The 72,089-nt window shown below is 40.3% G+C and overlaps 1 protein-coding gene across 1 annotated transcript; it reads right to left on the minus strand.

Annotated features, from left to right (window-relative positions):
- Positions 1–22,647: 22,647 nt before the first annotated feature.
- LOC126266893 (uncharacterized) lies at positions 22,648–46,698 on the minus strand. The gene is made up of 5 exons (XM_049971560.1): positions 46,636–46,698; positions 44,642–44,761; positions 38,536–38,828; positions 31,889–32,071; positions 22,648–23,006 (listed from the first exon to the last, which is right to left on the minus strand). The coding sequence occupies exons 1-5, from the start codon at positions 46,684–46,686 to the stop codon at positions 22,982–22,984; spliced, it is 672 nt and encodes a 223-aa protein (XP_049827517.1). The 5' UTR covers positions 46,687–46,698; the 3' UTR covers positions 22,648–22,981.
- Positions 46,699–72,089: the final 25,391 nt, after the last annotated feature.

Here is a 72,089-nt window from a genome sequence, read left to right on the forward strand (position 1 = left end):
TCGGGTAGGAGCGCCGGCCCGGATCGAATCCGCCCGGCGGATTAACGACGAGGGCCGGTGTAACGACCAGCCTGGATGTGCTTTTTAAGCGGTTTTCCACAGCCTGCTAGGTGAATACCAGGCTGGTCCGCACGTTCCGTCGCAGACATTTGAAACACGTCTGCACTATTCCATGATTTACACTCGACGCAGACAGTTGGGGTACACTGATTGCATCCTAGAGGAGGGGGGGGGGGGTGTACGGGGTACAGGGTGGCGGCAGGAAGGGCATCTGGCCACTTCTAACACTAACATTGCCAAAACCATTGTAACTCCGCCCGCCGACCTTGCGATTGCTGCAGGACTATGGCTAAGAAATAAAGAAAGAAAGATTAATAGTATTGGGGCACCCGATGTACTTACAGTATCGCACATATTAACAACTTAAAAAGAATTTTCTATGCCTTTGTAACCAATGATTATTGTTCTAGGCTTTTCTTAACTGCCCATTCCTGCAAATAGTTTAACACCTAACTTTACACAACTAATATCACGCTGAGCAGTGGCTGCATTCGTAAAATCGAATAACCTTGCAGACTCGTCTATTTTTTGCCGTCAATAACGAGAAGCGGGCAGTGGCCAGTACATAATACAAAAGATGGATCATTTAAAAGCTTAAGAACTTATGTCGGAATATGGCAAACAGGAACATATTCACCTTTTTTATGCTGCGATAGGAGCATTTTTCCACTGGTCTTATAACATAGATCGAAAAAAATGACAAACCTGCATTCATAGCATTTTTGTACTTAGAAAAAGATTTTGGCGGATTTTACTTTAAAGGACTCATTCAGATTATGAAGGAAAAATAATTAAATATGATTGTCTACATCTTTTACAGAAATAAATACTGTAGAAACATGACTTGAAGAACATGAAAGAGATGCAGTGATGGAGAAATTCCGAAAAGAAATCAATTTTCATGGAGAGGAAATAAATTTTATTAAGTTTGCTGATGATTTCTACTTCTGTGAGAGATGGCAAAGTATTTAGATCAATTGAACGGAATGTATAGTGTCTTAAAAGTAGGTTAAAAATGCTAAGAATTTACAAATAGTAGATAAAATTTTGTTATATGATTGGTAAAATAAATGACGACATTAAAGAAAGAGGAGATAAAATGCAAACTGACACTCCCAGAAAAAGCTTTTCTAACACGGACACAACTATGAAATGAAATCAGTTGATAGAACACATCGTGATACTTCAGTGAATGGTAAATCTGGTGTTAGGTGGAGTAGACTCAAATGGAAGCTAAGTGCAGCAATTATGTAGAAATGAAGAGGCTTGTGCAGAATAGCCTAGTATGGAAAACTGCATCAAAACGGTCTTCGGACTGAAGACCCCAACACCAACAACAAGTTATGTCATTCTGAGCTATTGGTAGAGGCGTGGAAAGCCGCGTTGCCTAGGCTTGGGTATGATCCACCACAGCGATCTGCTTACATAAATCTCGCTTCAGTCGTGGCAACATGTATGTCTGTGTGTGTGGGGGGGGGGGGGGGATGGGGAGGGTATCGTGGTAAAAGGGTAGCGTATTTGGTTAGTAGGGAAACTGCCTCTAGAGGAAGAAGAATCAGCAATGGTTAACGGTATGGGGATGCAAAAGGTAATAGAAACCCCAGCATTAAAGACACATATTGTGTGTCCACAGGCATACTGCCTGTAAATGAAAGAAAAGTGTCATGACGATCTCTCCACTGGCAAAATATTCCAGAATAGTCTCCCATTCGGATCTCCAGGAGGTGACTGCCAAAAGGGAGGTGGCCATGACCAAGAGACTGAATAACCAACAAATGGATAACGTCCAGTGAGTTGGGGCGTGGAATGTCAGAAGTTTGAACGTGGTACGGGAGAAAGAAAATCTGAAAATGGAAATCCAAACGCTCAGTCTAGATAAGTTTGGGATCAGTGAAGTGATCAGGTGAGTATAAGGTAATGTCAAGAGGAGCAGAAAATAGTGTAACAGAACTAGGATTCATTATCAGTAGGAAGGCATGTCAGATAGTGTGTTACTGGGAACAGTGCAGTAATAGGGTTGTTCTCATTAGAATCTACACCAAACCAATATCGACAAAGATGCCAACGTCGCAAGCTGAAGGTGATCAGATAGAGAAAGAATATGAGGATATTGAACTGGTAATTCAGTATGTAAAGGGAGATGAAAATCTAATAGCCATGGGGGACTGGAATGCGGTTGTATGTGAAGGAATAGGAGAAAGGGTTAGAGGATAATTGGGACTTGTGGCTAGGAATGAGAATGGAGAAAGATTAACTGAGTCGTGCAATAAATTTCAGCTAGTAATATTGAAAACTATGTTCAAGAATCACATGAGGAGGAGATATATTTGGATAAGGAGAGGAGATACGGGAAGATCCCAGTTAGATTACATCATGATTATGCAGAGATTCTGTAATCAGATATGGGATTGTAAGGCATAACCAGGAGCCGATATACACTCAGATCACATTTTAGTAGTGATGAAGAGTAAGCTGAAGTTTAAGAGACTAGTCAGGAAAAATCTATGTGCAAAGAAGTGAAATCTGGAAGTACTAAGGAATGAAGAGATACCCCTGAAGGTCTCTGCAGCCATATATACTGTGATAAAGAGTAGCTCAGTGGGCAGTTCGGTTGAAGAGGAATGGACATCTCTAAAAAGGGCGATCATAGAAGTTGGAAAGAAAACTGCGAAGAAACAATGAGTAACAGAAGAAATACTTCATTTTTTCGATGAAAGAAAGAAATACAGAAACGTTCAGGGGAATTCAGAAATACAGAAACACAGGTCGCTGAGAAATGAAATTAATAGGAAGTCCTGTGAAGTTATGACGACATGCTGTGTGAAAAATGTGAAGAAATCAAAACAGAAATAATTGTCAGAAGGACTGACTCAGGATATAGAAAAGTCAAAATTGCATTTGGTGAAATTATAAGCAAGGGTGGTAGGTGAGCTGTGTGGGCCTCGTGTTCATGCCATTTATTGCTTGACATCTGGTCTTAGCAGTACTGCCGTCCTGTATCTTATCTGATTTACTGGAAACACTAAGTTGCTGGCTTGGCTGCCCGTGAGTGGCAGCAGCAGCGGTTATCGATAACATCACTGTTGTACTATCTTTGGAGCAATCGCTAGTATCTCTGGGTTGCAGTGTATCGGGAGTTCAGTGGGGATGGAGCAGCAGTGAGGTCTGGACAGCCATGACTGGCCCGACCGTTGCCGACATGAATTAAGTGGGGACGACCTTGCTTGGTCGTTCAGTTGGTCGTCTCATCGGACGACGTGTATTTCGTCGCCGACCGCTTCTGGGTTCTTCATGCGTGTCGACTTGTGATTCGTCCTTGCTGTTCCACAGTCACTGATTTTACTATTGTTCGAGTTATTTGTGGAAGTGTTTCTTGGAACCAGGTGTAGCTTGTGTGGTTTTGACTGAGAAGTTATTTTAATGCTGTCTGCATGCTGCAGTAGTCGGTCAGTTGAGACAGAGCACAGAGAAAGCCTCCGCGGCTCGAGGTCAGGCTTGGACCGCTGGCGGTATGTGTGTGTGTCTTTAACTATTAAATTGGTTGTTACTTATCAGTTAAGTGTACCCGGGGTATTTTCTGCCTTGTGGTCGTTAACGTCCCAGTTACCTGCCCTGATCGTTAGTGTAGTTTCCGGCACTGTGTTTTTCCTCGCTGTGTTGATACTGTCCAGCACGACATGTAGTTCGACAGCCTTTTAGTTGTTAGTTAATATTTTTTTTCTTAGAGTGGTTATTGTGCCTTGGCTGTTTTAGATGCCAATTTTGAAGACGTAGTGCTGTTGGTATCTTCGTCCTCAGCTGATACTTTCTGTTGTCGTCCCATTGGTCGAGCAGAAGGGAATTGATCACTTTGTTGGCCAGTCCTTCAGCAGTCCCTGTCGGGTTGCCATCCGATTAATTAACCTTACCCTTGGCTGCCTGTCTCACCTCACCTTACTTTAGAGCTACCTCCTCAGGCTGACCCTTGGAACACTTCTGAGCACCACAGTTCTGTTGGTTTTAGATTGTGATTTTCATTTTACTCTGAAGTACTGTGCAAGGCCTATTAATTTAGCTTTTTTTTAATTTTCAAATAAGGCCTTCAGCCGACTTAAATTAAAATCTTAAGATTGATTTGTTTAAAGTCTCAATTTTGAAAGTTTGTTCTATCTGAAATTCTTGTTGTCCAGGCCTTAAGCCCTGAGTTGTTCAATGTCCAGTGTGTGGCCTTCAACCGAGCTTTTACATTGTTAAATGCAGAGGAAAGAGTGGATAAGCGGAAAGAGTGCTTTGAAGGCCTCTGTGAGGGGAAAGCTTTGTCTGATAAGGCAGAAGAGGAAACAGGAATCGATGTAGAAGAGGTAGGAGATCCAGTTTTAGATTCAGAATTTAAAAGAGCTTTGGAAGACTTATAATCAAATAAAGCAGAAGGGATAGATAACATTCCATCGTTATTACTAAAATCGTTGGGGAGGGGGAGTGGTAACAAAACGATTATTCACGTTGGTGTGTAGAATGTATATAACGCGATATATCATATGGCTTTGGCAAAAATATCATCCACACAATTCCGAAGACTGCAAGGGTCGACAATTGCGGGTTAATTACGACACAATCAGCTTAACGGACCATACATCCAAGTTGAATACAGACGAATGGAAAATAAAATTGAGAAGCTGTTAAATGACTATTAGTATGGCTTTACGAAAGGCTAAGGCTAAATAGAGGCAGTTATGACACTGCAGTTGGTAACGGAAGCAAGACTGAAGAAATATCAAGACACTTTAATAGGATTTGTCGATCTGAAGAAAGCGTTTGGAGTATCAAATGGTGTAAGATGTTCGAAATTCTGATGAAAGCAGGGGCAAGCTATAGGAAGAGGCGAGTAGTGTACAGAATGTACGACAGCCAAAAGGGAATAATTAGAATGAAAGACCAAGAATGAAGAGCATGGAATAAAAATGCTATAAGACAGCGATGTACTCTTTCACCCTTCTATTCAGTCTATACATCACAGAAGCAATGATGGAAAGAAAAGAAAGGTTCAAGAATGGAAGGAAATGAATGATAACGTTTGCTGATGACATTGTTATTCTCAGCAGCAGTGAAGAAGAACTATGGGATCAGTTAAATTGGATGAACAGTCTAATGAGTGCAGGACACGAATTGAGAGTAAATCGAAGGAAGACGCAAGTAATGAGAAGTAGCAGAGATGAGAGCAGCGAGAAAATTAACTGAAGCAGATGGAATTAAGAAATTCTGCTACCTAGTCATCAAATTAACGAACTACGAGAGGAGCAGGTAGGACATTAAAAGCAAACTAGCACTGGCAAAAAGGGCTTCCTTGGCCAAGGTAAGTTTACGAGAACATAGGCCTTAATCTGAGGCAGTTATTTCTGAGGAGGTACGTACATTTGGAGTACAGCAGTGTATTTCAGTGAAACATGGACTTTGGGAAAACCGCAACAGAAGAGAATCGAAACATTTGATATGTGGTGATACAGATGAAAACTGAAAGTTAGATGGACTGATGAGATAAGAAATGATGAGAGTCTGCGTAGAATCGGAAAGGAAAGGAATATATGGAAAACACTGACGAGAAGAACGGACGAGATGTTGGACATCTCTTAAGACATCAGTGAATAACTTCCATGGTACTAGAGGAAGCCTGTAAAGGGAGATACGTTATTGAATGCATCCTAACTACCGAATCTTACCCGTTCAAAATTCCTAGAAGATAATATTTCACAGGGTAAAATGATAAACAATAAGAAAGATAATTTTTCGGCCATTGATATTTGCCTAGTGTTCGCTGTGAAACCTGACAGGACAGTATGAGCAGTATAGGGACATATCATCCCTAGGCTTCAGATTCGGAGCCTGAGGAGAACTGAGAGCAATGAGGCGTTTTCACAGATCCCATGTGTTGACAAGGCCTAATGGGCGCTGTAACAATGAAGTACATATTCTTCAATATACTCACACAGGATGAGTCAACATTATGTTTTACAAAAGTTCTTAGTTCAGATTTTGTAGCAACAATATCAATATCTCTTTCAGAATATGAGAATCAAAGACAAATGCGTGATTCAATTCATATTTGTTTCCTGTGTTTTATAGTTTCGTACCAGCTCTGAGGTGGTCCATTGAGCTGTGTGCTTGCCCCTCTTTCCCATTGGCACTCTGCGCACGTGCCCATGGCCCCACGATAGATAGAGGCCCCCTAGTTCCTACCAGGGCACCAAACGGTAACCCATATTTATCACCGAAAGACAAATTTGTTTCGAAAAAATCGAACGATAATGACTGAGTACAATACCTACTTGCTTACTAGATTTGGGCAGTTCGCAGTTCTGCACAGGGCCAATAGCGACGTACAATTAAACGTGACCGCCGACTTAAATAAACTGACTCCACGATCGCGAATTCCCGTGTGTTTGGCTTCGGTGTTGTGACGTTTGTTTTGCCTGTAGTTGTTACTGACTGTGCTCTGAGGTATTCTTTGTGTACATCGTCGTTTGCCTGTTTTGTTTCGTGTTAGCGACTATTTTCGGTGTAAAAATAAATACTGCATTATAATATAATATGCCGAAACGGCCGTATCCTAGTGGATCTGCAAAAAGAATAAAGTTGTACATTAGAAGGAAGTGATTGAAAAATTACCAAAATTAACAGCATATTTTACTACTACTACTGGAGCAACTTCTCTAAGTAGCAATCAAATAATATATCTTCCACATGATGAATCGTGTCAGTCACAAATTTTGGTAATTTCTGAAGGTTCATGTTCTACACCAATTCCAGATTTATACCAATTTATAAAAAGAGATTGAATCAGAATATGACCGTCCATACGTCGGAATTGTAACAACTTCGGTGACTTCACCGGCTCTGACAAGTGTGTCAACTGAACAACAGTTTTCCAACCAAGAAGAAATATCACACGATCCCACCGATTACTGTCATCAAAGTTTTGCAGAAAGAAATTGCGAAATTTTGATCAGTAAAGGACCTGTATATTTTGTAAATAAAGATTCTGACTTTTCCGTACATCTTTTGTGCTTCTGACACCTCTCGAGTCACAATTATAATATTGACTAAATTAAGGGAACCACACTTCTTCGAAAAACGGCACTTACAAGCGCTCACAAAAAACAATGAACACACGTAGAGAACAACTCCCTGTGTTCTTCGTTTCTTCAATTGCATATTAGACGGACAAAGGGCACGCGCTGTTAAATTGTTATTTTGTGCGGCCCTTTGTTTTAATTAAAGAGCCCGAAATGAGTTATATACGAAGAAAAACTTAATTACAGGCATCAGAAAATGTTAATAAAGTTAGGTTTTGGTTAAATAGGGATGTTTTTAATGGAAGAGAGAATTTAAAAAACTCCGTCCAAATACGGTTTTTTGTTGTCCGGTTTGACTTTCTGCCACGTTAGGTCGGATAAACGGGATTCTATTGTATGTTCAGTTCCCAACAAATGACATCGTAGACTTTCCATTTCTTCAGTTCACGTAGCAGTTCGGATAGGCGATCTAGGTTAAGAGTTACTGCCCATCGAAATCCCGCCACTAGACTCATATTTTAGTGCTCAAAGTGAAAATGAACGGCGTGGTTTCAGAATATCCAGGTGAAGCTGCGGTTCAAAATAGTAATAATGGACTGTGTAGCTCTGAAAATACAAACAAAATAAGAGTTATAAACAATAAACAGAATGCAGAGATCAGTCACACGATAATGCAGCCAACATATCTGGTGCATATTAGATTCGCAAACAAGACTAAAGGATCGAAACTTTCTAATTTTCTTTATTCCACGATCGTCTTACTCACTGAATCTGGTTAGCTCACGAGCTACACAATGCTGCACTGAAGCAATGCTGTTTTTCGAGTTAATTCAAGGCTCATTCAACTTCTTTGCAGAGTTTGGAGGCAGATGGAATATCATGGAATCGTTGTTTGATTCTGCGAGTGTGATACTAAAGCCACTGTCTACAGCACGATGGTGCGCATGTGAGGTTGCTTGTAAGGTTGCTTAATGCAGAATGGAAAGCTGTGTTTTCAGCATTGAGAACAATTTCCGAAAATGAAAGTGGTTGAGTTAGAGGTGAAGCTGAAGGTATTCTCAGAAAGTTAAGTAATATTGAGGAAGTTCTCATGACATCACTGTGGGGTTGTATTCCGCAACCGTTTGTCAAGGAGTGAAGAAACTGCAAGCTGAAGACGTATACATTTCCACTTCTTTTGAAATGTATGACTCTCTTGCGTTGTTTTTAGCTAAGCTTCAGACACGTTTTCAGTTCACAATGATTCAGCTGAAAAGAAACTTTTGGAGATAAGGAATTCGGAATCAGTTCCACCCTCTTCACTGCTGAGAATCAAAACAGGAGACGTCAAATTAAGTACGCGAGATTCTTTGATGAATCATCTGACTCAGAAGACGAACACAAATGTCCTGAAGTAGAAACAGGATCTGATTGTGTTGAGATCTGGAGAACAACGAAAACATCGTATTCTAAAAGTATACAAAATCTTCAGGATGAATTACAGAAGAGAGCTAATTTCTACAGAGAATGTAAAGTAAGATTTTCATTTCTCCCAATTATCACCGAACTAGAAACTGTTCAAATTTATGATGCTGTGGAGAAACTTAGCGCCATCTATAATTCTGAAATACAGAAGAACTTTGGTAAAGAATTCACACATTTTAAAAGGTATCTGTTGGCGATGAAGAAAGAAGATGCTGAGAATTTGTCATCCCTTCCAATTTTCCGTAGAATGTCGGTTTTGAAAAGAATTTGGTGATGTCTATCCAAAAGTGTACACAGCAGTCAAGATTTACAGCTGTGTGCCAAAAACTAACTGTTCAGGTGAAAGGTAATTTTCTGTTTTAAAACGGATTAAAAACAACCAGCAGACAACTGAAAATCAACAATGACAGGTCAGTCTATGAGTACGAGCCGTAGAATACGGCATGTCAGTCAGTCTTGATTTTCGGGAAGTGATAAATGAATTCGCAAGTACAAAACTGAGAAGGAAGTTAGTTTCCTAAATCGGATATATTTTGGAAAAGGTCAGTTAAAAGGTATCGTAACATGTATTTGCGACTGACTAAATTTCACAGGTAATTATAATGTAGGGTACTAAATAAAAAATTATTTTCTTTGTATTTTTAACTTGTATGTGTCCAACTATAATATTTCTGTGGTAATTTTTCAGTAAATAGGAGTACTTAAGTTACTCATCACCACACACTTAACTGCCCGGTAGAGGGTTCATCAAAACACCTTCACACTAATTCTCTATAACTCCACTCTCGATCAGTGCGCAGAAAAAAGATGAACACCCATTTCTTTCTTTGCGAGATGTAGTAGTTATTTTATTACTTTTCAATGTTTAATTTGCACATGCACATTGTGTTATGTGTTATTTATATCCTTCAGTAAATTTTAGAACTCGAGCTAATGATTACGCAGCTTTATTGCTGGTAGTCTGTAAGTGAATAACAATGCTGAAGTTCACGAACGGGTGGCGAAAAATAAATTACTGCACAGGGGCGTCACAAACCCTAATTACGGCCCTGACAATGTCTCTAAACAATCTTGGCATACACTCAGGTTAATTTAAGGTCGCAAGTACAAATGTGCCACTCCACGCTTCCTCAGTAAGGAAATTACTGCCGGCCTGTGTGGCCGAGCGGTTCTAGGCGCTTCAGTCTGAAACCACGCGACCGCTACGGTCGCAGGTTCGAAACCTGGGGCGAGCATGGATGTGTGTGATGTCCTTAGGTTAGTTAGGTTTAAGTAGTTCTAAGTCCTAGGGGACTGATGACCTCAGATGTTTAAGTCCCATAGTGCTCAGAGCCATTTTTTTGAAATTACTAAATAACATTGCCAGTGATCCGGATCGTGGACCATTACGTAATTTCACGTTTTTGTATACATGTATATAGTTCTTTACTTGGCCTCCCAAACTCGTGGTGCTAGGCAAACATATCCAATGTGTTCTAGCGGACGGCATGTCTTGCTTTGCAGAGCAGTCAGTTCGGCTTGGCACTACAGTTCTAACTTCATGACTGTTGGGTTCCTTGCTGCCATTAAATTTTTAATTCATGAAGCTTAAGCTTCAGTAAACATATGTAACAGGTATTTCAAATTCGTGTGATACATATTTGCTGTATGGTCTTTATTAGAAGTTCACATTTTGTTACTCTCGTCTGTTGCTTTGCTGTAAAGACCTTTATAAGAACTCTTGTAACATCTACCATATGTAAAAAGAAATTTTCATTATTTATCATGTCATGAGATATAGGATAATCCCAAAATATGTCATGACAAGAAACAGTAAATGAATCCACAAAATATCAGTGGATATTTGTGTACAAACTTAGAGAATTTTAAATTCTATTTACTAATTACTGGTATTACAAAACATGTAATGAACACTTCCTTGCATTATTAGTATGCTGAAAAACAAGGCCTCACAGCATGATGTCACTGTCAGGTTGCCTTACAGGAGCTCATCCCTCTAAGATTACAGTAGACTTGTAAATGATAGAGGGAAATAAAGAAATTCATATAGGATCGATTCTATTGACATGTATGTACTGTAAGTAGGCTGTTTAGGTTTTTTTATTGGTAACGCCGCCGCCACGTAGCGCTCCGTATGAAAATCACTGGCTGTGCCGTATGCAATATGTGGCTGGTTGGCATTGTTGTAATACTCGCCATTGTAGTATTGGGCAGCGGCAGCTGGATGCTAACAGCGCGTAGCGTTGCGCAGTTGGAGGTGAGCCGCCAGCAGTGGTGGATGTGGGGAGAGAGATGGCGGAGTTTTGAAATTTGTAAGAATTTATGTCATGAACTGATATATATATTATGACTATTAAGGTAAATACATTGTTTGTTCTCTATTAAAATCTTTCATTTGCTGACTCTGCTTATCAGTAGTTAGTGCCTTCAGTAGTTTGAATCTTTTATTTAGCTGGCAGTAGTGGCGCTCGCTGTATTGCATTAGCTTGAGTAACGAAGATTTTTGTGAGGTAAGTGATTTGTGGAACGTATAGGTTAATGTTAATCAGGGTCATTCTTTCGTAGGGAATTTTGGAGGTCAGATTACGTTGCGCCAAAAATATTGTGTTTTAGTTTAAGCACAGTCTTGTATAATTTTTCTAAGGGGACGTGTCATATGTCAACCCTTAGCCGAGGATAGCTCACTGGAATCTTCTGATTTTTTCTTGTAGTTTGTGTAATTACTGTAGATTTTGTTTATTGCTAGCGCGTAATTGTAGAGAGAATCTCCTTTGTAGTTGCAGTCTTTCATTGTTGTACAGTAAAACAGGTATGGCACGCATGTAAATTTGCACCAAGTATTTCGCAGCTGCGGTTGCAATTAACTATTTATTATTTTCAGTGCTATGTTAATGTGTTCTCTTATTTTTGTTCTTCAAATTGTGTTTTTCTGTGTTGTCGTGTGAAATATTGTGAAAATAATGGCGTGTGAAAAACGTAATACTAGGCTCCAAAGTAAACTGAGAAATGACAGTGAAGACGAAAGCAGTGTGTTAGCGCCACCATGTAATGAATTCACTAATGTTCAAAGTAGTAATTTGGTAATAGTGCATAGGGAAATGGAGCGGGCTGCAAACAGTGGTGTAGACAGTGAAAGAATTAGTGAACAGGGAAGCATTATCGATCGATCGGTCGGCAACAACTCGCTTCAGGATTCCGAAATGACAGGACACATTCTTGCAAATACTGTAGATTCAGGTTTTGCGTCCTCACCGTTTTCTCAAATAAGTCAAGACACATTTTCTGTTTTTCAAACTGCGAATATTGCCGGTTCAAATGCATTGCCGAATAGCACTAAGGAACATGTTTCAGACACCAGTGCATTGTTATTACAATTAATGCAACAAATGGGACAAAAGCTTCAATAGTTAGACACAATGGAACAAAATCAGAGACAAACACAGCAAAAGCTTCAAAAGTTAGACACAATGGAACAAAATCTTCGAAAGTTAGACACAATGGAACAACACCAGAGACAAACACAGCAACAGTTGGACACAATGGAACAACACCAGAGACAAACACAGCAAAAGCTTCAAAAGTTAGACACAATGGAACATAATCTTCAAAAGTTAGACGCAATGGAACAAAATCTTCGGAAGTTAGACATCACACTTGAACAAACACGTGAAGATTTAACTACTGAGTTACATAACATTGGATCGAAATGTCAAAAAATCTGTAATGACGTAAAAACACAAATTTGTGAGCATTTTCAACCTATTTTTTCGCGGCATGAAAACGCATTACAGAATCACGAAGCAGCCATAAAAGAATTGCAAACTATTGTTCGTAAAAATCACGACACCTTGCAAGCTAAAATGGACTCAGTTGCATCCACCGATTTGGTTACGCAACTTGCAAGAACTCAGGAAAACTTAAAGGACACAGTGGATTCGATTTCAACACAAATGGACACTCTGAAACTTGGTTCAGAAAAACACACTGAGGAAATGTGTTCACTATCGGAGAAAGTAGCCGAACTTTCGGATCAGTTCACTAATTTATCTGCAAAGGTAGATGATGATCTGAATGACACAAGACCTGTAGCCATCACTGACACAGAAGAGTATGAACAAATTAAGAAATTCAAACAAAATCAGAATCAAATTAATAAGCAATACAAAAGAGAAATCCGGGAAGTACAAGATCAGTTGATGCAGGTAATACAAAAATTACATATTTCAGAGGACACTCGCGCTCCAACACGGGAAGAGGAACTTAGAAATACAGAAAAGCCACAAAATAATAACACAGGGCATTTCGGAAGTCATGAAAGAAATTGGCAAGGTGCACCGAATTTTGAGATGGAACCGCCGACAGGACGTAACAATGACCGATATGCTACTCGCCGACACGATGATTTTGACTATAAGCTGTTCATTACTGCACGTAAATTCAAAACATTTAAGAATTCTGGCAACGACATTCATCCACAAGCGTGGCTCCATCAATTCTCTCATTTTTTTCCTCCCAACTGGTCATTAGAGCACAGATTAGAATTTATGTGTGGCTACTTGGAGAATGAACCAGCTGTAAGAATGCGATCGGTCATTCACGATTGTCACAGTGAAGGAGAATTTTATCATGCCTTCCTCTCAGCATATTGGTCTCAAGCTACACAAGACCGAGTAAAACATAGCATCATGATGATGAAACACTTTGAACAATCTGAATTTTCCAGTCTCGTCAAATATTTTGAAGACATGATACATAAGAATCAATATCTTTCAAACCCATATAGCCCTTCAGAACTCATCCGCATTTGCATAATGAAATTGCCTGAACATTTACGACAGATTGTTTTAGCACGGCGTTGCAAAGACGACATTGAAGCTTTTCAGGGACTCTTACAAGAATTAGAAATTGACACAGACAGTCACGGGATGCGAAAACAGGAAAACAATCACTACAGTTCACATCCGTCATAATTCCGTGACGACAGAAACAATAACTGGACACGACAAGTCTATTCTTACAACGCAAAGATCGCATTTCCGTAGTAATGACTATCACAGAGACAATCAGAGAAACAGACAATATGGAAACGAAAATAATTAATATCAAGGGAGACAGAATAACTTAAGGCGCAACGGTCCAGCGCGCAGTTACGATTCAGGGAGAAATTCTCCACCAGGTGACCGACAAGAAAGAAACTATGGAATCTACCGACATGACGACAGACGATATGATCGTAACGACTGATCTGAACTGTAGCAGAACTGGCGGGATTCAAACAGAGCAGGGCCCTCTCGACAAGGTGAATTTGTAGAAGTTAGGTCTCCAAATCCCAATAACGACGCACGCCAACAAAGAGATAGCAGACAATGACTCGTACCGCAGGCAGCCACATGCGCCGGCTGGCTCAGAGAAAAATAACATAGGCGCTAACCTTGAGAAAAACTCCAGTATTCTTTACTGACGTTTACCGCATGATAATTGCGTTCAAGTTGAAACTCTGAGTACTATGAAGAGTAAAGGATTGCACGATATTTCACATGTAAAACCGTTTATTGAAATATAATCTGCTTTTTAACTTTGTCTTTGCCATAAAACATTTCACTTCACATTTCTAGTATGCTTTGTCACACTGACAAACTGTTAACATGCAACAATGTTTTGAAGTTAACTATCCAGTCTAGAACCTAGGGAACATTTTTAAACAGAAATTACGAATGCATTGTTATAGTGAACAGACGATACAGTGTTGTTATTTGTACATTCTTGCTTATTAGTTGCACGATTATGTAACGACTATAAGGCTTAAATACTTAGAACATATAGTGTTAATGAGATTTTAATGCAACATTTTGTTTTAGTTGAAAAGACATTCTTTATTTGAAGTACTTTCTGTGAGATTAAAGATGACTTAGCATTTGGTTTCTTTGATAGCTACACGATTATATCACGACGCCACTAATGTGTGACACAATTTACATTGTGCTTTTGCGGTGTATCTGTTTTATATCTGCACAGTTTTTCTGAATTCTTCTGGAAAGGAAAACATGTTTTAGTAGTAACTTTGTGGTATAGCTACAATGAGACAGCCTTTTCTGTAGCACAACAATACGTTACAGTACAGTACTTACTTCATCACGGCAATAAGCGTAGTAACTACAATATCTATACGCAAAGCATTTCACTTTTGTTTATCATGAGGTCAGTACATTGACTTCTGCAGAACTTAGCTTTCGGAGGACGATAACTACGACACTTCCACAGAGATTATCTTACAACAAGACGCACAGTTTAGCGCTACAGTACACGTATTTGTGTGATTAATTTTGTACTTAAACATTTATTTTTAAAAATATTTGAACTACAGTGATACAGAGGTTTTCCGTAATACATTTCATTCCATTGCTGTACCCTGTAACACCTGAGGATATAATTACATTAATCCTCAGGGGGTACACTCTTACTTTGTGTACCATGTGTTTGGCAAGCACAAGGAGCCCTAGCTAATATGGTATTTGCTTATACAACTTTACACATCGGTACCATATTTCTCTAACACATAAATTACACAGCTATCTGATAATTCAACTGAGAGACAAACATTTTTTTTCCTACATCAGTGACACATCTTTACATAATTACACAGTTGGATAACTTCACACTTGCGAAATTGTATTTTGTCTATACTTTGTGAAATGTTCATATTTTTTCGGATCCATTGTGATACTATGAGAGCTTTGAATGACATATTTGGTATGAGATCATGATTTTGAAAGTACGTTTGAGGTAGATGACACTTTTGACAGGAGCAGAGAATTTTTTTTAGGTTTTGAAATTATTGGAAGAATCTACGACGATTTTGAGATTTGGCTGAGGTTTTATGATGTTATGATGACGATGTGTATTACGCTGTTGCAGTATGTTTATGATCAATAAGCTGATGCTATATGAGCTACTTGGCTATGCTACATATCTGTTATGATGAAATATTGAAGAAGTGTCGACGAATATGTATATGTGTAATAAAGTAAGGAATAATGAGTAGTGGTTAGGGACTCTGGTTTGTGAAAAAGGTTGTTGTAAACCTAGAATCGTACTTTAAGAGTTATGAAATGTATGTACATGTGTGAATTTATTACAATGCCGACGAAACTTTTTTGGACACTATTATATTTAAAGGATTTTGTTTCTACAGATTTGTAACGCAAATTCTTGACCTGTGAATTTTTTTAAAATGAGACTGCCACTGTAGCGGAAACTGGTGTCGTAAATATTTCGGTAAGAAAGTTAAGTGACCACTTGCACGTAATGCGTCGTGGGCACCCAGCTGCGCGACATCCACCTGGAAACACGCCATTAGTGTGTGCTTTTCAGAGGCACAGATGAAAAAAAAAGGCCATTATCCTCGCTATTGACATTCCTTTGTAGAAAGCATCGCAAAAACGACACGCTCATTACTTGGAAAGGTACTTTCTTACATCTGCACACCTGAAAATGACAAGCGTCTTTCTACGAGAGTTGAGAGAATTTGTACTAACTTATGAAATGTCACATGACTATTGAATGATATTTTTATACTTTGCCTTTCATAGTTGCTTATTTCATTTGATATCTGGATCCAGCTGTGTTGCAGCATTGGTTATATAAAATAAAATTAAATGCATTTGCTAATGTGAACACTTTCTGTCAACAGATCTATTAAATAATCATTTTATGATCCACGTTCTTCGAAAAAGGAGCACTTGGAAAGGAAAGAGCAATAAGAAGGGATTAATAACAGTAACTGCATACTTAATTTTCTTTCCAACTACTTGGAAATATCTTTTGTAGAATTAGTTTGTGGTGCACCACTTTAATGACATAGATATTAATATGTGAATAGACATTTCCGTTTTCTGCATTGTTGTCTTGAGTGTAATATTTTTTCTGCTTGAGCTTTGTCATGTTTAGATATAAATTATTGCATTTTCTGCTGCTATTTGCCAGGCATAGTGTTACTGAATTTCACTTTGTATTACTCTGTTAAGCCAGTTTTACTACGGATTTATTTTTCTTGTTTGCTGCACAGCGCCTTATATTAGTTGTAATATTGCAATTGCTTTACCAATTTCCATTTTTGTGGGTCATTGCTGTTTGTGTTAATTTGTTTTGCGCTGCTGCATTGCGTCGTCCCTTAGTTTAGCATCTGAGCTCAGTAGGTTTAAGTTAGCTTAAGAGGGCGTAGACTATATAAGAAACTAACTATGATGAATTGGAAGAAAAGCATTGAGAACCTATAAGAAAATGGTTTGGCCAAAAAAAAAAAAGTAGTGTACAGTGAAGAAAAACTATTTTTGAAAGAGGATGTGAACAGAATACAGAAAGCATGCTTGGATAGGATCTTTTTTTGGCTGGAGCAAATGTTGAAATAAGAGGGACGATCTATGGAATGAAGTTTTGGGTTGGACTGCAGTACCTAATGTTACCCTGAAAACAAACCCTGTCCTTTCCTTTTGTGTTATTCCACTATGTGTTTGTGTACCCTTGTGTATTTATTTTCTTCCTGTCTCTGTACTGTTTCATAGAATTTTTTCTCTTCTAATACTAAGCTACATTCACTATGATGAGGAATACTGTTATCCTCAAATATAATTTGCATCAATAATATGTTATTTACGTCGTAAAGATGTTTGCACGTTATTTATTCTGTTTTGTTTTAATGCTCATATGTGAAATTGATGTTTCAAAAGTTATTCTGATCTTTTATGTATGTACTTATGTCATAATTTTTGGAACACTGATGTGCATGTTTATTTCTATTCTTTTGTAAAGCTCGTTTTACTACAAATGTTATCTGTATTGTTATGTTCTTTAATGGTGTATTTTGTGCCTTTGTAATTGTATTTTTATGTTTTAAATTTATAATTGTATAGACACCAGTTCTTCAAATTAAGTATCATTTCACTGCACACGTTTCTGTTGGTCATAGTATATGGACAATATGTGAGAAGTAGGGACTGTTAGTGTTTGCACATGTGTTGATAATTCAGCAAGGGACTGGTTAACAGCATTGCTGGTTCTAAGGACAATTCCAAAAACTTTGTGCTTGCACAAGTGGTGGTTGATGGACTTGCTATATTCTCCGCAAGACACTTTGATGGTGATTGTGCACCTGCACAGTCGCAGCAGATGGCTGCTGGCTATCTCTACAACGACTACAGTGGGTCTACACCTTTGATGACTCACCAATATCATTATTTCTACAAGGACTACAGTGGGTCTGCATCTCTGGTGGCCCACCAATACCGTAATCTCTACCAGGACTACAATGGGTCTACTCTGTGTTGACCTACCTACCAATATTCTTCAAAACTTCGACTGACTCTGCTGTGGGTTTGCTCTGTTGTGGCCCATTACCTGTCTGCATGTCAAGAGTCAGCACTGTCTTTCCGTTGTAAGGACAACACTACTTCTTCAAGACTGCATGGAAATCCACTACTTCCGTGTGCATTTTCTTTTACTACTCAAACTTTGAGAAAAACACTACAATTTTGCTTTGATGAATGATCAGGACTGTCTTCATGGACTGTGAGAAAATTTTAGCTTTTGACCAACATTGTATCGATAAGTGTGTGCATTTCATTTCTTTGTTATTCTAATTATGAAAAAAAAATTCAAATCTGTATTGGCCACTGCCCAAAACAATTTGCAATTTTTTTGTGGGGAGCATGGTGGCTATGTAAGTAGGCTGTTTAGGGTTTTTTTTATTGGTAACGCCACCGCCACATAGCGCTCTGTATGAAAATCACTGGCTGTGCCGTATGCAGTCTGTGGCTGGTTGGCATTGTTGTAATACTCGCCATTGTAGTATTGGGCAGCGGCAGCTGGATGCTAACAGCGCGTAGCGTTGCGCAGTTGGAGGTGAGCCGCCAGCAGTGGTGGATGTGGGGAGAGAGATGGCGGAGTTTTGAAATTTGTAAGAATTTATGTCATGAACTGATATATATATTATGCTATTAAGGTAAATACATTGTTTGTTCTCTATTAAAATCTTTCATTTGCTGACTCTGCTTATCAGTAGTTAGTGCCTTCAGTAGTTTGAATATTTTATTTAGCTGGCAGTAGTGGCGCTCGCTGTATTGCAGTAGCTTGAGTAACGAAGATTTTTGTGAGGTGAGTGATTTGTGAAACGTATAGGTTAATGTTAGTCAGGGCCATTCTTTCGTAGCGATTTTTGGAAGTCAGATTGCGTTGCGCCAAAAATATTGTGTATCAGTTTAAGCACAGTCTTGTATAATTTTGCTAAGGGGACGTGTCAGTACATACACAAATGATTGATATTTGCGCTAATATCCCACACTTTTGCTGCAACCACCACTGTGATACCAATTGGTGATGTAAGCACATTCTTTAAAACAAATAACACAAGCAGGAATACGTCGGTTGCACCACTCATTCCAGTATGTGTTACTGTGGTCTCAACGGCTGCCGCTTCACATCGAGGCCTCCTTGGCCAAGAGGCATGCCTGAAATAACAGAAGTTAAAGCCCCCTCCATGCATGTTTGGAGGCAGTGGGCGTATAGGTAGGAGATCCATTGTATGACCTGTTACTGTTTGCCCATCCATTACCGCACTCTGCTTAGATGAACATGTGCGAAAAGGATATCATATGTAGGAAGTCAAACCTATAAGAGTTTTATAATTGTAATACTTCCGGAAATGAGGTATTATTAACATTCCATCACTCATATTCTCGGTAGCGACACATTGATAGTAGCCATTTTTATGTCAGCTATACTATATTTAAATGAGTAGTAACACATACTTCAATGTTATCACATTAGCACACTACACTAGACCAGGGCTGCTCTGCCTTAGAATACTGTCATTTGTGATTCATCTTCCCTGAACCAACCTAATGTGAAATACGTGTTAAACAAGTTTCCCTAGTGTACAGCTACAACGCATACTGCGCTTTGGTCCCGAACTTAAAAAATAAATAAATCATAACCCACCTTTCCCCTCCCCCCCTCCCCCACGCACACACATACATACACACAGTAACGACATTGGTACTGCAATAACCGCTGCCAAAGTAATAGGTCTCCGATAAAGACGCTTGCCGAGTTTTCCTACGCTGATTAACTATATCTTCTAATACCCCCAAACGTCGAAAAAAGTTATTTGATAAATAAGTCCATTACTTATATTTCGTTCCGAAGGAACTTATGCTACTGCCATCATTTAACATCTGTTCCTGTTGTATTCACAACACTGCGTTGAAAGATTGTATCAGCAAACCCCCATATTAGTTCTAACCTCTCGTCACAGATGTATGTGGGAGTAATTACGAGTAATATATTCTCCCCCGAAATATGTTCTCCAATTTTTGCAACGGTAAAGCACTCCTTGATGTATAAATTAGCTTCTCTTGTAGCGTCTACCAGTAGAGTTTGTTTAACAACGTGCACTGTCTAAACGATGCCTTGATAAAACGCATCGCTCTTCTTTGGATGTTACATTAGTCATACGTATGAGTCGGAGACTGACGAGAAATTTCAAAAATCGGTGGAATAAGTCTTTTGTAAATCGCTTCTTGTATGGATAAGACTCTCCTCAGAATAGTATTTGGTTTTCCTACTATTTGCTTTATGCACTCAGTCCAATTTCGATCGCTCTGGCTAGTTACTAGGATTTTTATAATTGATACTGTTTATGCTGATTAATCATCAATGGTATAATTGATCAGTAGTGGTTTCTTTGCCTACTTATGTAGCGCCCCCATACAATTCTACAGAATTTTTGGTGGTTTAGTTGTTCATATTTTATGGGTGTAGACGTGCCGTCTGCCATTTTCGGATAGCAGGTCAGAGTATCGCCACTCTGCCACTGATTCCTTTGCTTCTAAAATAACTAACATCCCCATTTTTAAAGGAAAGAGTGTGATGTTAATTTTCTTGAAAGACAGATAATGTATGTAGCGCTGTTATGCACTCTCCATGCAACATACAGGTTACACAACTGAAATTTTCAGTAAGTGTATTATTCTACTACATACTCCTAAGATTTTCGAAACCAGATTTTACTACCAGCAAAGTAGATGGCCTAAATTTTTTTGTGACGTAGAGATGTATGGAGTAAATTCTCGCAATACTTTTTGCTCACCTACAACAGAGAATACTGTCGTAAATGCTAAGAGAATATCCTATAAATATCGATTTTGATAAAAATTTGCAGGAAAGCTTTTTAGCATTCTCCATTACCGTGTAGATACGCGTCTCACATTGGGTCCATCTTCATGAAAATAAAATTTATTGATACAAAAAGTGTCTATCGGTACCAATCAGTTATAAATAAAATCTTAATACCATAATATTTTGTTAGTGGTATGTTATAGGACATTTAGTAATATCGATAAGGAAAGCAAGATATATATTTTCGTTTCTGTGGGTAGAGTTAATTCTACATCCCCAAACACCTACTTAGCAATGAAACTGTATGGCGTATATTCATTGAAATACTACTTTCAGAAAATTCTTAATGCGAGATATCGCTCCCAAGTAAATGCCGTGTTTCATGCAGGCATCTGTTTATTAGGACAATGTTTTTAACACTTTAATAATCCAGCGACAATTTCCTCATGTGTTTTCTAAAAGTTATAATAGTCAATAATTGTTAAACATCTTTTAGCACAGCAGCCTTAATGACACACCGTTTAAATAATGCACTCTCGTAATATTAAAAATCTTGTATTTATGTGTGTCTTTGGATGATGGTCAGGAAAAGTGGGTGTTTAAAACATTGGGAGAAAATAGCCCCAAAATACCTTAATGGTAGTCATACATTCCAGAATTGGATAGTGATGATATTATTAAGTGATGATATTATTAAGTGATGATATTATTAAGTTACAGCAACTCAGCTGATAGGATAATGGACCACAATTTTTACATACAACCTGTACACTCGAAGTGTCTGAGATCATTTTTAGTTTGAAAATTATCTTAATTCAACTCAACATGACATTTGTACACCACGCAATTCGCCTGGACAGTAGGAGCAGGGGGAAGGGAGTGGGAGGGGGTAGAGGGGAGGAGGTGGCTAATGGAAAGTAATCAAATGGTTCTTTGGGAGTCGATAAGAGCAGTGGCGCAGAGTTCATTTACAATCGGGTCATAGGGTCATAAAATACATTTGCTAATCATAACTTAAGAACACAAATGAGTGGTTTGTTTATGCACGACCAGGGCCTAGTGAAGTCATTGTTTATAGAGAGCCACAGCCAAGTGAGCAGTTTGTTTACATTTGAGTATTAAATTAGACTTGTCTAAACATAGCAGTAATGTCATTTTATTTCATTATGAGGATAGTACAAACGGCTATGGGTTTATTTATATAAAGAGAACAATGGCTCTTCTCTCCTAGGGAGGGGTGTGGGTGACGTCGAAAGTGACAGCTGGTGTTTCTTTACATAAGGGCCATAAATAAGATTTCCTTGCTGTGCTCCCAAACTATTGAGATTTGCATGCTGAACCCACCGATTCCGTGTCTCATGGCACTTGTACCTTAACACCTATGCTAGCAGGAGTACTACCTGGGCAACAGTATCCCGGAACGATAGTCTTGAGAGGTCACGCGCTATCCAGTGATGGGTTCCAGGAGGTGCGGATAAACGTTTCTCCTTCTTGTGTAAGACATAACACCATTTTCTCCCAACCGACCAACAATAAAATGTATTTTCGGTACAGTAAGCCCACTGTGTAATCTTTTCTTGTATTTAGAACACAGGTGATGTTACTTCCACCAACATCGTATGGTTGAGCTAAAACTCTAATCCTGTCCAAATACAACGACGTAGAACGCTTCGTTCTGTTTCGACATGTATTGCATGCGTTACGGTGATACGATTTTAATGGACAGCAATGTAATTTTGGAAGTGTCTGTTGTACTGCCTTGCATTCATCATTAATCATTTCTGTCTGAACATCATTGCTGTTGAAATTAAATTTCCCAAACTGGTTAATTATTTTTTTGCGATAGGTTCTGTTTCCACAAACGTAATCAGTTTCCGGTATGTGAAAATAAAGCACGGCACAATATTGTTGATTTCTTAAATTTTATTGCAACATTGATTAACACAGCCAAGGTAAATATAAAAATAATAGAACACTTCTCTAGACTTCAAATAATATGCTCTCGTGAAATTAGTAACTGAAAGATATAAAAATTACATAAGTATAGCACTTGTTCAGACGAAAATGCTTCATATGAGCGAATCATACGCTCAATGGATAAGAGATGTGAGATAAATCAACACTACAGGCTGTGCGAATCCACTCGATCGATATAGTTCATCACGTCAGCATGTTGAGTGCTAGGAATCTTGGTCGTGGTTGCTTGCCGATGCCTGCACTACCGTTTACGGTCGCATCTACTTCAAAGCGGGGTCAACGCACCTGCAAAAGAGAAGCTATAATGACGACACAGAGATCTTTGCGATCTGTATGCTGGAGCATACACAAATTGAACAGCGCTCACATACGTCGCTGCATAAGTGTGTGCTTCAGATAACTATTACTTCGTCACACAGCACAAAACTCAGTTATGCACTATCTACAGCGGCGCTAGAGTCATAACACCCCTAATGTTTCATATGCGACTTAATATATCAAAGTGGTGTTTTCTGAAACAGAGGCAACGATACTATATTCACTGCGATAATGTATTTTTACAGATTCAGTACGTCATAAAAGAGTTTATATACAGAACACTTCGGTATAAGCGATGAACAGATTCGAAAAAAAGGAAGATCATCATGTACTTACCCTAAATATAACACCTATGTATGTTGGTACAGGCTGTTATGTGGCTACAGCAGTTTCAAGTTCACTGCTAAAAGTGTAGTTAATGCAGTACAACACAAACCTTTAGACAAGTAAGTTTGAATCCAAGAGTGCTAACAGAATATGTAATGAATGCACGAAGAAGATAGGAGGAATGAAAGTAAGTTACATTCTACAGTTATAAATAATGCTTCTAATGAGTTCCTACAAAGCACTTCATTCATAAACCTAACGACTAAAAATTATAATAACTGTTACTATTGCACACTACTGCACATACCTAAAACCAGTTAGGCGAAACATTCTTTCTCATGAAACATAAATAAAATTTTTGCAACAGTTGAGTAGGTAATTATTTAATTTTAGTCTCAAGATAAAAGTACATATACTTTTATGTCTCTTCAGAGAATTGCCAAGTGTTAAGGCCTCACTAAAACATTCACCTAATCGTCTGCTTTAATTTTCCTTGAACCTCGTATGTCACCTTGAAGTAATAATAAAAGTTTATGTCTATAGTGACTTAGGTAGGTACCATGCTGTGCAACATTAAGTGTAAGAATGGGCGAACTCAAAAGGTACTAGGCAGTAGCATAAACATAGTTCAAACACTAATCAAGTTTCTGATGTAATTATGAAAAAATTTCTTGTTATTAGAAGCTACAAGAAAACTGATTATTTTACATAAACTATTTTATACTCCATCTCGATTCTACAAGCAAGTGTATGTGGGAAGTCGAATAAGGATGACGTAACCACTCCGTTAGCGGTAATGGGGTGCCTAATCTTGGCTTTTAGCTGTTCGAGATCATTAATGGTGGAACGCGACCTCAACTGAACAGATATGGAAACCGGTATTGACTGGTTTGTCAGCGCAGTCAAATAGGTTTTCACGTTAACTGATGACAGGAAACCGTGGGAATTATAAATCTCTATCACCTCATACAGCTTCGAACCCTCTACTGAGTACCACGTGTACACAAGGTGTTAGGAGAGATTGCCTAGTACGAAGGTCTCATTTGATCGCTCGTGCGTCCTATGGATGTCTTCTTACTGCAAAGTGTGTTGATGTTCACGTTGCTGTGGTGGTCTTCGTCCCAAAGAAGCCCTCTGGATGGAGCTTCCCATGCTTCCCTCGCTGCACGAGTCACGTTACATCTGCGTAAATACTGAATTTTTTTACTGTAGTCTGTCCTCGGTATCGGAGATGGTTAACGTCGTATCAGCATTGCAGTTTCCCATGGTGATGGCAAAGCTCAGCACCGTGTCTTCACATAATATACGTTAATCAAAACAGCTAGATGATTATTCGAGAAATGGACACTACGTAAATTTGGGGTTAACACTAGAGAATGTGCCGTGAAAATCAGTTATAATGGTACTGAAATAATGAATAACGAACACACGGATAAGAGGATCTCTGTTCAGAAAGTTTAAGATAAAAAGTGAATAAGAGCCAAAGAAAATAAAAGAGGAATAAAATGGCCTTTAGTGATTTTGTTAACCAATTTCCATTTTCTGAGATTCCTATATGCTGATATGGAAATTTTACAATCAATACCTGCTACCAGTTTTCGCTTGTGTAAGTGAAACACGATAGTTATTCAGCGACAATAAAGGTGTCTGATGAGAAGTGCTACGAGGTAGAAAACGGCAAATCTATGACAAATCAGATGAAGTAGAAAACATAATTGTGTTTGTATTGAATATGGAAGAACGGAGGACATACAGCCAAGCGAATGATTGTCAGACAAACCAAGGGAGGCCTCTGATGGACATTTTGTCATTCAAAATTTCAGTCTAATTCAGGCATCAAGGAGTCCACTTCTCTTCTGATTCTCGGTTTTTCACAGAAACAAGGTCATCCGCACTTGTTTGACTACAAACGGAGCCTATGCACCGCCTAAGCCCGGCGTCATATGATGCTGCAATTCTGCTGTTCATTTGAACAAAGTCATATTTGTATTGTTGCAGTGCAGTTTCCCTTCACATGTAGAAAACGAAGCAGCGCATGACACTCCACTCTATAAATGCCCTGAGCAGTATTGTTTTTGCCCCTGGCGGTTGCTACGATACTGCGGCGTTGGGATTTCTTTGCCCATGAAGGAACAAATTAAAAAGATACTAACAGAACTCTATTTTTTTAATGTGATAGAACTCTATGAAGATTACCGATCGTACATTACCGAGGGGGCAGTAGGGCGAGAAGTTCCAAGTGACCTTCCTCCTAGATGAATTTCGCTTCTTAGTTGTGCTGTTTTGTGTCCCACCATACATTACACGCTCTTTCAAATTTTCTTCGTTACACTGCTTTTCGTTATGCTGAGAGGCGGATGGAAATCTTCCTCTAAGCGTTCACCATTTCGCAGCACTTTTCTCATGATGTGAGCTGGCGATTATCCTTCGCTGGCGCAATATGTACGAAAAGGAAAGGAAAGCCTGTACCGTTCTGTGCACATAGTCGAAAACAGAGACTACGCTGCACCTGTTACTATGTTTCTCCGTCGCCCTATTGCCATCTAGTGCAGTAGTTTAAAACCTGGTGGCAATTACCCCGTGAGAGGTAAACTACAGTTTTCTGTGGCGTAGAAACTAAAAGGATCAGTGGTGTGTAGGTCATGAAACTAAATCATTTTTTAAAGATCAGTGCAATTATCACTATTTCTTAAGACTCTAATACCGATTACGTAAGCTACCAATAATTACATTTTTTCAAATACTTGCATTAACGCATAACATGGTGGTGATTACAGCTTGTCAAACGAGTGTATGAACAACATGTTCCTCACCTTGTCCACACGGTAGACACTTATTTTTTACCGTATATCTGTGAAAGTAATATATATCTATATATCGCTTCTGCATAAATATCTCACGAAACTGTCTTCTTTAGGTTATAGATACTCTCCACAATAGACCAAAAGTTGCTTGATTACCCACTTCACAACAATAAACGATGTCATTGACAACACAACAGTAACTATCTAACGGCTGCTGAACTGTGTAGGGCTTACACTGTATTATTATTATTATTATTATTATTATTATTATTATTATTATTATTAGTGACAAAAAAACTTTCGAAACCTGAAGTCTTCCAATTTCCGACATTTCAGAAGTAAGCTATCCAGGAAACAAGTGATCTACAAACAGTAGGTCTAAGTACAGAGCACACACTTTAATGAGTTTGATTTTAATTAAGTGAGGGTGTATGATGTGAGTGAAGTAAGTGCCGCTAGGTAGAGCAATGGTGCAGAGGTAGCATCTTTTGTAATAAGTGTGTATGCCGATAGTTAGCTTTCTTTTGTGATAAGTAGTTGTAAGTAGCATTCGTGATGTCCTGCGAATCGTTTCATCATTCTGTAAGAAACGGTTGTCCACAATAAGCAGCACCAGTTACTCATTCACCCATTAGTTCAAGGTTTAATAAAAAAAAAAACTCCAGAAATTAAGTATAAGTTATATTTTGTTATTTTAAAAATGAAAATTTAGTTTGATTCTGAAGTTCAGTTAGGTGCTTGAATGCAGGGGAGAGAGGGGGGGGGGGGGGGGCAGGGACGAGGCACTAGTTAATATCTGATTGTACCCAGGTAGGGAACCACTGATTTAGAGCCTATGTTAAACTATTTTGACAACAGAAGTGCTTGAAACAAGAAATATATAAAAGGGGAAACACACACACATACAAGGGAGATAGAATGGGAAGAATAACAGTAAATGCAATATCAATTATTATAATATCCCAGCCGGACGCGGTGGTCTAGCGGTTCTAGGCCCTCCGTCCGGAACCGCGCGACTGCTACGGTCGCAGGTTCGAATCGTGCTTCGGGCAAGGATGTGTGTGATGTCCTTAGGTTAGTTAAGTTTAAGTAGTTCCAAGTTCTAGGGGACTGATGACCACAGATGTTAAGTCCCATAGTGCTCAGAGCCATTTGAACCATTATAATATCCCAAAAAACCGCCGCGTTGGGCAGCCGCGTGGTTTGAGGCGCCTTGCCACGGTTCGCGTGGCTCCCCCCGTCGGAGGTTCGAGTCGTCCCTCGGGCATGGGTGTGTGTTGTTCTAAGCGTAAGTTAGGTTAGGTTAGAGTAAGTAGTGTGTAAGCCTAGGGACCGAAGACCTCAGCAGTTTGGTCCCGTATGAACTTACCACAAATTTCCAAAAAGAATTCCAAAAATCCTTTTAATTTATTTGCAGATTTGTTGCTCGTATCGCCCGAGGTCAGAGTAGTAATTTATAACAGTGACAGTCAGAGACGCTCATGGCACGCAGGTTTTACACAGCCGCAGTTCACACGAGAAGGAAGAAAGACATTGTGTTCTCAGCAATCCAACACTTTACAGTACAAGATTTTCAATTAAAAGTTTGAGAATATTTGTGATTTACTCTCCTTATTATGTGGTTTTACGTTCCCATAGTTAAATATAGTGTGGAAATTTGGTATTGGGTGGGATGGAAAAATGTTTAGCGGGTTGGCTGTTGTTCGCATAGAGCCTTGAATCTTTGGATGATATGTTTTCCACGGACTAATTAAAAATCAGACAACAGTCCAACAGCCAGTCTGATAAACACTGTACCGTCCTGTACCTTGCGAAAATACGTTCCCAGCCACAAAAAGGTGGCAGGCAAAATCGAAAATAATTCGAAAGAAATATCATATACTACTGCAACAAATATAATATTTCAAATAACAATTAATTACAACATTATTCAGTAGAGGACCTACAATAACTGTACAAATGAACTCTCTTAGCGAGGCGCACTCTATGACATAACAATGAAGGACACAGAAGACATCGTCAGATGTCAGCGTAACTTCGTGATTGTTACACATTATCAGAGGGTATGTAACTGATTAGCGTTGCCATTCCGTGCAAGAGGTCATGGCAAGGCAATAGTGTAATTCGTCTTTATCGCTGCAGTGAGATCTGGTAGGTTGTATAAAGGGCACGAACAGCGTCAGAAACTGAGGGATAACTAAGAAGAAACGGAGATGCAAGTTACTCGAATGAGACTGCGTTATCATAACTTGGGAGAGTTTCAAAGGGGCCTCATTGTTTGTCTTTGGTTGGCCGGCTTGTTGGTTCACTCAGTAATCAGATTTGTGTGGCGTTCCGGTGTGACAGGGGCCCGACATTGGACTGCATAGGAACGTGAGGGCAAGATCCCCGTCGACAATATGCGACCACCAAAAGGTAGGATCGCGGTATTGTGCACAAACTACATCGCAACCAGTTCTCATCTGTGCCTGCTATCAGAGTACAAGCAATGGGCTCCCAGCTACACTGTATCTCAGCCCGCCAGTTGGTCAGAAACCAACAGCAGCCGGACTACGGAATTACCGTCCGATGCCTCTGCTGCCGTTGACACCACAGCACAAATGGCTGCATATTTAGTGGTTCAAGTGAGTGATGGGCATAGAATGCTGACGAATGACGTGATCGGCGATATACCGCGGATTGACAATACCCCGAGGTCCATCGTCGGCGAGTATGACGGCGATCTCAGGAGAGATCTGACTCTTCGGAAGAATAGGAAAGGCGCAACGGAGCTACATCCGCCGTCATGCTGTGGGAGACCTTTGCGTATGACTTCACACCACGACCGGTGGTAACTGAGGGAACTGTGACGACAGAGTAGAACGACACGGACCTCCGGAATCCTCATGTGTTACCTGCCGAGTGACAGTATCTTGGTGCCACTTTTCAACAGGACAATGAATGTCCACACTCGGCTGATGTCTGTGTGAATTGACTGTGTGATACTGAGGTATTCCCTTGGTCATCACGATTCACAGGTTTATCCACCACACAACTTTTGAGGGAAGAATTCGACATCCGTCCCATCTGGAGTGACCAGGATACCGAGATTGTTGGTCAGCTTGCCTCGGGTGAAAATGCAATGGCCTTACGGCACCTTGCTCCAACGGATCAGTAAATGAATCCAGGCCAGAGGGAATTCAACGTCAGTTCGGGTCATACTGCCAAGTTCTTTGTACAGGGTGTTTCAAAAATGACTGGTATATTTGAAACGGCAATACAAACTACTGTAATTTCGAAAGTTTGTCTGCCTGAAAATGTACTGTTGTCCCAAGCATATTGCAACAAACGGTGTATTTCTATCGCTGCTCGTTTAGTTTGCATCGCCGTTTCAAATATACCGGTCATTTTTGAAACACCCTGTAGATGTGACTCGATTTAGTAATCACCGAAATAACATCACATACCCTATCAACCTGTTGTTGTTGTTGTCTTCAGTCCTGAGACTGGTTTGATGCAGCTCTCCATGCTACTCTATCCTGTGCTAGCTTCTTCATCTCCCAGTACCTACTGCAACCTACATCCTTCTGAATCTGCTTAGTGTACTCATCTCTCGGTCTCCCTCTACGATTTTTACCCTCCACGCTGCCCTCCAATGCTAAATTTGTGATCCCTTGATGCCTCAAAACATGTCCTACCAACCGATCCCTTCTTCTAGTCAAGTTGTGCCACAAACTTCTCTTCTCCCCAATCCTATTCAATACCTCCTCATTAGTTACATGATCTATCCACCTTATCTTCAGTATTCTTCTGTAGCACCACATTTAGAAAGCTTCTATTCTCTTCTTGTCCGAACTAGTTATCGTCCATGTTTCACTTCCATACATGGCTACACTCCAAACAAATATTTTCAGAAATGACTTCCTGACACTTAAATCTATATTCGATGTTAACAAATTTCTCTTCTTCAGAAACGCTTTCCTTGCCATTGCCAGTCTACATTTTATATCCTCTCTACTTCGACCATCATCAGTTATTTTACTTCCTAAATAGCAAAACTCCTTTACTACTTTAAGTGTCTCATTTCCTAATCGAATTCCCTCAGCATCACCCGATTTAATTGGACTACATTCCATTATCCTCGTTTTGCTTTTGTTGATGTTTAATTTGGTTTTCTCCCTCCCTTCTGGGTATCTCCTGTTTTTTCCCCACACAGTGTAGACTGACGTAACACAAGTCATGGGATAGCGATATGCTCATATACAGATGTCAGTAGTATCGCGTACACAAGGTATAAACGGGGAATGCGCTGCCAGAATCGTCATTTGTACTCATGTGATTCATGCGATAAGGTTTTCGACGCGGTTGTGGCGGCATGACGTGAATTAACAGACTTCGATTGCGGAATGATAGTTGCAGCTACAAGTATGGGACGTTCCATTTCGGAAATCATTAGAGACTTTAATATACCGAGACCCACAGCGTCAATAGTGTGCCGAGAATATCAAATTTCAGGCGTTACCTCTCGCCACGGACAACGCAGTGACCGACGGCCTTTACTTAACGACCGAGAGTGGGAGGGTTTTCATGGAACTGGTCGTGCTAACATCAAGCAACACTGGGTGAAATATCCGCATAAATCAACGTAGGACGTACGACGAACGTATCCTTCAGGACAGCGCAGCGAAATTGGGCTTTAATGGGCTACGGCAACAGACGATACGCGAGTTTCTTTGTTAACAGGGAGACATCGCCTGCATCTCCTTCATTGCGTTCCTGACCGTGTCGCTTGGACCCCAGACGACCGAAAAACTATGGTATGGTCAGGTGATTGCCCATTTCAGTCGGTAAGAGTTGACTGTAGGTTTCGACCGTGGTGCAGTACCCACGATGCCATGGATTTTGAACAAGACATTGTGCAAGCTGGTGGTGACTGCGTAACTGTGTTGACTGTGTTTACATAGAGTGCACTGAGTCTTAGGGCCCATCTGAACCGATCTTTGACTGGAAACATTTATGTTCGGCTGCTTGGAGACCATTTTCAGACATTCATGGTCTTCATGTTCCCAAATATCAATAGAATTTGTATAGATGACAGTGCGCCATCTCAGTGGGTCACAAGTGCTCGCGATTGGTTTGAAGAACTTTCGGGACAGTTCGAGGGAATGATTTCGCGACCCATAAAACATTTATGGGTCATAATCGAGAAGTTGGTTCGTGCACAGAATCCTGCACCGGTCACTTTCGTAATTTTGGACGGCTATATTGGAGCGACAACAAGGCTCAGTATTTCTGAAGAGAACTTCCAACGAGTTGTTGAGTCCATGCCTAGTCGAGTTGCTGTGCTACACCGGGAAAAAGGAGGCCCCACGCGATATCACTAGGTATCCCATGACTTTTGTGACCTCGGTGTATATTGAGCAGTAAGGGCTGTAACCAGTATTATGAAGCAAACTTTCCGGACGACTTTAATTCCAAGCGTAGCTCAAGCGTGACTTTCCTGAATGAATCTGTGGTGGTTCCTCAACAAATGCTTATAGTCAAATATGCTTCTAAAGTCCTCTCTACCAACAAGTAAAAAAAGATCGGTTATAACATTGCCACGATTTTTGCCAAAAAAAGACACATTGTTTACATTGTAGATTTTATGTACTTCAACAGTACACAAAAAGAGTGATTAACGCCAAATTGAATACCAAGAGGCTACGTTTCGGTCTCTTAAATGTTATAGATACTTACGCAGCAGTGGTAACGTCGAAGATCTGACTGCCGGGACACCTGTACATTTCCGGAGAAATACCATCTCCCTTCTGTATGCAGATGTAGTAAATGGCTGGGTTCTCTGGGACAATGCCCACCTGTCCCAGCTGCGTACAAGCCGCGATGGGGCCTTCCGTGCAAACTCGGTCGGATGTCGTCAGGCTGTCAACATAGAGCAAGATTTGATTTAAAAGAGTGACGGACCACATCACATCAGAAGCATAATTCAGAGATTATGAAACTGCAGTTACCTGTAGGTATGGCGAATACTGTAACAAATGCTGCATTACACCAGAAAAAATTTTACACCTGGAAAGGCTTTTGATGTTATTAATTTAGGAATCACTACTTCGTTATCTAGTCACACATTCTATTGAAGTGGCCCAAAAGTTGTTAAAATTGCTCAGCTGTGTCAACATTTTAAGGGAGATTGTTCGTTTGATTAAAAGCCTACGTTTCTTCCTGTGCTGTTGTTGCGAACTTTTCGTGAATTGTCTTCCTCGACACTCATTGTGCAACTAATTTTGTAAGTTCGTTTTGTTTTATTATTCTTCCACTTGTAATAATTTTCGCGGATATATCATCATCGTCTAGCACTATTCCTTTTTTCATATCAAGGGTGACAGAACAATATTAAGTACAGTCGACCTACATTTGGAAGAACCGTTGTTGAATACCACATTTGTCATCCAGTTGTAGATTTCCCATGGTCTCTCTAAACAGCTTTACCAAATGGTATGACGATTCCCTGGAAAATAATATAGCTGAATTTCTTCCCCGTGTTACCCCACACCGAAGTTCTGCACCGTCTCTAACATCTTCGTCCACGAAACGTTAAAGCATAATTTTCCTTTCTCTTCCCTTTCTACATATCTCGATTGGATTTGCTTACATCATCCAGCATACCTGCAGGAATGCCATTATTGTCACTATTAATTAAACATAATAACTGTTTTTTATTTTAAAATGTGTAGGTCTGCCTAACGTTTTAAAGTATGTCATAATGCCGACTCGCTTTGCTGTGTACGTGGCAACAAAACCGATTCAGCTCAAAAGATTAAGACGATGCGTATTTCTTGGGGTTCAGACATTGAATTAAGTAATAATTTTCATTAATATGGAGGTAGCTCGTCAAAGAGCTGAAACTGGTCATCAGTACTGAAATTTTAGCGATTCTGACGTAGGATTTTTATCCACACATTTTAACATAACAGATCGCCTGTCTTCCGATTTGACAGTGTCAAATAACAATGTGTTATTTATTTGTTTCTGTGATAAACGACTTGTATAACCGTATCCTCGTCGGTTCTTTTGCCGTAGCCCTTTGCTGTAAGTCACCTGCAACGATATCGGTAATTTTCAGTTGCGATTGCTCGGTATGTTGCAGACGAGGGGCATGTCACAACCGATTGACCATAGGTGCAATTAACAAATATGAACCAAAATTCGATATGTAGTACATATCAAATGTGGTGCGTACATGTACTTTACTTCTAATGCAAATTATACTTCCTACATTTCAACAAGAGTGAGAAGGACATTCCAAAAGGAATGACAAATTAGGCTTACAAAAATTTTCGAGCAATAAATAGAATAATAACACCTGTAAATTCTAAGGAATTTAAAGAATGTATGCAACACAAAACATCTCACCAAACCTGGAACAATATATTCACTGATTGAACAGTGTATCACCGGTCCTTAGTGTCCAAAGGGGAACAATGTTTAGGCAACATGTCTAATTGTTCCAGTGGATGTTAATTGCAATAGATATGCAGGGATCAACAAGCTTGCAAAAGATAAACTAAGTTCGAGAAATATATCAAACCAGTTTTTGAGCTGAAGACTATAACTGCAACAACGTTTACTTTAATACTGATACCTCTCTTGGACTGGGTTGAAATAGTGAATTCAGAAATGATCAATGAGTCAGGCAAGGGCAAATGGTATCACCAGAACTGCTCACAGTAGTCCAAGTAGAACCGGAAAATAGTGGATAACCACCAATGACCAAGGAAGGAGCTATAACTTGAAATTACGCGTACGAAATAAGTGAAAGTGAGTAGTGCTTTTGAAAAAAAACTCAACACACGGCAATGAAAAATGAATGCATTTTCGTAAGAATTTGCTCTAATATGGGCAATAAACTGAAAAAAGTGATATTATCATATGAAATTAAGGAAATAATTACTCGATTCCGGCTAGGTGCAACACACAATAATTCATTACCGAATGTAGTCACAAGAAAAACTGAAACAAGATATCAGTCTTCGCTAAATGCAACATAAGCCTATCGATGTAGCTACCCAACCACAATATACAGCACAGCTCAAAATTTGAAACTTGCCACTGATTCCATTCCACTGAAATACACGCCACCGAGAGTATAAGAATTATATCCACTTCTAAGGGCACTCACTGAAAAAAATGTTCATTTTCCGCTGTTAAAGAACTCCTAGCTCGCTTTGGAGAGGTGCAGGTGGTCTGGAACGAGTACTAGATGGCGTTTCACTCTCCAGTGAAGTATAGAGAGAGAGAGAGAGAGAGAGAGAGAGAGAGAGAGAGAGAGAGAGAGAGAGAGAGAGTGCCAGTCTCTTGTATGGAATCGCCGCAGTGAGATGCGTCAACGTGGGGAAGTGAGCAGCGCACAAATAACTGCTTTGATTATTTAAATGTACTATTATTTAGAGAAGTCGTCGGGTGTTTTCCTTCCTTGTCATGCAATTGAGCTATTATAATGTCCTGTTTCCGACGACTACAGTCGTAAAATTTCTTTTTGTATACTTTTATTAAATGTGAATGAAAATTAGAGCGCCTTGCAAAAGCAGCAGCAACAGACAATCCGTGTATTCACATAGTTCACTAAACAAGGGCATTGTAGGATCCTGGGAAGCAATGACGCAGGCATCTTCTCAGTTACCGGATCGGAGTATGCCTTTTGGTATGACTTCTGTACAATACTTCAGCAGATGGCCAATTCTTCCTACTGCAATAACTGCAGTATTTTCGATGTGTGCACGTTTCTACTATTGTACGCGAAAATGATGAGAGAAATGTCTAATGCGGTACAATGAGATCAAAGGAATGGCAGTACACGGCCTTCTAAGACTTTCGTATACTTCAGTACTGAGAGTATTTGTGGTGTGCATACTGTAGGACCTTCGGTACACACACCATGAGATTATTTGACTTGTCGCTTTAACGAAGTAGGCGAGTGTCAGCAATATGTCTCGTGGTCTTATAGTGGCGCGTTTATCTTCTGCCGTTAGGTCAGACGATAGAAATGCCACTTGTACGCTTAGAGTAGCAGATTGACGGTGACCAACTTTAAACAGAACTTGATTAATTTTCACACACATTTATTAAAATAATAAAAAACATAGACAGTACGTAGCTTGATTCTGGATGCTGTTTACAACTGTCAACCTGAAGTTCCTTTGGTCTTGGTACGTTAATCTTATTTTCACATATCTCTGATACTTGACAAAGTGTCTATTCATTTATCTTCATGGCTATGTTCAGGAATATGGTAACTTATTAGGCGCAGACTGAAACTTGACTATAGACTGGTACAGGCAAATGCAGACTAATGCAGACTGACTAATCGGAGGTCTGTACACTCGTTATAATACCTCCAGCGTTCAGGTATCACTGCGCGAGTGTAATCCGCGAGGAGAAAAGGTTCTACGTTAGCTTCAATCTCATTGGCTGCGTTAAATATTAATACGCGGATCGGCGGAAGCAGAATTTGGTCCGTCTTTATGGCAGCGCCATCTCATAGAGCGGAGACGGACGAGTGCTGCGCCTGCGCTGTTGTGCTTAGCGGGGCGCGCTCTAGTGGGAAAGTTGTGTACGCGCTGACTACGCGGAACTATGTACACAACAGTATTACGCCACAAGTCGTCAAATGTGTGATACTTTTATACAAGTTTCGGGACTACGTTATCCCTTTATCCTTTGTCTTGGCAGGTGAAAGTGGCTGTCTTTAATTACAACTCAACCTTGACTGTATAACACGCCAACATGACTTGTTCTAGGAAGAGTTCTATGTTGGACAATGCATGTTTGCTGCTGGGTTTTTTCTTTTGACCGAGCCAAATGTCATAGAAGCTTTAAACTATGTTACACTGCGGGACGATACGTTGAGAGTACGTGTAGTGTCGCGGTTCATCGGTTGGTTTCTGTAGAAATGTAACTTCTCCATAGTGCCGGAGCCGGCGACTTAAGTTTCCTGCGGGCGCCACGAGCAGCGCTTTGTACATCGCCACCAACGAAGAAACTCCAGTCCGCCGAACAATGAAAACATCCAGGACGGTGCTACAAGCAGCGGGCACCTTGGCACCATTCTTCTAGTTCAGGATTACTTCCAGTAGGGTTTACATCCTTGTCACTAGTTGGTGCTGAACCTTACATAGCGTTGTTGATAGCTAGCCCTACCGACAAACATTCTCTGCTCGCAGGCGCACGGATGATTGGTCCTCTGCTTATAGCTAGCCACGGTAGTCACAAGTTGCCAAAAGTGTAGCATTTCTTCGCCCAGAGGTTGAAAGTGAACTTGCGACAAGTAATATTTTTCTTGCCTGTCCAGTTTATTATGGCGACAGACCGTTTGGCCACCTTCCACCCACTTACCATCATCAGAGAGGACGAATTAATTAACTCCTCGGCACATAACGGTTACCACCTAACAACATAACAGTTTCTTATTCTGAAGCACTTAATAATTGGATAACGTGGCAAAAATATCACTCGTTTGAGAACTCCTGGCATAACATTCTCGGTTCGTGAGACAGTTCTGCGAGGGCTCTACAACATATGAAGTAACTGTGAAAGGATCAGACTCGTCAGAAACGATGGTGCCCTTGGGAGTTATTTTATTGATCTGATGTAGTATATTATTATTACAAACCGAATATTATCATTATTCATTGAGTGATATGGATTTATAAGATAGAGTTATTTTGAGAAGACAGGTATTTAAGGTGACGAATGAACGTATTTTACTTTATTGAGGCAGCATTTTGTTAGGCATTCTTGGTTCAACACAGACATCCAAATCAAGAATTTCTTGCTATTTTATAAATTAGAGGTTGAAACCACCGCTACATCTGTAGCGTTCTATTTATTATCACACGACCGGTTTCGGGCTCTTATACGCCCACCTTCAGGTGCCGTAACTTGGTGCTGTGACCCCAGAGCGCAGCGGTGGACGTATGATAATAAAAAGAACTTTACAACTATAGCGGTATTTTCAACCTCTAATATAATGTTCAGTTGCGGTTTGTTTCTCCAACAGAATTGGCTATTTTATAAAGTTATTTCACAGTCAGTGTTAATGGATTTGAAAAACAAACAGAATTTAATCATTGGTATGATGACTTTTGTGTTAGAATAAACTTTCATATTAAGTTACTTTTTGTGTTTTCCCATTGTTGCCATGACGTTATTGTAATTTGTAATTCAATATTTTCTAACAGATTTCTAAAGCTTCAAGTGGTGAAATTTTGTAAACGAAATAAAGAACTTTTTATGAGATGTTCTTCTTTTTTAATACAGATTCTTGAGAAGAAATTTTATGTAGACAGTAACTCAGATTATCATACGCCATTCTGAAGGTCCCATTAGCTGATGAACATTCCTTTTCATGAGAGATAAATTTTAGTAGAACCAAGTTTTCAGAGCGTATGTTTAAGAGACCGTACAGCACTACCACAATTCTCTACAGTTAGCACACCTTCTCTTCTTTTTCTGTAAGAGTGGTTTCTCAACGTTTTCACTTGCTTCAGAGGCTCAATTAACAGCATTGAATTTAAATATTCTCATTTAAGTACAGAATCTCTTTAAAAGAAGAACAAGAAGAATGAAGTCAGATTTGCTTCTACCTCTTGAACACAGACTTAGTTCTTAACTGAACGTCAGGTTAACTTATGCACATATTTCTTTTCTATGAATGGAATTTTTGGTATGGAACAGATTACATTCATAAAGAGACTATGCATGCACAAAGAGACAATCCAGAAGTAAAGCAAGCAGCTGCACATTCACATAATCTTATCTCGTTTATTTACTTAGATAACTTACAACTGTACTTGTCCGACTTTGGAGGCCTTTTCCGAAGGAATTAGTCTGGAGAGTAGCCTTATAGGGAAATAACGTCAACGATAAGCAATTAAAATAAGAAGATGATAGTGGGCTTCGAAATGTGAGGCTAGAGAATAGTGCCACAGATTCGATGGGTACATCACATAACCATAGAGGAGATACTGAACTGAATTGAGATAATAAATGTAGTGCATAACCTGGATAAAAGAAAGGAACAGGTTATTGAACACACACTGAAGTATCAGTTAATCGCCAAACTGGTAATGGATGGAAGTCTGGAGATAAAAATTTTAGTAGGAGACCAGCTACAGTAAAGACGTTCAAATGGATGTAGGCTTCAGCAGCCATACAGGGACGAGAAGCCTTGCAGAGAAAAGAATAGTATCATGAAGAGTTGCATCAAACCGATACTCGGACTAAAGACCCCAACAAAGAATACCAAAGGTCGCCCTCACACCGAAATGAGTCTTCGAAAATATTCTGGGAAGGAGAGATATTCTTGGAGCAGAAAAATAGATGCTCACCTGCAGTCTGCTTGCAGAGGATTGTACGCTGTAGTTCCGGAGCACGTTTCGGTTTGAGAACCTGCGTTGACCTCAGTGCAGATGTGGTACGTCTGGCAGTCGTACGGGTCAGGGAAGGATCCGATGCCGTGGCACATGAATTCCTCGCCGGGCAGATAAGAGTGGCACTCAGAGTCCGCTGACGCGACGCAGGCAGCCTGCTCTGCGCTGCACTTCTGATCCGCGCTGGAGTCGCATACTGCCACCACCGTGGCGTAGAAACCGCCTGAACCATCGCCCAAACACACCAGCACCTGCACGAACAGAGCAACTTGCTTTGAATACATGTAGAAAGATAAGAGAATAAGAAATCCTATTTTTTAGTTTTATACACACACAAATTCCAGCACCTGCACTACGAAACTGCTTTTAGATGACAAAGGAAATACAGACGTTGCGCCTTGATTTAAATCAATGGGGAAAGTCGAAAGTTTGTGCCGGACAGGGATTCCAACACAGGTCTCCAGCTCAAGCTCAGCACGTGGATGCTCTGACCACTGCGCCATCCAGACACAGGTGTCCTGCGAACTGCACGGACGACCCTTAGCACGCCTACTGTCAGGCACGAATTCCCAAATTATCACACACCACTAATGTAGTGCCCTTTGACCATCATCCTCATTACCTGAGACATTTCGCTGATTCCCATAAGAGATCTGCACTGATATCTCTCTCACACTCACACACACACGCGCGCGCGTGTGTTTGTGTGTGTGTGTGTGTGTGTGTGTGTGTGTGTGTATGTGTGTAACTGAGGCGAGAATGGCCAATGATTTCTTCAGTGCAGATTCGCATCGGGCTCTAACTGCAAAATGCCGCGAGTAATGAGAGTAATGGGCAAGGGGCACTACATTTGTAGTATGTGGATATCTAGGTCTGTTGGGAGGCATGCTGGAGCAGTCCATGTAGCCACGACGACCACTGTGTGTGGCTACCGTAATGGAAAGCGCATCTGCCTGCTAAGTAGGAGACCCGACTTCGTGTCCCCGTCCGGCACAAATTTTCAAGTTTCCCCGTTGATTTACATCAGTGCCCGCTTGCAGCCATAGTCTGTCATTCCATTGTGTCTTAATTCACAGTGGCTTTAGATCAAAATAGTGCCTGTTCTTTCGGACGTGTCTGAAAGGTTAGACAATATATACATGAAATTGCATTTATTTCTTTTTATAAAGAGAAAGGAGAATGGCAGTTGTTGCCGCATTTCAAGCGTTCAGAACGGTACTGGTTTTAGGCCCTTCATGAAATTTTGTCGGCTAATGACTTGAAGTGTAAGCTGTAGAAAGAGAACCGTTGCTCAAAATAACGTCAAATTTGAATAGCATATTATTGACGCATAGGGAAACGTCATGGGAAAAAAATTACGAAAAATTGATTAATACAGGTCGCTATAAGCGCCAGAACATCCATACCAACAGATGAGCGGATCGCGGCTCTCCTGGGTTTGCGTTAGCGACCCCCATCATGACTGTTTCCATAAAGGACCGCGCTCTGCTGGTACAGCCCTTTTACAACAACGGTGACAGTGCGCTAGTAGCCAAGCAGAGGTTCTGGACAGTCAACAGAATGAAAAAAGGCATTAGTTTGATGCCTGCTAAAGGTCTGGAGAAACTGACTACAAACTGTTCCCCGAACATTGGACTGCCTTCGAGAGCACGGTATACAAAATCCTACGAAATACGTTGCATCACTGTCCATACAAAATTACTCGTGTCCAGAAGTGACTTCGTGTTGACCAGCCAAGAAGACAAACTTTCGCTCTTGAATTACATGTTCGCATGGCCGTGGAACATTCTGTGGACAGAGGAAGCCATTTCTGTCTCTAAGAACACGTCAATATGCAGAACTGCAGAATGTGAACAACGGGAAATTTGCACGCACGTCAACCGGTACCACTTCATTCCCGTGACTGTGTGGAGCGGGTCGACGAAATCGTTTTTCGTAGGGCCGAATTTTTTCGAAGAGATATGTCTTGCTGATCCTGTTACCCATACCATCACTGGTAGGCACCTCGAGGGCCTTTTGCGCACCAAGGTCATTCCAGCTCTCGAACAGCGAAGACGTGTGATAGGATAATTTTTATGCAAAAGATGACACTCCTCGGCAAGTTGCATAGCCAGTGAAGAGAGTGCTGCACAGGCAGTCCCCAAATCCTATAGTTATCAGCCGTGATTTCCCTACAGCCTGGCCATCCATATCATCAGATCTTAATCGTATTACTTTTTGCTGTGGGGTTATCTGAAGGCTGTGGTGTTCAGTGTTCTAATTACGAACGTAGCTGAACTGGAGGCACATACGCCTATTGGGCAGCGCATTCTGAACACACTCCGATATGTTGTGAAACTTGCTGCTTCTCGATTTCAGCTTGTGGCAGAAAACGGTCGACAGCGTACTGAACATGTCTTTCGGCGGAGTCACGACATTTAGAAACCGGTGTGATTTGATTTTAATGCGTTTTTTGGCCCCTGGACAGTTAAAAACCGATTTTTTACGTCCTATGTGGTGGAACATTACCGTGATGGATGGGCTCACCTAACTAGCAGTGCCGCAACTGCTGCCTGCCGAACCTGTGCAGTCATGCATGTTGATCCGTTCGGATTGGTATAATGTGCAACTCAAACCACAGTCATCGTATTGCGATTAATTTGTAATTTGTAGACGATCCTATTTACATTAAGACGCTTACAGCCCCATCTATTGGTAAAATTTTCTTTAAATTTTCATGTGTGTTTGTGTTTACACTCCTGGAAATGGAAAAAAGAACACATTGACACCGGTGTGTCAGACCCACCATACTTGCTCCGGACACTGCGAGAGGGCTGTACAAGCAATGATCACACGCACGGCACAGCGGACACACCAGGAACCGCGGTGTTGGCCGTCGAATGGCGCTAGCTGCGCAGCATTTGTGCACCGCCGCCGTCAGTGTCAGCCAGTTTGCCCTGGCATACGGAGCTCCATCGCAGTCTTTAACACTGGTAGCACGCCGCGACAGCGTGGACGTGAACCATATGTGCAGTTCACGGACTTTGAGCGAGGGCGTATAGTGGGCATGCGGGAGGCCGGGTGGAAGTACCGCCAAATTGCTCAACACGTGGGGCGTGAGGTCTCCACAGTACATCGATGTTGTCGCCAGTGGTCGGCGGAAGGTGCACGTGCCCGTCGACCTGGGATCGGACCGCAGCGACGCACGGATGCACGCCAAGACTGTAGGATCCTACGCAGTGCCGTAGGGGACCGCACCGCCACTTCCCAGCAAATTAGGGACACTGTTGCTCCTGGGGTATCGGCGAGGACCATTCGCAACCGTCTCCATGAAGCTGGGCTACGGTCCCGCACACCGTTAGGCCGTCTTCCGCTCACGCCCCAACATCGTGCAGCCCGCCTCCAGTGGTGTCGCGACAATCAGGACTGCATACGACAACACCCGGCATCATGGTGTGGGGAGCGATCTCCTACACTGGCCGTACACCTCTGGTGATCGTCGAGGGGACACTGAATAGTGCACGGTACATCCAAACCGTCATCGAACCCATCGTTCTACCATTCCTAGACTGGCAAGGGAACTTGCTGTTCCAACAGGACAATGCACGTCCGCATGTATCCCGTGCCACCCAACGTGCTCTAGAAGGTGTAAGTCAACTACCCTGGCCAGCAAGATCTCCGGATCTGTCCCCCATTGAGCATGTTTGGGACTGGATGAAGCGTCGTCTCACGCGGTCTGCACGTCCAGCACGAACGCTGGTCCAACTGAGGCGCCAGGTGGAAATGGCATGGCAAGCCGTTCCACAGGACTACATCCAGCATCTCTACGATCGTCTCCATGGGAGAATAGTAGCCTGCATTGCTGCGAAAGGTGGATATGCACTGTACTAGTGCCGACATTGTGCATGCTCTGTTGCCTGCGTCTATGTGCCTGTGGTTCTGTCAGTGTGATCATGTGATGTATCTGACCCCAGGAATGTGTCAATAAAGTTTCCCCTTCCTGGGACAATGAATTCACGGTGTTCTTATTTCAATTTCCAGGAGTGGATTTCATGACGTCAGTAACGTACTATTCAGATCTGACGTTATTCTGAACAGATGTTCTGTTTCTACAGGGTTTTGAAGCTTAACTTCAAATATGGATAGCCTGGCGGTATACATCACGACTTCCCAGCAAAATATCTGTGTCGTATTGGAAACAGATTTTGGTTTCGACTACAGAACAAAAATTTCGCTGGGGAGCTCTTACACATATTCCACACAGTCTCTAACTTTATCCACTAGATTTCCACATTTTAGGAGTCATGAATAAAGATACAGGGGCCTTCGATGTCCTTCGGACGCAGACACAGTCGTGGTTCCGCAGGCAACTGCAACAATTTTCCATGAAGGTACTGACCGTCTTATCTCTAAGTGCAGTAAGTCTATTAACAGTTATGGGAGTTACTTTTGTAATAGGAAACGTTTACGTACTTTTATTCCATCCGTCTCATTTTCATTTGACTACCCCTTACAGTATGATGTTATCGTCTTTGGACGTGTTCTTGAGGACACAAAGTCAAGGGAATGCAATAGGTAGCTACAACAGGGGTCACAGTACTGTCAGTTTCATTATGTTGTTTACGCACCATACGATTGGTCTATGTCTGTGCTCTTTTAAGTATTGTATGCGTTAACCACTTTTTCACGTTTTTGGCACTACAGTAAATAAACCAAAAGATGATATTACAACATCATGAATGCAAAACCATAGAAATTGATATTATTATTATAACAAATTATTGTACACCTATGATGAAATAGATACATATTGTCCCTAATATGTGGTCCGATAAATTTTTATGGGTGTGTAGGAAGCCGCCTGATATCGGGCCTGGCAAATCGTGCTATCTGTAGAGGTCTTTAGTACGGAGTGTAACAGGCGTTCATTCACGGTAATGCTCCAAGTACGTACTCGCTCATCTATGGCTATTAGTGGGTCGTTAGCCCACGTGTGCCCATGTCAGGAAGGGCCACAACTGAATGCAACTTGTGTGTTTGCAGATAAGGACACCTGCAGATGGTACAGTTTGTTGGGCGTGGTAGGAACCAATGAGGCCAGCTGTACACCCATTATAGTTATAGAACCCGATATCAGTCTGGCCGTTCTAATATTACGACATATTGGTCCTGAAATTAGGAGACCACATGAAGTCGAAAGTTCACACGATACAGTTTTATTATAGCCGTAGGTCTTACGTTTGTTACGGTAGGCACATGTGTCATTCTGTTTAGAAGTTAGAAACTTTAATAATGCAAATAATTATTTATTAAATAACAGAAAAACATGACACAGATCCCACTGCATTGCAACTATTGCTATGGGCTTCACGGCAATTCACTTCTACAGCACAAGCTGCAAAATGCTAATCACTGGAAAATCGGAGACTATATTTGGTATTACTCCTCAATATAAAAGGCAACGCCACGTTCCGCTTCACTTTTCAGAGTAGCCGTGGTCTCTTTTTAAGTATAAATTATAATGTAAATTTATTTCTCAATGTGGCCAAACCGAAACAAAACAAATATGCGGAAACATGCTTGATAAATGGAGAAACGCGTTGCGAGCTTATTGCCACATACAGCCACTACCAGCCATGCTGTTCGTGCATGCAGTACGGCTATACTTCAAGCACGAATCGCATGCAGTCCGTCAGATTGTGTGGGATTTCTATTTGACCAGCGATCAGCGACCGATAGCTGCGATTTTACCATGCGCTGCGTCGCGTTCCTCGTGCGTAGGGCCCTTAACGGCCATGGCTGACAAGGCAGGTACAGTTCGACAGCTGTACATCGGAGAAATTGCTTCTGTTGCAGAACTTAGCTAGTCTTCTAACGATCGTACAAATGGGTTATGTCATTACTTCTACTAACTTGAATAATAATGAAGTTCAGAAGCAACAGTGTCGTCGCGTAAACAAGCGAGGTGGCCACTCGTAGCTGGTGGAGCACGCAGAGCAGCGGGTCACAGGCAACTGAGGTGGCCGCCTCTTTGAAAGAGAGTGAGCCTTACCCATCACCATACCGTCTGAAAGAACAAACTCACCTGTGAACAGTCGTCACTGCAGATAATCTCGCTAGCCGCTGTGCAGACTCCCCGTTGATCGTGTCTGAGCCACCATGGCAGCTTGCCGAGAGCCGCGCTGGCATGGGCAGCACACAGCAGCTGCAAAAGAGAATGGCATGAGCTCTATAATGTATTTCATAACAGCCCACACCACTTTCAGTGTGGCTCATGATTCGGTCACTCCAATGATTGTGTGTTGTTACCATAACTTAATACTACTGTTCATTTGGAAAAATATATTACCGAGCTTGTATATGGACTACAGTTCGTGATATATATGACGAGCAATGTACATGGACTAAATTACTTTCTCATTTGTGGCACACTTAAATTTCTTTGCGATGAAAATACAAAACACAGAATATATTTAAGCAAATAGTAGTTAGATGTAATTAGTTCTCTTATTCTCTAGGCTGAATGTAAATTCTGAAATCTACAAACCCATGACATTTGTGGACATAATACTCATCTTTTTAGTGTTTCCGGTCGTTCTCTCGTCTAGAAGAGCTTCTCTTCAGGTTTTTAGATTAATTTAATGGGTACCACCAACGAGTAAAGTGTAGAACTTCGGGTAGTCTGTTTACTGCCCTGACACTATGTTGGAGTTTCAGTGGCCCCAGTATATGTTGCCAGCATAACATTCGTGTCACATGAACATGCTGACAGATGCATATTCAATTTGTGCAGTATGTATTGTTTTCTGTAGGTCATAATTGCGACATTACTCCGGACTCAGTTATTAGTTAATCTATTATTAATTTCCAGTGAAAAAATTTTCATTATGGTTCGTTGAATCTAAATATAAAAGGAATCCTTCACATTGTGCTAGTTGGACATTCATGTGAACCAAGTTTGTAAGATAATGAGTGAACCACGCTGAGATAAGAATGGTAGTTTTAAATAGAGAAAAAGTGATAGCTATAATAGTATTACCGAAATGAAAATGGACTATAACTATCATTGTTATGCATATCACACAATAAAGTCTGATCTGTGGAATATAACGCTGAACTAATATTTTGTGTACTAAAGGTAAGCACAAGGAAATGAATATTTTTGTAGTGATGCTTTCATTAACTAACATGCCATCTTGCATTATGTAACTTGTCTGCCTGCTCCAACTGATTTAGTTCAACAGCCTCTTCCCTAAAAGTGTCTAAAACCAAATGCTGCAAAATGTTCTATCCCACTACTATAAATATTAGTTCTGGCTGTGAACAAAAATGTTAGCAGCATTAGATAAAAGCGGCCGGTGTGGCTGAGTCGTTCTAGGCGCTTCAGTCTGGAACCGAGGTACCGTTACGGTCGCAGGTTCGAATCCTGCCTCGGGCATGGGTGTGTGTGATGTCCTTAGGTTAGTTAGGTTTAAGTAGTTCTAAGTTCTAGGGGACTAATGGCCTCAAATGTTAATTCCCATAGTGCTCAGATCCACCTGAACCATTTGAACCATTAGATATAATAATTGCTGGTATGAAAAGCAACAGAACAGTTTAAGCAACATTATGCTGTAACCATATTACATTCAATCAAACTTTTCATGCCCGAGAAATTATGTTAGGGAACCAAAGAAGTTTTTTACAGGACCAATCGATTAGATAATGACCGAGTGCTTACATCATTTCTGAACGTTGATAGTGGTGGACATATGAGAACTGTTTACCTTCCTAATGAAGAAACTGATTTATTTGGCCTAGTTCAGTACTCTGGGGCAAATTATACAGTTTCTAAATTATTATTATTAACGGATATGGCGGATATGGCTTTAACAGCCGTAGGCCCATATTACCATCTCATCAAATTTTCCTCAACAACAGTCTACGTGGTTGTTACCACAGTTGCTCTGATAAATTCTAGAACTTCCTGCCCTTATGTTAACGTAACTCTAACTATAGTTGTTAACAGAGCTTGCAACGTATCGTGAAATGTTAACACAGCCGTATTATGTCAGATCAAGTCAGGTCAACCTCACTTACCAGAACGGCAATCTTTACACCTGTTGACAGCTCCATGTTGGCCTGAATCATTTCGGATGCATTGGGCCAGCTCTTTAAATACTTTTGCCTATCCATGTGTTATCAAGAGACCTACGAGATAGTGTTGATATCGGACAAATCACAGGGCACCACTCAGATGTTTGGACAACTGTTATCGAAGCAATTGATGCACTATGAGGAAGGATTTACGAATATCCTCGTATTTCGCAAGTGGAATTTGATTTTGTGGAACAGGTGTTACTAGGATAGTAATATACACAATTAGATACACAGGACATTGGAGTCACATACAAGTTTTTGTGAATTTCAAGTAGGCACAACAGCAAAATCGAAAACTCCAGAATAATTGGAATCTCGATAAGACTGTATGTGAGAGTATTATTATTACCATTGTTTCCGTCGTTCATTACATTGGCTGCTTTATTTTGTTTACCAAACGACAATTTGTTCCCTTTGCGTTCAGTACCGTTCTTGACTTCACAATAAACGAGGTTATGCTTTGCTTCTTATCTACATCAGTAGTTGTTCAAATGATACCCAGTAAATGTGACAAGCGTAATACTACTGCACTGCTTTGCATCTAGCATCTAAAGCGAAAATGATACTTTTATTTTTCATTTCTTTCATATGCGTTTAATTCGTTCAGATTTACGTTTGTTATGTGGCTGAAAATAAAGACTTGTTTTCAAAAATTCCATGGTAACACATTTTATTTTATTCTCTCAGCACATCTGTTTCGTTTAAAATAAGTTTTCGACAGTCTTGTAGAACTATAATTCGCTTTCAGTGAGCTATACTTATGTCGGAGCGGGACATTCCTCCTCGCAAATTTTGTGCCTAATTTTTATCGTTACACCATGGAAATAAATATTTTACTTTTAATTGTGTCTTACATATGCGGAAGGGAGACGAGCGATGATCAGCTTTGTAGACGTCACAAGACATGCGATCAATAGGTAGATTTATTTCATACATTAGAAGAATTTATTGTAAACAGAAAGACTCGAAGAGGGACTGTCACCCTTTGTGTTCAATGTTGTACTAGAAAAAGGAATTAATATTGGCAAACTAAAACGCTCAAGTGATGTCAAATATCTCCGAAACAAGAAATGCGCGAAATATCTCCATAACAAGTTTGGCCACAAGTGTCAGATATTGACTCGATAAATAAAGAAAATGTAACATTAGTTCTGACTGCACCGGATGTTTTGAAATGAGGATTTAGGTTTAAGATGGATGACATCGAAGGTATTATACTCAACTTAATTTGGAGCTGTATATGTGGTACTTCACCCTACTATTTTTCATTATATTAATAATTTTGATCATGGATCACACTGTTTGATTTTGGTTTCACACTAGGTTTTTTTCTTCGATGTGGCTTAATAAAGCGTTTAAGAAAAGTTCAGATCCCATTATTTATTTCTGATGGCCAAAGTTTCATTGTGTTTTTAAACATTAACCACAATGGAATGGTACTTGAGAGTTGTGGAAGAATAGGTCGGTCACTGTATCCGCAAATCAATGCTAACTTTCTCCACCTACAATCTTTTCCATTACTTTCTCTGCATTTTAGTAAATGTATTGTGTTGATTAGTATGTAATCCTTTTATACAAGCACAGAAATTTCGCTCTGCGAAAGAGGGATCAAAATAAGTGAACACAAGTCTCAGTTTCTCCGCAGATCTCGAACATTTCTGAGAAAAATATGGTCACGGCTTTCGAGGTACTATATGTGTCTTTTAGGGTGGGACATTTTTGACCGAAGAGGTAGCACAGTGGCCAGCGTCGCGGCTTCGCAGTTTTGTACCCTGTGTTCGAAGCCCGCTTATTGCTGCAGTTTTTGTTCTTCATTTATCTATCCATGTCCGTAGAACATTACTCTTCGAATCCTCTACAATGTATGTTGAAATAACGTTGTCGTTATTCGTCTACCAACTGTCTGCCTGGTGACCGAGTAAAAAATGCAAATGAATGAGAAAATTATTTGAAATTGTACTCGGAGAAGTTCCTGTAGCGTCTCGTGATTCATAATTAATTGGAGGTTACAGTTTTCGGAAAAATGGTCCATTATGCGTGGTTTGCAGCGAAACCTTTAGCGATTTTAACTCCAAATGAGATTCATACGAAGTAAAGTCACTGTGGCAAAACATTCTTCACGCGATTCTCATGGTGTTTAGAATATGTGTGTTTGGAATGGTTCTACAATCGGTACCATCAAAGGGAATGCAGCGAATTTTCCTCAAGAACAAAGATAAGAATAAAATGGAAGTATTAGTGTAGGAATTGATTTATGAATGAAATATAAGAGTATGAGAATTTAAAAAGGTTGTAACGCCTGAAAATACCATACACAATCATGCATTACATGAGAGCTGTATGACACTTATTGTGACGCAGCAATAAGTTAACGAATAATTTAACGGCCTTACATTCCTTAACTTATTAAGGAAATTTTTTGCAGTAACCTTCTACGTACACGAATAGATAAACAAAATAGAGCAAAGTAAAATCGGCTTTAGAACACGGGACACAAAAATGTGAAGCCTCGTGCCAAGTCACTGTGCCCCTCCTTCAGTACAAATTAACGCGTGCTAAAAAGCATATAGATTACGGGGAAAACTTTGACCACTATTTTCTCGAAAATGGTCGAATATTTATGGAGAAGCCGAGATAGGCGTTCGCTTATTTTTACCCCTGTTTCACTCAGCGTAAGTGTCCATTCGAATAACCCCAAACCACATTCATTTGGGACTTCAGTGGTGTCAAGCGAGAGGCCTTTCGATGTAGGCTGGTTTTGCTTCGGTACCAGCGACGGCCGAGTATTGGCTGGAAGGAGGCTAGTTGAGGGTCTACAACTAACGTGTGCTAGACACACAGGACCTGTAATTGGTGTTATTGTCTGGGCTGAGATTTCGTATGACAGCAGGAGCACTCTTGCGGTTGTCCCACACACTCTCACTGCAGAACTGGCGGTTCGACCTGCTGTGCTTCTATTCGTAAACAACATTCCAATGGGTGTTTTCCAGAAGGATACCGCTCACTCACATACCGCTGTTGTAACGCAAGATGCTCTACACCGTGTCGAGACATAGCTTGGCCTGCCTCCAATAGGGCACATCATCAAAAGACAAACAGCGTTGACCTCACTGTACTGAAGTACCAAGTGCAACAGGTATTGAACTCCAACTCAAAAACTGCACCCGTCACCTGTACCACACAATGCACGCACGTTTGCATGCTTACATTCGACATACTGACACTTACACCTGTTATTAATGTACCAGCATTCCAGATTTTCAATCGATTATCTCGCACTTACATTAACCTGTGATCTTGCAATGTTAATAACGTAAATATGCTACCTAGACAAACGTATTCCGGAAATATAGTTAGTCTACATTAACTATTTTTTGATGTAGCGATATGTCTTTGAATGTCCCTTACCTGGAAGGTACATCTCAGCCACATCTCTCAGTACTGTCTCCAGCTGGTTACAATTTTGTTGCCGTAGCCGGCTGAAAAGACTCCAATTCGGTGTGAGTTCGATGGCAGAAGTGAACGGAGCAACAACAGAAGACGTCAGAGTGCGTGCAAAGTATTGATAAAATTATCGTTTACGAGAGGATGTCATTTACAAGCAGGACATGAGTATTACAAGTAAAATAATTAATAATTACAGAATACAAGAAAGTCACAAAAGTCATGGAATAGCTCCTAATATATGTCCGACCTCCCTTTGCCCAGCGTGGTGCAGCAAATGGATGTGGCAAGAAGTTAACAAGCCGTTGCAAGTCCCCTGCACAAATACTGAGCCATTCTGCCTCTATAGCCGTCCATAACTGCGAAAGTATTGCCGATGCTGGAATCAGTGCACGAACTGTCCCTCGATTCTGTCCCGTTAATGTTCGACGAGACTCATGTCGAGCGATAAGGTTTGCCAGATCATTCTCTATAATTATCCACAATGTTCTTCAAACCAATTGCGAACCGTTGTGACCCTGTCACAGAACGCATTGTCTTCCATAAAAATTCCATCGTTGTTTGGTAACACAGAATCCAGCCATTGACAGGTTTAGTTCGACCAGAGGATCTAGTCCACTTCATACCAAGCACCACATCTTGCACAGTTCCTTGTTGACAACTTGGGTCCATGGCTTCATGGGCTCTGCGCCACACTCGAACCCTACCAACAGCTCCTGCTGACTGAAATCGGGACACATATGACCGGACCATGACTTTCCAGTTTTGTAGGGTACAACCAATATGGCCTTTAGGCCAGGAAAGGCACTGCAGGCGACGTGCTCTTAGCAGAGACACTCGCGTCAGGCGTCTGCTGCCATAGCGCATTAACGCCAAATTTCGCCGCACTGTCCAAACGAATACGTTCGTCATACATCCACATTGATATCTGCTGTTATTTCACACAGTGTTGCTTGTATATAAGAGGAGACATCTCTACGCAAATGCCGCAGCTCTCAGTCGTTCAGTGAAGACCGTTGGCCAATGTGTTGTCCGTGGTCAGAGGTAGTGTTTGAAATTTGGTATTCTCACCACACTCTTGACACTTTGGATTTCCGCTAACAATTTCTGAGAAGCAATGTTCCATGCGTCTATCTCCAACTACCGTACCACCTTAAAAGTCTGTTAATTCCCGTTGCGTGGACATAATCATGTCGGAAACCTTTTCACATGAATCACCTGGGTATAAATGACAGCTCCACCAATGCAATGCCCTATTATACTTTGTGTACGTGATACGCCTGCCATCTGTGCATGCGTATATCGCTATCCCGTGGCTTTTGTCACCTCAGTGCATTTTACTTTTCAACACAGTGTCTAATCTGATTGATCAAGGTTGAGTTGTTCATACTAGTATTGCATGCTAACAGTTGGAGCCGACAAGCCGAGTGAAGAATAATAGGTACTTAGAGGAGAAAACCATTAATAGGTAGTTCTTATACTGCAGAGTGAATATTCTGAAACCATAAAATTAATTAACTACATACGGTTTGCAATAAGAACTACAGTACATATCAAAGAATTACCATGTTTTAAACTGTGACCATTACAAATCGCTTGTAAGGAAGCCTGTTTTCTCGAAGATAACAGTAGTGCAAATCTTGTTTTGCCACATCAGTTAAGTTTTAATAACTCTAAATTTGATTTTCTTGTTAAACGTGTCTCTCAACAATACTTGCACGTAAAATGTGGAAAGCGCCTCAACAATGAACTCGTTCACTTTAATACATATTATGACATACAAAGAGACATTTTCTTTCGCTATAAATTCAGACACACTGCGCCATTTTCAATTAGCGTCGTTAATGTAGCCCCCAAGTAGTTTTACTAACTGATTTCTGCTGCCCTTAATTAAATACTTTTATATCGTATTTCTTCAGGTAAGTTCACGGATCCTTCTCTTTAACAGTCCATTTCATATGCGTGAACTTAACAGTCTATTAGTAGTGTATCAAAGTGGGTATGAGATCAATTAACGATCTAAGGTCACTATCCAGGCCACCTGTGACTTTAGCCTCTAGGGCAATTTCATGCGGTAAATGATCACAAGGTAACTTGATGCCTACAACACGTCTAGTTAAATCCTTCCTCGTTTCTGCTCACACCACTAGGCCAATTGTTCGACATAAAAACTGCAGAAAACGGAAGGCCACCCATTCACTGTGAGCTTACGAATACACATTCATGGTCATCCTCCCCCTGATTGATCTAGTTCAATTGCGTAACTTAAAAATGGAGGGAAAATCAAGTCCCTTGTCCCCTCACAGCTCTTTCTAGTATAGCTGTGTGAGTCTCGTCATTTCAGCTACGTACTCCACGGTAAATAGGTCATCTTGAAGTGTTATCAGAAATCGGGCACTGCTGTTGCACAGAACAAATAGAATAATAAGACTGCAACGTTTTAATGTAAATATTAGTCCGTTGTCAAATAAATATAACCCATCTCATACTCCTGTCAACATACATATATTTGGCAGGAAGATATCCATTATCGATACATATGGAGAAGGAATGCGGAAATTAACGTCCGGAGACTTGTTGGTTTATTTAAATCACTAAAGTGTTGTGAACTAGCGTGACCCGTACAATGCATTAGTGATCGTAGCAGACAGGCTGAGTAGTTGACAGTCGTATGTCAGAGCGCTATTCTATGACTTTGTAAGGTATCTGGGTGCAGAGTGAATTACAATCTATAAAATCAGATGTTCATGCAATACCAAAGTATGCTACTATCGCCCCATAAGTAATAAATCCATGGAAGCGGGATTTACACACGTAATACCTAAGTATTTAGTTACCGCTATGGTTTGAATGCAGTGCGGGCTGAATTTAATATTTTGAAATATAGCAAAATAAAAGACTGTAATTTTTTACTATTGCAATTAAAAATGTACATTAAGTATATATAGCAAATTAATGTTCCCTATAAAACTCTTTTTCTCCCATATCATACTGCCATTCAACATTTATAAAGATACATCTAGCTGATGCAGAGTTATCGCCTCACCACAGCAACAGTGGCCAAGATTGCAGTCCTGTCAATACATTATTCCAGCCTCAACTTGTGGCCACTAACAGCATCTATATGGAGAACCATACATCGCTGCAGAGAGAGAGAGAGAGAGAGAGAGAGAGAGAGAGAGAGAGAGAGAGAGAGAGAGAGAGAGAGAAAGGCAGAGAGACAAAGAGAGAGAGAAAGAGAGAGAGAGAGAACTGGCCACCCACATTGGAAGCTGCAGCCTCAATAAAAGCCACCAAGCTTCAATTCACAGACGTCATGTGCCAGCTACCAACGATGAAAATTCCACCACATACAACATACAGATCACACTAATGGAGAGCGAGAGAGATGGAGAAACGACCTCTTGGCCACTCTTCGTTGTAGCGGCAAGCACATCTGAGCTAGCCAGTGGCCAAGATAGCAGTCCTGCCAATACATTATTCCAGCCTCAACTTGTGGCCACTAACTGCTACATCGGCCAGCAAGCATCACATGTATACCTAACAGATATGCATGCATGCAGCAGCTGCCATGATAATGCATCCCTTAACTTGTTGATCTGTGGAGCAGTCAGTAAAGGAGAATGGATCAACTAATTTCATTTCCTCACACATTCTGTATTTCAAATGTTAACAAAGATCCATAGTCATTGTAGATCAGTGACGAAGTTGTTCGTTTCTTAACCAGGAGTTTATACAGAAATCGCTACAATACCATAATCCACCCAATTTGCTAATCTGCAGTGACTTCACATACCATTATTATTATGTTTAAGGATGCAATAAAATAATGTAATCTACAAGTGCATACGTTTAAAAAATTTTTAAATATCAGTTATGTGATCTTGCTTAGTCTAGCCAAGTGGCTAAGCTGACAAATGACCCTATTGTACAGAATCTATGAGAAAATATGGACTTCTTTGTAGGAATTACTGTGAAAACTCTTCATCCATCAGAAGAAATCATAGCTCAAGTTTACAATTCATGCTGTGCATCAGTATATACAAATATGTATGAATCAACTGCGACAGATGTAGGTACAAAACTTCATTGTTTTCTAATCGTTTCCTTTATCCAGCAATACATATTGGATTATAAGCAAAACAAAAGTGCAAACGCTAAACGTGCCTTTTTATTTCCCTATAAAATCTCCAGTAGGCTAATGTCAGCAAATGGTGATCAATATGACGCAGTAAATGAAACATTCTCATCACAAGGACTTCATAGTAAGCGACTTGTCCAGAATTGATTCTAAAACCTGAGAGAGAAGAAGAATTGTCACCCATTCCTGATAATATATGAGCTATAACTGTTGACTGAAGCAGTTCCAGAAAAAATTGTTGTCATGTTATAGCTAATGCGATTTGCTTCGAGCAGCAGTTAATATTTTCAAAAATATTATATCAGGCCAAATACCAGCTATTACAAGAGATCCGGCATTTCATCAATAGTGTAACATACACAAAATTCAACGAAATCAGTGATATTCCATCACATGAAAGAGTAGAGCCTAACAGTGTGTTCATACTTGATGATGTTGAAGTGGAAACACAGGTCAGATATGGAAAAATTTGTGTTTCGCCTATCAAATGCGGATTGATGATGTCTTTTATTTACGTTAAACATAATCTAGGATTCTGAAGCAGCTGCTAGTCGAAGAAAGAGGGAAGCTGTACATCGACATCGCAACTTACAGGTAATGCTTTCGCCTTTTTGTGTCTGGAAATAATACACGATCTGAATGGCATTGACCAGGACTATACTAGAAATGTTGTAATCAGATTGACCATTAAAAAACTTTATGTACCAATTCCAGACTTGAATTGTCTATAGAATACAGAAAAGTTCACAGATGGATTGAAAAGTGACTATTATCACTTTAGTGTGTATCCCACTCAAGCTGTTTGTGGGTTACTTTGAGGACGTTTCACCTCTTCATGAAAGCAAATCAGAACTACGTCTGGTACAAAATGCAACTTATAACATCCCACACATTCAAGGACAGCAAAATGATCCTGAATAGAAAAAAACTGCGTTAGAGAAAACAGTAATTCTGCAACACATGCGGAGCATTTAAGATTTTTGTGGGTACTGAATTCTGGTACTCAACTCCCATTAACTTTCTATTCATGAAAACTGTTTTAACATCCAGACAGACATAGGTCATTAAAACAGCTGTTTAACTATAAATGCCTTGATTCCTTCTACTGGCAGTGCAAACCGACAGAAGTGGGTATCTGAAAAATAATTCCAGGATTCCAACGAATTCCACAGTTGTAATCTAGCCAATGCTAAAGAGTATTTGCATTATGAATTTTATTCATATGATAATTTACAAATTGACTGGGGTAGCAATATTCACAGCCTACTTTATGACACGTATTCAAATTTTCACTCTTACTACTACGAGGGCTATGCATTTGGATACATTCTCAGCCCACAGAAGTTTAAGGAATTAGCAACTATTATCATGATACGAATGTGTGAAAACGCGACTGATAGAATCTGAATCATCTGAAAATTTCCCTCAGTATTACTATGTGATTGCATGATTAATTACTCATTTCTGACAGGAATTATGAGGGAGGTAATATAAATGAAGATGTGCTGCTTTGCATCTAATGAATTTCACAATGACACCTCAAAGTATGAATGTGGGCAAATGTTATCTAAGGATATCACCTTTGCCATATTCACAAATGTTGTACATGTCATTGCAAAGGCCTCTACAAAAGTTTCATCACAAAATAGTTCAATGAATGAAATGTGCCGAGAGTCTAAAAACTGAGTCATGGTTAATTTGTTCGTACCATTAGAAACTCTGTGTTCAACCTGGAATAGCTCACAGACATATAGAGACATAATGCAGAGTCCTTGACCACACAGATATAATCGTTTACATCAGTGGCAGTGAGGAAACACTGTGGATGCATGAGGGTTGCAAGATTGTTATTATTTGGAATCAGGAATCACACTATTATCCATCTATTAGATAACTGAAGTAGATGTAAGGGGAAGAATGAAATAGTTGTATGTACATTTCTGATGATGTACAATTACTTTTAAGTTAGATAAGAAATAAATGAGATTTTTTAGAAAGCTTGGTATTTCTTTTTATTGTGTTCATCCTCATCTTCTGACAATTTCTTTCACGTGTGCAAGTAAGGATTTGTATAAGATAGGCTATGCAGATCACTGGGTATAGAACAGATAACATTTTAGATGTGTGTTCTATACGCCTTTGAAATCGACAACGATTGTCTTCCCAAGGTCGTATACATGCAGCTCAATATGAAAAATCCCGCAATATTGTAGCACAAACTGAATTACACTTAGCACCTGGAAAATGAATTTTCTTCATGATTGTACTCCTGTTCAATAAACAACTTGATGTGCGTGTCACCCAGTCTTTTATACTAACACAACATTGCGTTGAAACTTGTGTATACATTTTACATGCAGCTCTCTCCAGATACTCAGTTGCATGCCAAAGATGGTCAGCGTGTATCGTTACACTCCTCGGGTGATATTGACTCTCATCCATGTTCTGTTGATTAGAAATGATATGATCACATGCTGCTGAATAGAAACTCACTGGTGCAACACGACATTCTTGCATTTGACCAATGTTTGCGGCCCATACGAAAATGGTGGAAGCAATGCACTGACAGAAGCCTTGCTGTATTTGTAGTGCTGTTAGCTACTGCACTGACGCTGCAGTGGGGGATAAGACGCAAAGTTACCTGCGAATATACAAAACCTCTTTTTTCTCCTACTGGTTTATAAGAATTGGTGTAAAGTAACTGTTTACTAGACTTACTTCGATGTATGCACACACAGCTTCAGAAAACTTCACCAGAGCTGCACATCTCGATAGTAGAAAGGCTCAGCTCATGATAGAGTAGAAGGTCTTTGCGTATATTCATTGGTTCATTGGAGAGACTGAAGGGCAGCATACCGCGTAAGCTAACTAAATTCACAAGATATATGTGAGACAATTCCACAATGGATACACACTATGGGTATGTGGTACACATTTTGCAGAAATGTGATATACTTGATATAAGGGAGTATACAAATCCTTACATGGCTATGCATGTAAGTGTGCTTCCAGTTATTTTTGAGAAAATGCAAGGTGTATGCATGCAATCATACTCACGTGACCCTGCCTTCTATTGCATCGTGCCGGGAGTTTTGGTGGTACCAAGCTAAAAATGGCACTTCAACATCAAACTAATCATTATTGTCGACATACTGTTGTTATTCGTGGGCACTTGGGCACTTTACCAATGCGTTCATAGGTGTGCCATACCGAATATTCCAATAATGAGAGGATAGGGGTGCACAGCAACTGATGATCAAGTTATGTTCTGTACCTGTATGTAACAACTTATACAGGCATTCAACCATCACTGCCGATTAGGAGGCTCTAACAAAATCACCGGACTGGGTAAATTCAAAGATATGACTGCAAATTCTGTGGTGTTTGGTACGTTGTGGAGACAGACCTGACGTACTTTAATAGTATGTGTGGCACACACAATGATTTGCTGCTATGTCCAGAGAGACTGTTTCCAAGCATTGGTTCTTCCCTAAGCTGATTCAGACTCTGCGGATAAACAAAGATACTAAATTCACTGCAGAAATCTCTTGCAATATCTGAATTTGAGAAAAGAACTTATGAAAGTTATCCACGCTACCTCCTTCAATCAGTCATGCTAGTTGAGGGGATAAATTGAAGTTAACAGTGAAAAGAGGGCTTTTGCCATACATTATTTTGAGGAGGACTTGTTTAAATTAATGAACAACGCAAGATTCGGCAAAACCATGAAGAATCTGTGAAACCACAGTGACACTGAAATGGGTGCTATGAGACAAGTGTTTATATCACAAGGCAAAATTTTAAATGGGCCGCTATTGCCAGCTAAGATTTTGTCATTCTTAAGATTGCTTTAGTTTCGATACAGTTCACAAAACCTGTTTATTTAGATATGTCCACGTTCGATCCATCCAAACTCTGCACGTACCAGTTTCATTATGTTATTGCTAAAACTCATTTTGCGTATCCTAAGTCACTTTACATGGAAACAGACAGCTTCCTCTATTGATTGAAAGGCTGCAATCCATAGGATTTAATAAGGGTAACACCTCAACCCAAGTGGCTCATCTGCATAGGCAACTGATAATCCTCTGTGCATAACGCCTCAAAACAAAAAGTTATCGGTCCCAATGACGCCAAGGTGAATGTTGACTTATTGTGTTTGTGGATCTTACATGAAAACCTTATACATACCGTACAGGTATAAATGAAACCCAAGTGGGTGCTAAGGGTGTCTGTAGTGCATTCTGAATGGCACTCATGAACGAAGATTATGAGATGAGCCACTTCGATGATGCTGGTGCCTGTCTGTCTCATGCTCCACAGACTGTACACCAAGTACGTATTCAGTTGGAAGACCATGTGGTACACGCTGTGTCCCACTTGGCAGTCAGTCTGTCATGCGACACTGAAAAACGGTATATTTGTGAGCAGAAGATTAAAACCCTTCGGTACATACACTATTCTCGGGTGAGTAGGATTTTATTTCGAAATAGTGTATGTGTGCGTACGTTTATTGAGAACAGAATGGCCTGTTTTCCATGTACACATAAGTGTTTGTGTTTGTATGTATGTGTGTGTGTGTCTGTGTGTGTACGTGTTTGGGTGGGTGGATGGGTGGTTCGGTGTGTGAGTGTGTGTTTGTATGTTTGAGTTGACTAAATAATGAAAGCTTCTATATTGAAACAGTGGTTTAAAAGAGTGATAACTGTATCAAAAAGTCTGTATTTCCCATTTTTTAATGGCTGCGATCAGAAATGTGGTATACAGATTCTGTTTTTAGTCTTTCATTCTTTTGCTAGTATAAGTGTAAAAAAATATGTGTATGTATGTTTCCAGTCATTATTAAAGTAGTTCCTTACATAAAGAAGATTGTTACCAACTAAATATGTAGGTCTATTGCACAGAAGACATTGTTAGGTAATAAAATGTGTCATGTTGTGAATAAACCAGAAAATAATTTGCTTTCATGTGTATAGATATTAATATTTACAAAAGATCTTACATCCTGAACCCACCAAATCAGATCACATTGACAGTTCAGCTGGTTCTGATCTCTGCTGCTGGCGCTTCGTGATGACACTTTCACTGAAGTGTACACAGCTTGAATGACGAGATAGGGCCCGCATCTCGTGGTCGTGCGGTAGCGTTCTCGCTTCCCACGCCCGGGTTCCCGGGTTCGATTCCCGGCGGGGTCAGGGATTTTCTCTGCCTTGTGATGGCTGGGTGTTGTGTGCTTAGAACTACTTAAACCTAACTAATCTAAGGACAGCACACAACACCCAGTCATCACGAGGCAGAGAAAATCCCTGACCCCGCCGGGAATCGAACCCGGGCGTGTGCAGCCTACTGTGGTCTCGAAAACCAATAACAAACATAGATCAGGTATCTACTAACCTGGTACTTAAGGATGTTAAAATGGTGGCCAGCACACAATGACGTCACATTCATGTCACCTAAGAGAAGTCCACATTACTGTGGACTTGTAAATAACAGTGGGAATCATAAACTTTTCTGCAGCCATGTCACACACTGCTGGTCACCAGTGACCAGTGCATCAAAGACCAGTTACAACAGTTGTGACCAACTCTCCCCAGGAGAGGATTCAGTGATTTTATGAAACCATTCATAACCAAATTATTGCATGAATTCAGAACAGAAAAGATGAAACGTCATACTGAGTAGTGTGGGCTCATACTGTCTAGTTCTTTGTAAATCTGACTCGATTTTGTAATCAGTGAAGTACTCATAACATCACGTGTCCTCAAAACCCACGAAGTTTCGTTTTGTTCTCTCTTCCCTTTCTGCGTGCTTCCTTTTTCTTGACAGACGCATTATTTATGGACCCTTCTTTCGTCTTTCAGAGAAATCTGTCAAAAACTAATTTTTCCTGTGTTGTAAACAGAATGAGTGATGAGTGTGCTTGACATTTAGATAGTACCTATGTATTTCATTGTTGACTTGGCGGAAGATGTAGGTAAGGTGTTGTTGTAACATTGGATTATGGCTATTGACTGTAATCCTGTTTGTTAGTTTACATGTATCTCTGGATGTTTTCCACACACGCAACAAAGGAGGACACGTAGTTCTGTGCTTACCTGTGTATATTTGTTTCATAAATGTCAAGCAGGTTAATTGGATTAGGTCGGATTCTGCATTTATTTACACAGCATTCATATCAGCTAGTAGTGTGTTTACATTTTGTGGCGTACAGTTGCAGCTGTATCGGTCGTAAGTACTGACAAAGTTATTTGTGCATTATTAGACAGTTATTAAATTTAATAGTTTTCAGCGGTGTTTCGTGCTTTTTGTGGTGAAATAGCGATATAATAAACTATAGGAAACGTTCGTTCGCCGTGTTTCTATGCGTTGAAGTTGTTTAGTAAATTTCGTGCTTTAGTTTTCAGCTGACGTTTCTATTGTTTCTAGTGAAATATTTCGGTAAAATTTTCATTGAGTGCTTTAACTGCGTTGAGTGTTGCAGAAGCCTCTTGAATTTTTGGTTTTAGGTAACAATTTTGTGAAGTTTTGTTGGCATTGGTATTACTTGTGGTGCACTAGTATTAATATAAGAAGTTGCTTTCTTAGTAGACAGAGAATTTCGAGAACGGTATTGTTAGTTCTATAACTAGTTCTACTGGTGTAACTGAACTAAGGTAAAAAAGACGTATAGTTTTTTCAGGAACTGTAAAGTTTTACCATAAGTGAGAAGTGCGCTCTTTCGTATATTTGTGAGTAGTGGGTTACGGTGTGGGATTTATTCAAAGTATTTTCACTGAGGGCATTCTAGCGAGAGCCTCTCTTGGGAATGCAGAATCTGTAGTAGAAATAAGTTGATGGAGGAGCAGGAGTGTAATATTTGTGCCCATCAGGCGCAGTTACAAAGCGAAAAAGAGAAACTAGATAGGTTGAGGAGGGTGAAGGGGATGGGGAATGGGAACTGACCGTTGGCAAGGAGACAGCTAGGAGGAGGAGGTATTCAGACAGTTATACTTTGAGTATATGTAATAGATTTCACAAAATGTTAGAGTTGAGTGGAGAGGAGCCTGTTTTAGCTGTATATGTAGGGAACATGCAGCACTCCTGTGCAGTTAGAAGGCCTAGATCAGTTTCAAAGTCTAATAGAAAGAAGAAGGTTCTGCTGCTATGTAGTTCGCAGGTTAGAGGTGTGGGCCAGCAGTTGCAGGACATATTGGGCAGTGAGTACCAGGTCACCAGCATTGTGAAGCCTAGTGCAGGGTTGGCTCAGGTGACTGACAGCGTAGGGGAGTTATGTATGAATTTTTCGAAGGAGGGTCACGCAACGATTGTGGATGGAGCAGGGAACAGTCTTGACAGGGATGGGGAATATGATGTAGGTGATGACCTGGTAAAGCTAGCTACCCAAACTGGTGGCACTAATGTGTATTTCTTACAGCTGTTTCAGCATCATGATCGGCCTCATTTTAATGCCGCTGTTAGGTGCATTAACAGGGGGTTGGAGCAGGTGCTGATGGCGGAGGACATGGATCACATTTTAGTGGTGACAGATGGGCCTATCAGTAGATGGGTTTCACTAGGCATGGCCTGCACCTCAATAGTTATGGCAAGGTGAGGCTGGCAAAGCTTATAGATAACAGTATAGTGGGTGATGGTGGGATCACTCATGGAAAGATTCCTGTAGTATATGGTGTTAGAGCTGATATGAATACCTGTTTAAAGGAAGTCCCTCTAAGGGCTCACCTTCAGAGGATGTAACGTTTCCAAGTAGAGAAGGAATTAGCATATTTTAACATATTGCACGTCAGCCTCAGTTGTAACTGAAGCTGATGTGCTATTTGTTTAATTATCACAGTTGTTGATGGGGCTACACAGTGTTAAAAATTCTTTTATTTGCATATTTCATCAAAATATAAGAGGTATCAGAGATAATGTTACTGAACTGCTTATAGATGTTGACTCTGAAATTATTGATATATCGGAATACCACTTAAGTAACAAGACAATTCAGAGGCTTACTTTACGAGGATACAGATTAGTTGGCTGTTTTCGAAGGAGCTCTTTGCGTCGTAGGGGAGTGGCTTTGTATGTAAAGAACAGTTTTCCATTTGAGTCCACGGTACTGCACTGGACGGATATTTGACTGTTGTGCAGGGGCAGTTGAATTTAGTGAAAGTAGAATTCCGATTGTTGTTGTTTGTAGTTCTCCTGACTCTGACTTCGGAGTATTTCTGCTCGAGCTGGAGAGGATTCTTGATTCACTTTGTGGGAGGTGCCAGAGATTGGTTATGTGTGGTGACTTTGATATTAGTTCTGTATATGAAAATGGTGCGAGAAGGAGTTGTTGGTGGATCTCCTGAATTGATATGGCCTGGTGCAGATGACGTTTTCTCCTGCTGGGATGCAGGGGGGCAGCAGTGCAGTCATAGGCAATGTTATTATTCATTCTTTATTAGTGGATGGGAATTCTGTTGGTAAAAGGGTGAATGGCCTTTAGGAATATGATGCACAAATTTTAACACTGAAAGGCTGTTGCAGGTGAATGAATGTCACATTTAACTGCAGGCTATGTAGGAAAGTTGATACAGCAGCAGTACAGTCTTTTTAAGCATTCTCAGGGAACAAGAGTGACAAGGCGCTTATTGTGCCAGAGCCATGGATGATGGATGTAATGCTTTTCATAACACATTTCTCATATTCTGTGAGAGTTGCTTTCCATTAGAACGTTCTAAACGGCGTACTAGCTGTAATAGGCAGCCTGAGTGGCTGACTAGTGGGTTAAGGATATCATGTAGAACAAATCGAGAATGAAAATGTTAGAAGTACTCACAATCAAGCTACAATAGCCCATTACAAACAGTATTGTAAGGTGCTTAAAAATGTTATTAGGAAGGTAAAGAGTATGTGGTATGCAAATAGAATAGCTAATTCACCGGATAAAATTAAAACCAAATAATCTGTTGTGAAGGAAGTGTCTTTCCAACAGCACAAGATCGACGATATAAAGTCAGTTCGTAGTAAAAATATTTATGTTACTGATAAGTCAGATATGTGTTCAGTATTTAACAATCATTTACTGAACATTGCTGGTGAGTTAAATAAAAACTTAGTTTCTACAGGGAATCATATAACTAACTTCCTTGGCAAATGCATTTCCGAGACTGATGTGTGAAATACTCCTCTGTGATACAGACAAGGGGAAGATTGAGTCAATAATTAAGTCACTGATGACTAAGGACTCTTATGGATACGATGGAGTGCCTAGCAGGATATTAAAGTACTGTGATGCACATGTTAGGCCTGTATCTAGCCATATTTGTAATTTTTCCTTTAGGAATGGTCAGTTTCCTGAACGATTAAAGTACTCAGTAAAGAGAGAAAGTGATAATGTAAATAATTTTAGACCTATTTCTTTGCCATCAGAGTTTGCTTAAGTTATTGAAATGGCTGTATATGTAAGGATAATTGATCAATTTATATTGCACGATTTGCTATCAAATGTACATATCGGCTTTAGAAGTAGTTTAACAACTGAAAATGTTATATTTTCTTTTCTCTGTAAGCTACTGGATGGATTAAACAAAAGCTTTCGAGTGCTAAGCATATTTGTTTTTATTTAATTTAGGCGTTTGATCGTGTTAATCACAAAATATTGCTCCAGATGTTGAACCATTACAGAATATGGGGAGTAGCTCACAGTTAGTTCACCTCTTACTTTAGCAACAGGCAGCAAAATGTCATTGTTCGCAGTGTTCAAAATGGCTGTGATGTGGGGGTCTGAGTGGAGCACAATCAAGTGGCAGGTGCCCCACAGATCAGTGCTGGGCCATACCTATTCGTTATTTATATATATGATAGATCCTCTAGTATTACGGGTAACTCTAAAATATTTCTGTTTGCTGATGACACTAGCTTGGTATTAAAGGATGTTGGCTCAGTTTGAAATAGTCCAGTTCATTACATCTACATCTACATCTACATGACTACTCTGCAATTCACATTTAAGTGCTTGGCAGAGGGTTCATCGAACCACAATCATACTATCTCTCTACTATTCCACTCCCGAACAGCGAGCGGGAAAAACGAACACCTAAACCTTTCTGTTCGAGCTCTGATTTCTCTTATTTTATTTTGATGATCATTCCTACCTATGTAGGTAGGGCTCAACAAAATATTTTCGCATTCGGAAGAGAAAGTTGGTGAGTGAAATTTCGTAAAAAGGTCTCGCCGCGACGAAAAACGTCTATGCTGTAATGACTTCCATCCCAACTTGTGTATCATATCTGCCACACTCTCTCCCCTATAACGCGATAATACAAAACGAGCTGCCCTTCTTTGCACCCTCTCGATGTCCTCCGTCAATCCCACCTGGTAAGGATCCCACACCGCGCAGCAATATTCTAACAGAGGACGAACGAGTGTAGTGTAAGCTGTCTCTTTAGTGGACTTGTTGCATCTTCTAAGTGTCCTGCCAATGAAACGCAACCTTTGGCTCGCCTTTCCGACAATATTATCTATGTGGTCCTTCCAACTGAAGTTGTTCGTAATTTTAACACCCAGGTACTTAGTTGAATTGACAGCCTTGAGAATTGTACTATTTATCGAGTAATCGAATTCCAACGGATTTCTTTTGGAACTCATGTGGATCATCTCACACTTTTCGTTATTTAGCGTCAACTGCCACCTGACACACCATACAGCAATCTTTTCTAAATCGCTTTGCAGCTGATACTGGTCTTCGGATGACCTTACTAGACGGTAAATTACAGCATCATCTGCGAACAGTCTAAGAGAACTGCTCAGATTGTCACCCAGGTCATTTATATAGATCAGGAACAGTAGAGGTCCCAGGACGCTTCCCTGGGGAACACCTGATATCACTTCAGTTTTACTCGATGATTTGCCGTCTATTACTACGAACTGCGACCTTCCTGACAGGAAATCACGAATCCAGTCGCACAACTGAGACGATACCCCATAGCTCCGCAGCTTGATTAGAAGTCGCTTGTGAGGAACGGTGTCAAAAGCTTTCCGGAAATCTAGAAATACGGAATCAACTTGAGATCCCCTGTCGATAGCGGCCATTACTTCGTGCGAATATAGAGCTAGCTGCGTTGCACAAGAGCGATGTTTTCTGAAGCCATGCTGATTACGTGTCAATAGATCGTTCCCTTCGAGGTGATTCATAATGTTTGAATACAGTATATGCTCCAAAACCCTACTGCAAACCGACGTCAATGATATAGGTCTGTAGGTAAATGGATTACTCCTACTACCCTTCTTGAACACTGGTGCGACCTGCGCAATTTTCCAGTCTGTAGGTACAGATCTATCGGTGAGCGAGCGGTTGTATATGAGTGCTAAGTAGGGAGCTATAGTATCAGCGTAATCTGAAAGGAACCTAATCGGTATACAATCTGGACCTGAAGACTTGCCCGTATCAAGCGATTTGAGTTGCTCATGGCTCGTAGAAAATAAACTAACGGTAAATCTCAGTGACACTCAGTTTTTACAGTTTCTAACACACAATTCAACAAAATCTAACGTTTAATTTCACAGAATGGGCATATGATTAGTGAAACTCAATAATTCAAATTTGTAGGTGTTCAGATAGATAGTAAACTGTGGTGCAAAGCCCACATTCAGGATCTTGTTCAAAGTCTTAATGCTGCCATTTTTGATATTCGAAAGGTATCTGTAGTGAGTGATCGTTCCACACGAAAATTAGTTTACTTTACTTATTTTGATTCACTTATGTCGTATGGTATTATAATTTGGGGTAACTCTTCCCATTCTAAAAGGATATTTTTGGCTCAGAAATGGGTGGTTTGGGCAATCTGTGGTGTAAGTTCACGAACCTCTTGTAGACCCCTGTTCACGAGTCTGGGTATTTTGACAATGGCCTCTCAATATATATATTCCCTACTGTCATTTCTTGTTAACAGTACTAGTTTAATCCCAAGAATAAGCAACTTTCACTCATATCAGCACACACTCAGCTAAAGAGTGAAAATATCATTCTGGAAACTTTCACTCAGTTAATACTCGGCAGAAAACAAATCTGCATTTTGATCGGACTTCCTTAACTCTTGTGCTGGAATGTGTGCAGTATACTGCCGCATTCATTTTCAATAACCTACCACTCGAATTAAATAATCTTAGCAGTAATCCAAGCTCTTTCAAATTGCAACTGAAGAGTTTCCTTCTATTCTGTCGAGGAGTTCCTTGAAAAATTAAGCTCATTCTTGTTGTAATGTTGATTGCGTTTACTTAACTTATGGAATTTTTTTTCAGATTTATAAACATTTTATTTTTATCTGTTATTACTTTTATGTTGTGGTTTCATGTACTGACACTTTCCATGACCTTGGAGGCTTACTCCTCAATTTGAAATGTAAATGAATAAATAAATAAATTTCATGAGTATGTTGTCCCATGGACGTTGCATGAATATTGCGAAAGTTCTGCTTCCAACTTTTTTCTAAAAGCCGTCCTCTCGTAGGACCATACCTCTTCTTCGCAGCTCTGTAACTGGAATTTAGTTGCTGTGCTGTGAGGCGATCTTCCTGCATGAAGTACTGGAGTACAAATGAAAGTTTAGACGGAATAATTTTCTGACGAATCGCGGTCATTTGTGTTCGGTGCTGTTTTTGTTGTAGGACCATGCGAATACTGCTCATTGCCAAGACGTTTAGTGAACAAGGGATGAAAATCATTTTTGTTCAGACGTGACTCATTTTACTTTAGAGTAACAGTTCAGTAGGAGATTTCAGAAGGAGTAAACAGATTAAGCAACTACTATTCCAGTTTCGTAGAAGGTAGCTGAAAATCTTTGCCATAGATAGCATTGTATCAGTTACATCTTTTACACTAGTGTTACTTCCTGCCAGCTTTCTAATGGAATTCAGAAGACTCTTGCATTGGTGTGGCAGATCTAGATGGTGCAGTGCTTAAGGCAATTGACTCACATCCGAGAAGACAGCACTTGAAATCCCCATCCTGAGATACGTTTCTGTGTTTTCCCTGAATCGGTCAAGGTAAATTGTTTTCGATGAAATTCATTTTTCCTCACAACTGCAGTTAACAAATCTCTTAATTAAAAAAATATTTTGATACCTTATTCACAAAATAATCTCAAGTAAACACGTAGTACTTGACTGAAATGACTTGGATGAGATAAGTAGGTTCTCACAGAATACAAGGAATATAATCACATGGTCTTTGGTGACCTAGATCGTTTTCTCAGAACTGAATTACGTGACACGTCTAGTACGAGGTAATTTCCCGAAGCCATTACTTGTGACCAGAGCTGTGATTTTCTTATCTGACCAGGAAATTTCGGTAGTAAAAACAAGCGATAGAAAGAAAAGCAATAAGTGTGGATTAAGGAAACTTACGAGCTCTTACACTGAGATAGGAATTACGTCGAGATGAGTCTTTATAGAATACAGGTTCAAAGTACAGGCAACAGATCTGATGTTCAGCTTGGTGCCGCACATGTTCTGTTGGGGAAGGTGTGGGTGTCTTGGTGGTAGCAGTGGTACAGGGTACGTTCTGGAACAAAGGCCCATTCGTCTCGTTATGTCTGAGATCCAAAGTCGATGTCCTCCTCATTTCCAAGGTCAGGGGTCAATAACCTCCCACTCTCGCTGCCCCATAAGCCAGCCACTTCGCCTAGCCTCCTTTTTCAACAAACTGTCACAACCCCCTCTATAATTTATTATCTAATTATTTGATGTAATTGCTTATTAATCAGACTTATTAAGTACCTGTCATGTTACTGTTACAATTGTTATAATTTATGGCTGCCTCATTATATTATTATTTATTAGCTAGTTACAACGATTTATTATCTATGAACAAGAATTTTCCGTGACCACCATTCCAAAAGAAGTCACCACTCTCCTTGGTCTTACCAGCCATAAGTCAGACTACTCACGTATGTTCTGTCTCTCGTGCTACCTGCAATTCCAACCTTTGCACACACAACTGATGTGTGATAAATCTGTTAAACAATGTTATAATCCCAAAACTGACCTAGCGAGGGGGCGCAGTGATTAGCACATTGGACTCGCATTCGGCGGGACGACGCTTCAAAACCGCATCTGGCCATCCTTGTTTAGGTTTTCCGTGATTTCCCTGGATCACTTCAGGCAAATTCTGGGATGGTTTGTTTGTAAGGGCACGGCTGGCTTCCTTCCCTAATCTGATGTGAACGATGACCTTGTTGGTTGGTCCCCTCCCCTGAGTCAACCAACAAAGTAACCCAAAAATGGCCGCTCCCCTCTCCCACGTCTCTGTGTTCTGTACATTTGTCTATCAACATACCATCTGATTTTTGAAAGTTGCAGCAAATTCTTGTGCTGAATGGAATTTCTGCAGGAATTCCAATGTATGGCCACCTTGTTCCCTTGCTGTTTACAGTTTTATGATTATTTGTTAAAATTTTGATGTTTCTCTCCCAGTATTCAAAAGTACTCGCATTTAGAGATAGTAAGTAGAGACTTCACAAGTTTAACAATTACCACAATGCATTATTTAATCAAATTATACTGATATCCCATGTTTAAACTGTTAAAATTTGTGGTGCCTAATTTACATTATTATTTATTACCCAATTTCAACCATTTATTATCTATCAACAAGAATTTTCCGTCACCACCACACCAAAAGAACTCACCGCTCTCCTTGGTCTTACCAGCCATCAGTCAGATTCCTCACGTATGTTCTGTCTCTCATGGAATCTGCAATCCTAACCTTTGCACATACAATTGGTGTCTGATGAATATTTTAAACAATGTTATCACCCCAAAATTGTGCAGCCTACTGTGGTCTCGGAAACCAATAACAAACATAGATCAGGTATCTACTAACCTGGTACTTAGGGATGTTAAAATGGTGGCCAGCACACAATGACGTCACATTCATGTCACCTAAGAGAAGTCCACATTACTGTGGACTTGTTGTAAATAACAGTGGGAATCATAAACTTTTCTGCAGCCATGTCACACACTGCTGGTCACAAACACAGTACATCACTAAGATACGGATAGAGAGTTATGCACTATATTAAAACAAAACAAAAAATTCGTGATCCACACCATAAATGTGCACGACCTTCGCATTACCCATGTGGGACGCCACCACTCACACCACCAGGGCCCAGCCAATGCCAGAGCAGCAGCCAACAGCTGTGGCTGGCTGCTGCCTCCAGACTCAGCCAGACATGGTGTGGAAAAAATTATTCACAGTGGCCACAGCGCCTCCCAGCTGACAGCTGCCACCATATGTCGCCTACTGCTACAAGATCTTGTTGTCATGATTTTACATGAGCTAGGTAACGCCTTCCACTTACATCTTGCTAGCCCACCCCTTGCCCCCGCCTTTGCACCAGACCGTGAGAGTGTCTAAAATGCATACTAATACTCCGACAGCAATGTAAATAACTCTTAACAAAACAGATCCAGTTACAAAACAAATCCCAGTAGTGTGCAGTGTCGATTTTCCACTCTTAATAAAATGTAATTTCCATAAACTACCTGGTCAAAAGTATCTGTACACCCACTAGTGCACACTAACATGACATCTGTCTAATGGCAAAACAAACGAACAAAGAAAATTGTAACTAGCAAGGTTCAGAGATGCACGAATGATTCGTGATCCATTTTCAGTGTTTTGTTTTTGAGGTATTGTACTGTAATAGTTTATCACGACGCAACACTATCATTATGAAATTTCCTAGAGTAACATCTCTATATACGAGGGCTATACACAAAGTACATTACGTTTTAGAATTAAAAATAAACAAAGTATTGGAATTTTTTTAATTATATACAGATGAAAGCCACACTTAAATACTACTTTTCTACATAGTTGCCATTTAAATTCGTAGCGATCGTAGCGATGGACGAGCTTGGAAATTCCTTCGTCGTAAAATTCGGCCGCCTGCGCCTTCAAACACGTCGTTACCACTTCTTGAAGCTGTGCGTCGTCATCAAAACGCTGCATAGCCAACCACTTCTTCATTGCTGGGAATAAGTGGAAGTCACTCGGTGCCAGGTCGGGGCTGTACAGCTCCCACTTAAACGATTCGAGAACTTCATGAGTGCCATTTGCCTTGTGGGCCCGGGCGTTGTCGTGAATCAGCAAGATCTTTGAGCCCAACTTTCCCCTGCGCTTGCTCTTCTGAGGTTGTGCAGAGTTTGGCAATACCTTTCAGAGTTTATTGCAGTGCCTCTTTCCAGGAAATCCACAAAAATCACACCTTTTCTGTCCCAAAAGAAGAGGTAACCACGTGGTAGAAGGCGCAGGCGCCCGAATTTTACGACGAAGGAATTTCCAAGCTCGTCCATTACTACGATAAGTGCCTAAATTTAAATAGCAACTACGTAGAAAATTAGTATTTAAGTGTGGCTTTCATCTGTATATAATAAAAAATTTCCAATACTTTATTTATTTTTAATTCCAAAACGTTATGTACTTTGTGGATAGCCCTCGTACAACCACTATAACACTGCATGTGTGCATGCAGGGTACAAAAGAGACAGAAACCGGCACCAAATATCCTCTGCCACGCATAGTGATTGTGTTATATATATCAAAATATTCTATTTTCGTCTAAAATGTTATATCTCACATAAAAACTGACAATTATCGTCACCTGATCGTTTATTCTCCATTTGGTAGAAATATGTTGTGACTTTTTCAGTTAAATCATCATTTCGGTTGCGTTTCATGTGACATCTTTGAAAGTTTCGCTGTATTAGCAAAAGTGCTTCATATTAAGGTATCAGATGAGACTGTTCTCCTAAAAAAACCACACTGTTATTTATTCTTTGTTGAATGATAGCCAAACGGTTCACTCGTATACTACAATCTACATAACTAGTCGATAAACAACTGCACTGCTGAAAACAACACAACAGTAATCCAAATACGCTTGATAGCAGTGGGTTCATTCAAGCCCCCAAGCATGGCGACACATCCGCCGGCCAGCGTTGCCCCTGCCACCAACCCCAACAAACGACGGTAAAGCCCAGTACATACACACTGGGTTTCGAAGGTGAGGTTTTTCATCGCGGAATTGGATCTGTCTGCTTAAAAGCTGAGCTCCTGATATCGTGAGCTGAATCTGATCCACTGTGCGATAATATTTCTCGGCGACGGTTTTAATTTCCACATTTTCCTTTTATGTCTCCTCACATATTGTAAAATTCACAGTTAGTATACCAGCAAGGGTTCGTGTTCTAAAAACGACATTTCACCGATTCTGAGTAAGTGTCTCATAGTTTCAGATCCCTAGAGACGATAATTTTACACCTAACTCTCTTTCAGTATTTAAAGATAGTGTAAGTATTTTCGAAACTGGAAATATAAAGCCCTACATTGAAGAAACACTCTGGAATAGTATTTATGCACATTATAATGGGTCATGATGGTATAAAGATGAAACACATTATTTCAATTATATTTACATAGTGATTAGTATTCGTCTCTACTACCAACCAATTTACAACTGCCTCATTGCATTCATGCCTCACTTCTTGACACCATCGTCAGTGTCCAAAATCCTAAGACGTAAAAGTGAAAACTGCTCATGATGACAAAAAAATTTGTTGTTCATAGGTGAGAGCAACGGAGCCTAATGGAAAAACAGTAACAGATATATCAATACGCACACTTCTTTTTCTTTCCTACGTCGAGTGCTGTATTTGAAAGTGATGTGGGCTATAATATCAAACGGCGACACCACTAATCAAAGCCAAAATGCATTTGCATACTAAAACTTCATGCATGTAAGATGCCTTTATAACTGACCGTTCGCAGTACCAAC

This window comes from Schistocerca gregaria, chromosome 4 (genome assembly GCF_023897955.1).
Source record: "Schistocerca gregaria isolate iqSchGreg1 chromosome 4, iqSchGreg1.2, whole genome shotgun sequence".
NCBI classification, from domain to species: Eukaryota; Metazoa; Arthropoda; class Insecta; order Orthoptera; family Acrididae; genus Schistocerca; species Schistocerca gregaria.

Coding starts and splice junctions, on each gene's coding strand:
- LOC126266893 (XM_049971560.1), bottom strand. CDS start 46,686: ATGATTCAGGCCAACATGGAGCTGTCAACAGGTGTAAAGATTGCCGTT. Junction 38,829..44,641: donor GCAGTGACGACTGTTCACAG/GTGAGTTTGTTC, acceptor CTGTTCGTGCAG/GTGCTGGTGTGTTTGGGCGA. Junction 32,072..38,535: donor CCTCTGCAAGCAGACTGCAG/GTGAGCATCTAT, acceptor CTATGTTGACAG/CCTGACGACATCCGACCGAG.